The sequence below is a fragment of the Falco peregrinus genome, chromosome 6 (assembly GCF_023634155.1).
Source record: "Falco peregrinus isolate bFalPer1 chromosome 6, bFalPer1.pri, whole genome shotgun sequence".
In the NCBI taxonomy this organism is placed as follows: domain Eukaryota; kingdom Metazoa; phylum Chordata; class Aves; order Falconiformes; family Falconidae; genus Falco; species Falco peregrinus.
In genome coordinates this window covers 89,523,071-89,584,018 of record NC_073726.1, presented here as the reverse complement: position 1 = coordinate 89,584,018, position 60,948 = coordinate 89,523,071, and the positions used below count along the sequence as shown (strand labels likewise).

Genomic DNA, 60,948 nt, shown 5'->3' with positions numbered 1-60,948 from the left:
ACCACCACTCACTTCTGAGTAGTGGTCAGCACCTTTGCAAAGCATTATCAGCGATGGTCACCATGTCACCAAAACGACAGCTAGAGATGCTATGAGCCTACTGAGCTTAGGCTATATTCTCCTGTCTCCTTCTGTCTCTTTCCCTTACCTCCATATATCGCAGCAGTCTCAGGGACTGAAATATTTTTGCTTGAATTTCTTTTGTAGCATCTGGGTCAGATGAAGACTCAAGCGCGTACCCTTGAAACGAGAACAGCTAAAACGGATACATTCTCCATTACAGTCTGCTGTGTTTTCCTAGAAAAGGAGTAAGCACTTACACTGCAAGACAAGACAATGGTGCAATATCGTACTATTCACATCATATTTAATAACGCGCTAGTACCATTCAATATAAATAAATAACCATTAAAAAGTACTTTCTTGACATTCTCTTTCCTTTGTCAATAGTATTTTCTGCAACAGGAAATGTTAGTAATATTCACTGGTTGGTGAATTGGATGAATCTCAGGGAACATGAATATCAGGTACTAATATGCTAGTAAAAATCAGGCGCTGGGATGCCTTCTCTTCTTTGAATACTTCAGGCTTGATCTGCAGCTTCCCTCCTTATTGCATTCACTTTCCCTGAAGCCTGTAACTCTGACCGCTGCTCCACGCCTGGGTTCTCCCACCCAGCTCTGCTAACAGCCATCGTGTGGCGTCTGTTACTCACCCACCCTTAGCTGATACACCTCAGCCAGCAGCAGCAGCCCTTGCTGTCCTTAGGCTGCTCTACAGGGAAAAGAGTGTTTGTGCTGAACAGGTCCAAATGTCTGCTAGCCTGGAATATCAGCTGTTGTACATCCATGCTGTCCATACAAGGTCTTGGTCCTGCACAATTCAGTGACTGACAGAATTTCTTGATTCACAGAAACTCTCCTCCACAGGGCCACACTGGGGCAACAACAGAGATGGTGCGATAGGCCTGGCCTTGAGAGCAGACTCTGACCATCACTGAACTGACAGTGTAACACATACCACTGGGATCCAGGTCCCCAGTGGGAAAAATGGGAATAATAATTTTGCTTTCTTACAGGGATGCAGAGAGAACAACTCTCTAAAAACGTGTGTGGGTATCCTTTGCAATTGGAGTAGAACCTTGCTACAAACACCCACTGTCAGTGCCAAAACCCTATGTAGGACCCGTGTGAGACCAAAAACCAGGGAATTAATCACCATATTCCCTCCTGTTCATACGGGCAGAAACTCTGCCCATCTCAGAGGAGAAAACGGAGGTTCATAAATCAGCTCCTTTATTCCCTTGCTCTTGCTCGTTCACCGAAACCTCAAAGAGGACTTAATCTTGGTTTCACGCTGGGTGGAAGCATTGAGCCCACCTGCCTGGAGCAGGATGGGTTGGCAAAGCCCACTGGACTGCAAGGCCTGTTACCTCCTGCAGAGGACAGGACACAAAGCTCTGACAAATGGAGAACGAAAAGTGTTTTGTGGATGCTGGGCTTCCTTCATGCTACCCAGTGTCAGCACATCAGACCCTTGCTCTGTGAGGACCTTTCTAGGGCACAGAGAAGACAATGCTTTCATGGCCCATTTGGTATTTCTTCGTGCTGAGATGGCTGGCAGGGTGGCCTTGTCGTGCTGGGCGTGTTCATCCAGAAAGACCCTGGCCTAAGCCTCACTAAACACTGTCTCCATTACTCTATTTGTTGCCTATTCTTTGATTTCTCCTGCCCCGCTCTCTGTTAGGAGGCATCTCATCCTCTTGCCCCTTCCTGCACTTCAGCGTCCCTCCTATAGCAGGGTATGTGGCTGCTCGTTTCCCTTTTGAGGGAACATTGACCAACTCCCTCTCCCAGATACCTTTCAAAAAGCCCCCATCACGGAGGCTTCCTGAGATCCCATGGGGACTATCTGCTGAGCCAGGCACTCCTTTGCACATGGTTTTACCTCACTATGATTGCTCAGGAGTCAGAAACTTAGTGCCACCCACGTCTCTTGCATAAAGGAACTGTAATTCCCTTCGCTGTGCTCCCCTCCTTGCTGTGTTTCTGATTATTTTGTCACTTTAAGACACCATTGTAAAGAAACCCCAGGGAGCGCAGAACATATGACATTCATCAGTGAACGCTAAGCTCTACTGTTCCAGGGCGAGGGGGAAACATTCTTTCTTCATGAACGCATCAGGTGATCTAAGCTAAAAAACAAAACTAAACGAGGAATAGGCAGAGAAGAACTCTAGTATAAATAAATCAACAAATAAATAAGTTTCCTGCCAGCCCAGAACTTCTTGGGCAGGAGATGATTCAATTGCTCATAACTTTCCCCCAGCTGTGAAAACCTCAATGTGTTTTGAATGCCTAAAGCCTTGGTTCTCATGGCCTGAGTGAAGATGGTTTTCAAGATATGTTCAGAGGGGTTTCTGGGTCATTTGAGGAATCTTCCTGGAAAAGTCACAGCGACATCACTCCCCACGCACACACATGGTACCAACACTTGTGCTTTTAATCCAGTGCATGCTTCCTTCAGCCCTCATTTGCCACCTCCTCCTTTGTGGGCTGCCTTCCACCTGGCTGTCTTCCTGTTTTATCAAGGGAAAGGGAAACCCTTCCACGTGACACCGTCTCCTCTCTCTTCACAGCGCCACACATGCTTTTCAAAATTCACTTGGAAGAGCTTGTCACATTTGCTATTTCAGTTGTCATCTATGTGCCCAAGAGCTGTTTCCCAATGATGTCTCTCTGCATTTCTTGATGTTCTCACAGGAGATGAGTGCAGGCTGAGGGTTCCTCTCCTACAAGCACTTCTCACCCACCTTCACCTCAGAGAGGTGTTTCCCTCTCTGGAGCTCTAGGAAGCAAGTCTGTATACACGATTTACGGCTACCGAAGCACCTGATGGTGCAGCAGCAGGCTTCCAGGCTAGGAACAACACTTTCAAGTCCACCCATCTTTGCCCCTGCTTTCTGGTCTCTGCAGCAAGACATGGAGGGATGGCCTTTGAGGTGCAGTATCTGCCGGGTCTCCCTGAGTGGGAGAGAAACTTTATCCAGAGGCCTTTGGGCCTGGGGATTGGGGCAGCATTTTCCAAAACCACTTCAAGCGAGGGCAGTTCAGGGTGTCAGCCAAGGCGTAAGCACCAGATCCCTTCCGAACTCCCAAACCCCAAATGAGGCGCTTCAGCACAGCTCCCTCTCCAACACTGAAGGCTGATCCATGTAGGTATCTGAGTGCATCCTTCAGTGGGAAAGCCTCTCTCAGGCTAGCTTTGTTTGAAAGCTGTTTTGAGAGCATAACAGCCTCAGGCTGACATGTCTGTGTTTGTGCTCTTGCGACAACTCCTGTCCTTGAACCACCGCAGCTCGCAGCTGCTGTACTGAAGCTCAGGTTTTACAGTATGCCAGGAGAGACCTTCAGAGGCACCCGCACCCATCCTGGATTTCAGCCTGTATGCTGACACAGCCGAGAATGGAGGTCACGTCTAATAAATTTTAACGAATGGTTAAAAACACAGAGCCTGCAGGGGAATGGAAGCACTCCTCTCCCAGGTGGGGAACGGGAGCCAGCGCACAAAGTCAAAGGTGAAGAGCTGTAGGATTGCAGGGCACCACATCAGCTCTGTCCCTGCTGGTTACCACCATTGGGGCAGTGGGAGCTGATCGGCGTGGTGACGTTTGGGGGTGTTTATCATCCTCCAGCAGTGGAGCAGAGCGCTGGGCAGAACAGGCAGGGTGCACAGCTGCTCTGGTTGCTGACAGACTTTGGGAACAATCACTGCCCACTGCCTCTGTCAAAAGAAACACAAGACGGGGTAAGAAGGAGATAGAGGTGTTGATACCACATCCAGTGCAACAGGGCAGGAGACGTTTTTCCAACAAGGCTGTCCCCTGGCTCAGGTAGATGCCAGGCAGGCATCAGTAAACAGGTTCCTCAACCACACTATGCACAGCTTTGGGCTGGGACGTGGCTGAAGAGCTGCTTGTTCTATCCGCACTACAAAGTCCTAGCTGGGAGATTTTATTTATAAATTAGAAAAAGGTTTTGAAGGATTATTTTTCCCCTCCCCATAAAAATCATTATTTTAACCTTTCTGATAATTTTGTAAAGAAACAACAGGAGGATGAGGTCTGAGGATTCTTGTTCAGTCTGTTTGGAAGCTCTGAAATGCAGATGAACTTCTTTCCCCCTTTCCAAATATCAGAAGGAAGGAGGAATTCTATGCTAACCTAAGCAAACTCTTCTCTCAGTTGCCTGTAAATAGATGTTAGTAATAAGAATGGGAGGGTTTTATAACATCAGTCTTAAAGTGATAGTTTTCAGGGCTTTAAAAAAGGAAAATATGAAGAGAAATTAATGTCTGTCTCCTACTCTCAGAAGACAAACCTGTGTTTCGAGGGGGTTTCAATACAGGCAGCAGGGACGTGTCTGTCACAGGTTTCGGTTGCTCTGTGGCCCCTGTTGCAATCCAGACAATCCCAAGGATTTTCCTCATCCGCCACATCCCCCTTCATACTCTACGTGACCCCAGTGTTTCTCAGAGGCCAGGCTTACGACCAGCTTCCACATCTCCACAGTGAAAGCCTTTGTCCAGCCGAAGATGGGCTCAGAGACCCCCTTTTTGTCCCTCCTGCTTCTCCACTTTGCATAAAGAGGCTGGGGAAGTAGCTGAGGCTCTCAGCCCTGATCCGCAATCCCAGCATATCTCAGATCCTGCCTGATGGTTCTCAGGGCAGCAAAAAAAGCAGAATTTCTAGTGCAGAAAAGAAAAATGCTTTCCTTTTTCTAAATGTTGAGTTATTTTTTTTTTTTCTTGTGAAAAACAAAACCCTGATGTGTTTTATTGCTCCCCCTGTGCAGATCTGCTCTGATCTGGCGCAAAGAGTTTTTTCCCCCCAGACTCAGCTGGGTGGTGGGAATGTGGAGAAGGGTGGACTCCAGTTGGGACAAAATATCTGCTATTTATTCAGCACCTGTTGGAGCCTGATCTTCACATAATCAGCAGGTCCCTTGACACTGTGTCTGTGGCAACCCACCAACTAGGCACACGTGCCAAGCAGCCATGCAAGCGGTCAAAGCAGAGGTTAACAGAGCACCAGACAGTGTCTGCCTGGCTCATATCTGCAGGTGTGAAAGGGGAAGGAGGCCTCTGGGAGGTCTGGGACTCATCTGATCCTCCACGAGGACTAACTGCCATGAGGGAAAGACAGAAATAGTCTCCCTATTCTGTCTAAGAACAAAATATCCTCAGGGGAGCAATTTTACCTCTTTTTTTTTTTTTTTTTTTATTCCTCAGGGATGGCTTATCTAGATCATGTCTGTCAGGGTTCTGAAGCTCAGTGGCCTTGATAGTAAGGACCCAGTCAAGCAATTTACCTTGCAGGTGTCTCCTGAAGTGGTGTCACCTGCCCACTTAGGTCAGAGCAGCTGCCCCACATAGCAGACCATGGTGTGGAAGGGACTGTGGTCGAATTTGCTGTTAATGCATGTGAAAGCTCCTTCAAAAGCTACAGAGCTGGCCCAGCTGGCACTCTGGCCTGAATGCACCGGGGGGGCCGGCGCTAGGTAAGGGTGCTGGTGCATGAGTGCAAGTGGCTTGATCTCTCAGACTGATTGCTTCCCTTTCCCACAACAAATGACATATGAGGAACCATTCCCATGAAAATCCATAGTGGGTGTGTGGCATTGCTCATAGAGGATGGCAGAGTGGTTGGCCAGGGAGAGAGGGTGAGGATGAAAGCACCGATACATACACGGCACATTTATGAAAACGTCCCATCCACGCTCTGCGTCTGTAGGGGTGCAGTCAACCCCTCCTCTGACAAGTAGGCAAGGCAGGTCTAATCTGTCTGAGGTTTTATAAGCCTGCTCATCCTTTACAAATTAAGTGGTACCTCCAGATCAGTTAACTGGATTCTAAGTCATTATGAGCTGAGTTTAGGCAGTCATAGCTTTAGCTACTGCAAACCCAGCATGGATGGGTATGTGAAATGAGCCTGGTACTGCTAGTGGATTTCACAGAAGCACAGGTTAAAAGAAGGGCTGCTGCCTAAGCCTAGGTGTCTAGCATCATCTATGGGTTGCTAGGATATCTGATGTATTAATGAAAAGCTGGCAGAGGCAGTAAAGAGTCTGTGCCCCACAGGAGGGCCAGGTAGGCCACCCCAGGGTCCCTGCGGCAGCACCACGTGCCTGGTTTCGGCAGCTGACTCCTGTCCCGCCTGTCTGCTGCTGGGTGTGCAGGCGCTGGGATTGCTTTGCACTCTTTGTACAGCTGTCATTCAGAGATGATGAGATGACGTGGAAATGCTGTATGCAGCTACTAGTAATGCACACAGCAGGTCAGTGCAGAAGTTAAAATACTCATGACTGCCTATACAAAAGCTATCGGTTTTATTTCCACTGGTAGAGCTGAGATGAGATGTACATTGGGGTCAGGACTGAAAGCAGCCCTGGAATATCTTCCAAAGTAGGAGCAAATCATTCAGCATCCTGTAGTCTGCCACAGATTCCGGGAAGAGCTGGGCACTCCTAAACTGGATACCTTTATTCTTTTGGGACATTTGGGCTAGGAATCTGCCAAGGGCAAATATTGGGATCAGATGGCATGGCAGCTGGCAGAGGAGGTCACAGCTCCTCTGAAGCCTGTTCTTCATCAGTCTCTAAGAACATATCATCATTATGTTCTAAGAACATATCACTGATCACCTCTAATATGTTCTTGCCCTCAGCTATGGTGGTTGCCATAGTTCCCCATCCTGCCACTAAACCTGGCTCTGTGGACTACAGAGGCACTCCGAGTGCCTTCATTATTTCTCCTCAACAACAGATGTATTCCTGGCTGTGGTAATGTTGGTAGCAAGCCCCTCAAACTCTGAAAGTCTGTATAGGTTGTGCTTTGCTGGTTCCTGTTTTGAGGTGGTGTAAGTGTCCCATCAGCCTTTCCCTGCTGCGCTCCCACCACGGCTGTTAATGCAGGATGAAAACTGAAGGTGGATGCCACCTACAGAGGTGGTAGGGCTGCTGGGGGAAAAGCTCGTCTGCAGGAGTGTGATGTCTTGCCACACGCTGTAGGACAACTCCCACACTAAAGGGAGTTTGGACCTGGCAGAAATAGGAGAGCAAGGAATTTGGCTTGTCATTATTAGTCAGTGAAACCATGGGATTCTTCTGCCACTTTTCTCTCTGTCTGTATGCAGGCAAAGCTTCCATGTGGACTGCAGGGAGGCTTGAATGAGTATGAAATGCAGACCACAAGTGGGTAAAGATGAGGTTCTACTTCTTATGCAAAGGGTGGCATGGTAAGGGAGTTACTGGGACAATTATATATGGAGCCTTTAAGGAAATAATAGCATAAATAAGGAAACCGCTACAGATCATTTGCCTTGCCAAAACCAATAAGGACAAGAGTACTCACACCCTGGAGCTGGCTCTCTGCTTACACCTCTACTCTGGGGTCTGTAAATCCACGCTTGCCTTCGTTAACCAGAGTGGGCCTCTCAGTTCTTGTGTGCCAGACCAACACCTAGAAGGAATCATGGAGAGTTCAGGGGCTCTGGATGCCATGGAAATGCTGAGAGTAGCACACATCCCTCGGGTGGGATCCTCAGCAACCTGGGGCTCACAGCTGTTTGAAGCATGCGATGATTCAACCGGATTGAGCCTGGGAGAGACTTTACATGCGCATGAAACAGTGTCAAGGAGGAGGGGTTGTTCTGGAGCAAAAAAACAGACTCAACCTTCTGCCAACCCTCCTCTTCAAAGAAAGTAGCCTGGGCACGAATTTTATGCCTGAGGCTCTTTATTAACACAGAGTGCATAGCACTGACTGTTCCTCAGCACTCCCTGAGCTTCACATCTGTGAAGAATTTGGCAGGCTCTGCCCATCTGTCCCAGCACCATTCGGCACTGACACGTGCCAGCAGAGGGCAGGCATAGTGGAGGGTGGAGGAGCATGGCAGGAGGCTGTAAAAGCAGCCAGGACACGGCGAGGAGAACGTATCTTTCAAAGTCCCTTGTCCTACTCACCTTCGTGCAGTTGGCTGCTTTGGGCTCCAGCCCATCCATAGTCACTAGATCCTTCAGCAAACTAGTTTCCTGGTAGCCTCCTTTAACACCCTCCAGCTTGAAACTGGCCTGAGGCTTCTCCAGGATCAGCTTGATGCTGATAGCAAATCCAGCCATGTCAATAGCAAAGGGTCGGTTAGGATCAAAGACGGTTTTCCAGCCCACCACCTTCCCTGCTGGGCTCACTTTTGGGGATTCGTACCGCAGCCCCCCAACAAAAGCCACCGGCCAGACGGACACCCGCCTCGTGTAGCGCATCTGTGTGCCAGAAAGAAACAGTGCTGTGAGAATTCAACCCCGCATTGTCTGTCCCGACCCATTCGTGTACCATCTTCTGCACCTGTCCTCCCCCGCGGAGCTCCCACACAATCACACAGCTCCAGGCAGCACAAGCTCCTGTTCGCCTGTGCTACTGCCTGAAGCTACAGCTTGCAGAGACACGAGGCTGTTACAGCACGGACTTCTCTGACCACCAAACTCACTGCTTTTCTGTGCTCGCGTTCAGTCCCTCAGAAGAAGGAAAACCTTTGGTTTTCTGCTCTCATCTGAACTTCTATCATCTTTTTAAAATGCTATCATTTTGGTAAATGCCAAACACAACTTCTACCAAGCCTCTAGCTCTGTATTATCAACTCCACTCACACCAGCTTCACCCTCATGCAAGTAATCTCCCTCCCTGACTGATGCTTCTTTGTCCTCATTTATTGTGAATTCCCTCCACCCTTGTTCTTCCATCCATGGCTACTAACCTAAAAGAGTGGGGTTTTACTGAAATGATCAGAAAGGATCAGGAAAGAAGTAAGAAAAGATGAGCGTAACAGAGATTTCAAAAATTCTGAAAACTGGAAACGTGTTCTGATGCATAACTCTGTATTGCAAGTGGCATAGTACAGTTTGGCTTAAATTGGCAACGAGGGACTTTACTGGATTTTTGCAAGTTTACAATAGACTTGGCATCTCAAAAAATCCAGGTTTCCAGCAGAAGTCTGGGCAAGGTTCTGTGATCCCAGGGGCACAGCCCTGTTGTGGTGGCTGGAACTCACAGTACAGAAGGGCAGCCAGGGAGAAAAGGTGGATTAAAAAGTCAGTCAACATTTCTAACATCTCCTACCCATCACACCCCTTCAACAGTGCGGATCTGTGCTTTGCCAGGAGTTTGTCTTTGATGCTTATTTAAATCAGGTCAGTGCTCCCTGAGGAGAGGTATAAATTCTGGAGTATATATCCTCTGGTCCCTGGCAAAAGGGGCTCTGGCTAGTGCAGTGCTGTGTGAGCCGCATCTGCAGCCTATACCATGGCAGATGTGCTCTTTGCTCTTTCAGCCCTTTGCAGCACGGCTGCTGGGTTTGCATAGCTATAGGTTTGCATCTGCCCTAGACCCAGCTCCCGCTGAGTGCAGAGCAGGTGAGGAAGGCTCCAGGCAGCGTGCCAGAGCCCTTGCCTCCCGGCTGATGCTGAGTCCGATGGTAGCCCTTTCTTAAAGGTCTTTGCAAGTGCGCCTGGCCTTAAGAGGCTTTGTAGCTGTGTGCTGCTTTTCTGTCCCAAGTAATTTTACAGTTCTTACCTCTTCAAAGAGCTCCAGGCTGTAGGTGTTATCATCATCAGCAAAATACACTACCCCTTCTGGAGGCGCTGTGTTGCTGAAGCTGTCCCTCAGCCAGTGCAGCCCCAGGTTCCTCTGTAGTGTCCCCCTTGGGGTGTGGGATGGGATCCAGGACAGCCCCAGCTTCAGACTCTTGGGTGTTTCCACATTGAGGTGGGTGAAGTTGAGCCCTGCCTTCTCCAGCAGGTTGGATACCAGGTTGGTCCTCCGGGGCGAGTCCTCCACCACCACCCAGTGGAGGTTCTGTACGTGTAGGAAGGTGTTGGCCAGACGGGTCAGCTCAGCTTTTTGCACTGGCCGGGTGTAGGTAGGGGTGATAACGAAGATGGTTGGCAGGGTGTCTGACCATGGTGGAGGCCTGGAGTACACATAATTCTGGATGACTTTAGGCGTTGCCCCTATGCTTTGCTGCTGCCGAATGCATGACGGGAGGCCTTCTTCTCTCAGTGCAGATGTACCATTGAGGAGAGCTTTAGAGGTCACGTTCTCATCTGTTTCTTCTGGGGCAGAAGGAAGGAAGGAAGGAAGAAGAAGAAAGATGTTAGAGAACTAATCGCTGCTGGGCTGCCTCCTCTCCAGGGAGTGCTGGGGACACACCTGCTTGGAGCCAGTGCTCAGCACATCAGCATCCTCTCCCCAAAGCCAGCCTAAGGTGCATGTTTAACGCACTCTTAAAAACAGTTTGTGTGCCTGCTATAGGCAAACCCTGAGGGGGCCTGCAGGCAAGTTTGTCTTTGTTTAACCCATCCCTCAAGAGAGCATCTCCTATAGAGGGTTCGCACCAGCAATCATCACAACCACCAGCACACTGACAGCAGAACTCTTGCACTTACTTCTCAGCAGGCTGAGGTAGTGGGTGGTTGGGTACTGGTGCCACAAGGTTAGGAGAAGAGCCCATGGCAAGGCAATCAGGAGCGTGGTAAGAAGGTTACGTCTCCTCAGCATGCTGCAGAGAGCTTCCAATGCCCAGGCATCTCTCTAACTTTCAGAGCAGAAAAAAAAGTGTAAGGGCCCTGAAATATCAGTCACCGCAAACATTAGGGCAGTAAGTCTAGAGGCCAAATTAATGGATTGTGTTTGACTTGCTTGGAGGGAAGGCACGATAAATGTTGGGCCCCGATCCAGCGAAGCGTTTGTCTAAGTATAAGTTTACAAGGAGCCCCATTAATGTGGCAGGCCTGAACCATTATCCAGCTGCCCTGGCCAATTCCTGTGCTATTGAACAGAAGTTTTTATCTATTTATGTTGCTATAAAGAACCTCCTGCTGCCCCGTGATGAACCCACTGTCCTTGACTTAGGGTTGATCATGTTGCTGATTCTGAAGCCAGAGAGGACTGTTACTTGCCCCCTCTCTGGAGTTGGTATTCAATCCCGAGCTTTGTGATGACCGCTTAATTTGCTTCCTTTGTCGAATTTTTTAAAACTGTGTGCAAGATTTGTGTTCCTGCATATGCAAGTGGACAAACCAGAAAATGTCAGGTATCTTCAAGACAGCAAGCATCTCATTCACTCCTGCAGTTTTAATTCATTCTCCTTATGCATATACATTGAGGCAATCAGGGATGTACACTATCACCTACTGAGTTTTCCACAAAATCCCTGCCTCGGTCATTCCACAGTGCTGGTGATGCCTGCTGAAAATTTAATTATTCTGTGTCCCTTTCTACTCCTGGCTTGCAGTGTTTGGCCACAGCAGCATTAGTTTAAATCACAGACTTCAGAATACTTTAATGCCTTTCTTAGCATTTCTGTGATGTACATAGTCGTGAGATCTGAGGGATCGCAATATTTATTTTCAAAACTCTTTCTGTAAGATGAGAGGAACTAAAAGAAAATAAAGAGAAATAAAGGACAGAAGTATCAGGAACAGTCAGCTACAGGGGGTGGCTTATTTACAGATGGTCCAAGATACAGTGATCCTAATCCTGTGCTTGATTTTTCGCAATTGTTGAGCACCTTCAGCTCCCACTAGTTAATATGATTAGTAAGCGGTCTGTCTGCCTGGAGGTCAGATCCTTGGCTTCTCAAGGTAGCCGTGCCTTCAACAAAATATCCAACATTAATGATCCATTTGGAAAGTACAGACTGAAGTTTTAGGATGTCTACTGCAGACCACTTACTTGTTCAGGGACATAACTCAGCCCTGTGTAAAGCCATAGCGGGATGAGATCCCAGTCCTGGCTCACCTGTCTGAAAGACCCTTGTGTGCAGTAAATCGCAGACGCATGAGAACCCAGAGATGACTTCTGGAAATCCAACATCAGATGGGCTTGCCTAGTGCATGTGCTGCCTTCTGTAGGCTCTGGCCATACGGTCAGGAACATTTTCTTCTAGCTTCTGCTTTAGTCCCTCTCAGGGTATAAAATCTCCCAGTGCTGTTATTACACACCAGCAACAAAAGCAGTGCTCCAGAAAGAGGGATCCACTTCTGCTGCTGCACAACAGCAGCCTGTGGAAACATAGAAGGATGCAGAGCAGAGTGACTTGTTACCACCTGAGGCCTTTCTGCTATCACTCCAAGCAGGCTGCCTGACGTTTGATAGTTGGGTTTTATTCCCCCCTCTCTCCTTCCCCTCTCTTTCCTGGTAACGTCTGTAATCTGTTTCTTCTGGGATTACCTTTCTGATGCCAAATACTTCTCCTGGTGGACTTCCTCACTACCACAGCGATGCTCACTAGGAGGCAAAGGGAGCATAAAACTTTCATTAGCCTCCTGCAGAGAGATTTCTGTCGGGGAAACTACAGTCACATGCCCTGGGAACTGGAGAGCTGCTGAACAGCACAGCCCCACCGAGCCCTCTTGCTCTCCTAGGCTGAAGGCAGTTTGAAGGAAGACAGCGACAGCATCACACTGGTACAAAGGATGGAAAGGAGGTTCAAACCAGTTGGCTCTAAATTCCTGCTCTGCCAGGGGTTTCCTAGGTGTACAGAAGGCCAGTCATCTAAAACCAGGGTCCTCAAAGGGATGTGGGCACATTTTGTGCAAAGGAAACTCCTTGCTGGGATCGGGGGTCAGCAGCTCCTCATCTGTCCGAAGGGGAAGGGTTGCCTTGCTTCAGCCTCAGAGAACCGTGTGAGAGGAAACGTGATGACTGGTCCAACAGGGCTCTGCTTTGCAGTGACAGCAGCCACATGGTGCACCTGGAAGATGTCAGGGGATGCTATTCTAAATTGATCCTCTGGGACCTTCTTAGGGCCTGTCTTTGTTTTTTTCCCTGACATTTTACCTTGGTATCCTAAAAACCCAAGGATTATGCAATTGCAGGGCTCATCAGTGCCCGACTCCCAGTAACCATCAAACCCATTTCAGCCAAATCTGACAGAAGACTAGCATGTCTCAGCAAGTCTTCTGGCAGGCAAGTAGATACTCACTAGCCCTATCAAGGAAATTGCTGTAACATGAGCTTGTTCCTTGTCAGACACCAACGGTACAACGTTGGAACAAACCCTCAAGGAAACCTGTCTTCACTGTTACCCAAACCAACTGTTTGTGGTGATAATCTCTAACGCTTCTTACTCCTCACTCAGGAAACACCTTGGTGCCCATTCCTCTACTATCAAGTGATGGAAAACTGATGAAGAAGTGGGCCAAGGAACCTGTGTGGCCAGGGGCACATAGGAGTGCTTTGGTGATGCCAGCAGCAGCCTTGTGCAGCAAACATGCTGGCTCGCATAACTCCATTGCTTTCTGACAGCTGGGTCCAGGGCAAGTACAAATGTCTCCTTCAAGCTTTAGTGCCAAAGGTGTACGTGTTTGGTAAGGTAGAGATCTAGGCTGGATGCGAGGGGGTGCGGTGTTACCCACACCAGGGGTTGCCTTCCTTCCAGGAAATCCCTTCCCTTACCAGTGTACCAGTACAGAGCAAAGCTTCCCATCACTCAGGGCCATGAGAACAGACAAAGCCACCAAAGAAATACAAGGAGGGTTCTGCACTGCCTCGTAACGGCAGCAGACACCTAGGTCCACCCTGGGCCCTGGCTTGGGGTCATTGTAGCTCTTTGCTTCCTCTAGTATGCTTACAATTACAAATGTCCCTGCACTAAAGTGAGGCAGCCAGGGTTTTTTCCCTTTGATAAAATGCCTTGATAATACAGGCACAGTTTCTATGCAGCAGGCCTGCCACTGCTGCAAACTCAGGTCGCTTCTGGAGTGAGGAGAGGAGGAGGTGGTGGTGGCAGCTGTGTTACCAAGAGAGCACAGAGGAGAGTGGATCAGAGTTAGAAGAGCTTTAACAAATTCCCTTTCTAGTTCTTTCTCCTCCTCCTCACAGCCAGCCCTGTTCATGCTTCCCAGACACTGCAAACAAGTGGAGATGCTGTCTGTGTGTGCAAGTCCCCTGGTGCTCCTGGCTCATTTATTTCTACACGCATCTTCTCTCTATTGCTTTTCCAAAGCATGCAATGCTGAACAAGTTAAACCCCACACAAAGCACCAGGTTGCTTGCGAACCTCACAGAGGAGCTGACTTTAACCCCATTTTCAGACAATCTGTCTTGGAATATTTTATTTTCTCGTTAAAACATTACATTCTCTCTCCCACTGCCATCCCCTGCATCCATCATGCTTGTGCTCTTTTTGGTTCGTTTACATCTTTCACCTGCTTTTTCTCAGTCGCTGAGAGTGTCTCTTTCCCCCTGTTTCCAGGACTAGAGGAATCCCCTGGCCTACTAACAATTTTAGCCTTTGTCTTTTCGCCTTCCTTCCCCACACAAAGACCCTTTGCATTTTCTTCATGTCCATCCCACATGGAATATTTCCCACTAAGTGGTCCATTAAAGCATCAGCCCATCCTTTTGTAAACACAGCATCAAAACCCAGTCACACATCAATGCCTCTGGGTAGCCTGCTGATGGCCCCAGTGGGGCTTGCAGAGGTTTACAGCACGTATTTTTACCTACTTTTTATAATTAAAACCCAAGTCTCCTAAGTGGCTCAGATGAATTGCGTGCCTGGCTGGCAGGCATTGCTGTGTGTATTCTTGGCACAACCACCTACCTTCCCTCTGCCTTTAAACCCATTCAGAGCAGGTCCTATTAAATGAGAGTCAAGATCCGAAGAAAATTTTGTGATGATCTAGGCCCACCTCCAGCGATCATCCCGTAATTCCTGGGTTTAAACTGTAGAGGGCAGGGGCTGTCTCTTAATGTGCTTGTACGGTCCCGAACTGATCCCAACAGGAGCCTTTGGATGCGTTTGCAATACAAATATTATTGATTGCACTCTCTTGCTGGCTCTTTTCCTCCCTTGCTGTTTCCCCTGTCCTGCCTATTCCCCTTTCTCTTCCCTTCCGTTTTCTTTTCTTTTTTCCCCCTAGTGTCTCCTGCAGCCCTTGTTTGTGTTAAACACACCCTTAACAACATTAGCTGGATGTTTGATGGATGCCTTCAATATGCTGCCTGTAGCCTTCTTGAGCTGTTTTCCAATTACACATCCCTCTTCTTAATTTCATCCATCAATCTTCCGTTCTCCATTAAAAAATAAACAAACACACATTCACAGAGTACAAAGCTGAGTATGATAGGGACAAAATGTTTCTCGTACTACTCTCGCTTCACGCTGCTTTGACAGTCTTCTCAATTCCCAGGACACAACACCAGCCAGTCTCTTTTTAAGCTCATGTGCTGATGCAGGGGGCATTAACCTGAAAGGATTCAGGAGAAGAGAATGAAAGAAGCACATGCAGGGGAGAAAAGCCCAGCCCCAGCCTGGATGCCCCAGATTGGTGCTGAAGAGAAGCAAGATCTGGCTGAGGTTCAGAGCATCGCATGTGACTGATCTCTTCAACTGCTGTTGACTAATTACCAACAGGGTACAATTTGTTACAGGCAGGGCAGCTCAGATGTTGGGAGAGGGATAAGGATTCCCAGGCTGGAGAACAACTCAGGCAGCTTCACTGTTCAGATACAACTTTAAGAGTTCACATATGTGACTTTTTCCCTGAGTTGCAGAGTAGTTTGGAAGGACGCGTAGGGTGAATGGTAGAGAAAGGTGGAAGTCAGGGAGAGGCCCAGCTAACTGGGAATTGTAAAGCTGACATGGGAGTTCAGGTTCCTGCGATTCTCCCAGAACCCTGCCAAAAAGCCGCTCAATTTACATCCTCTTTGATAACTCAGAAATGGTGAGGATCATACGGCCTTTGGTAGTTCTGCTCTGAGGTTTCAGTTCTGCCCTCCACCTGCCTGATTCGCATGAGAACCATACCTTTCAAAAAGTTTGCTCTGCAAGAAAGGTGCTTTTGCAGCCTCTGGTTCAGGGCAGCCAGCCTGTCTGAGCTGGGCTTAGAAGACCCTGAACACTGGACCGACCCCAGCCCCAGGGCTGTCTGTCTGTAGCCTGAGATGCAGATTCTAAAGATCATTATCTTCCCAGAGGGACAAATTTCACAGTTCAAACTGTCCCCCGGGAACACCCTGCCATCCAGTGTAGAGATTTTCTAGGCAATCACCCAAAGCAAACTAGTCTCAGCTAACGGAGCCAAAAGCTTCCAGAAACACCCCGTAATCTTGGTTTGTACCATGTCTGCGAAGCTACTGTTCTGTGTGTACCCTGGGAGGAGAGATGTGCGGGGAGGGGAGAGGGGCAGGAGGGGCAGAACTGGAGCAGAGCTGCTGGCAGGTGCAGATGACTCTCAATTTCACCCACTGAAACTGTCAGCAGGGTTTTGGGTTTGTTTTGCCTGCGTTGTGCTGCCTCTCCCCACAGCCACCTTGAGGAAGTCCATGCAGATTTCATGAGTTCCCTAACTCCCGGTGTGGGAGATGCGATGTTGAAGGCAGAGCAGGGAGCTTTCAATTATTGATGAGAGCGACCTCTCTTTAAACAAGGAATGCATAATTCATGGCGGTGCCGGTATTTGTGGTGATCAGCAACGGCTCTGTCTCTGCTTTGCTGAGATCCACAGGAAGCTGCTGTCCCTTCTCCCCCCATTCCCTCGGGCCCGTCAGAGCCTTCAGCCGAAACTCCAATACTGTTTAAAATTGAGACACGCCAAGATGCCGCAGCGCTTCCCCTCGCCGGGCAGCCTCCTGCCTGTTCGAGATGTGCACAATCAAGTGGGAGGACGGATTCAAGGAACCACAGAAGTGGGTGGAACGGGTTATTGCTCTGGGATAAGCAGGGGTAATTACTGTGCAAACACAGCCGCAACAGGATATTTCTCAGCAGCAGGACTCCTCTGACCCTCAGACAGGTCCGCAGGAACGACAGCGATGTAGGACAGAAAGGGCAGGCTAGACCTAAAGGACAGAGCCTGAGGGTTCAAGTCCAGCTGTACTTCTCGTGGGGGTAGGAAGCAGAAAGGGGAACGGAAGATTAGGTTTTCTGCTCAAGAAGCAGGAATTTCTCCCTTAAACTCTGCTGGAACCGGGGGGTGGAAAAGCGGAGGGGAAAAAAAGAAGGAAAAGTATTTTTTTCTAGGAAAGGAAATGTTAATAATGGAACAGGGAAGGGAAAGGCTCCTTGCTAAACCCGCCACTGGGATCTTATCCTCCCAGTAGCACAGACAATGAGGACCACTGTGGTCCTGGCGGAAGGTAGAAGGGTGCTCTTCTGCTGGGGGTTGTAATCACCCCTCTGCTGCCGACCTTGGGAATGGCTCGGGGCGAGCAATGCTGCCATCTGAACGGGGTGAGCACCTCCTTACCGCTTGTGGGGACAGAGGGCAAGGCAAAATTAACTGAGCCCCCTGGAAAGACAAACCCCAGAGAACTTCAAATAATAAAACAATACGGGGAAGGATGGCCAGGTCCTTCCCCAGGGCAGGAAGAGCAGAACTACCAGCAGCTGTGGGGTTTCAAGGCTCAGCCCCATCTACGCTCTGTCACTCAGTGCACAGGCTCCTGCAGGGACAACTTCCCCGGGATGTGAGTCACTCCCAGCCGAACAGCCGCCCTTCCCAAGCCCCCGCGCTTCTTCCTCAGATGCAAAGAAAAGCTTCATCCTCTCCCTGCCAGCTCCAATCTCTTCGCCATATGGGAGTGCGGTTACTTCAGCCCAGAAACCAGGCTTGTCCTTGGGGAATGCGCCATGCACCCCCCCATCCCGCCACCACCTGTGCAAGCCCAAGTCAAGCATCTTCCTCCAAGCTTGGTCCATAAACAGCTCAGCACGGCACCTTTCCCAAGAGCATCCTTATCCCAGACGTGTGGCTAGTGCCTGAGCAGCACGGAGTGGGGGAGGGTGATGCTTTTTACAGGGCTTTGTTCTGAAGTTGTTTTTTTTTTTTAAAAAAAAAAAAAAAGGCAAAAAACCACCCAACAGAAAACAAAAAAGAAATGTTGACGAAGCTAATTAAATCTGCTGGCTAGGTCCCGCGGGAGCCAATACTTTCGAGATAGCACGTGGCTCAGCCTGCTATCCCCAGGTAGATCAAGGGTATCCAGGTCCTATCTGGGCTATCAGCAGGGACAGAGATAACCCATTTCAGATACAGGCTAGACCTTGAACTTGGCTGCAAAGCCCAGCTATGCAGGGAGCCTTCCAGAGCCTGCAAAGGAGGTCTAAACCAGGCTATTTTTAATTAGCCCAGACCCAAATGTCCTTCATGATTGACCCATGCGACCTGCCATTGCCTTCCTGTCCCCCTGAGCTTTTGTGAGGGTGGGCTGTGACTCAGAGGGACGCAGCCCTCTGCCCTGTCCCAATTTCCCTGTGCTGCAAAGTCATAATCCAGCGATGCCAGAAATACCTGGGAAATGATTGGCAGCTCCGGCCCAAACAGAAGCAGGAGGTACCAGATGTCTCCTGAGAAAGCCAGCTCTCTCCTGACAGAGCTCTCTGCCTGCAGTTATCCTCTCCTGACAGGGAAGTTTGGGGCTTATTCAAACATCGGCTTCTCTCTCCTGCTGCCGAGCTCTGGCAGAACAGAGATCCTTTTTAGACACTGATGACTATTACAGAATAATCATTCCAAATGTATCAGCATGAATCAGCCCAATAGCTGCATTATCAGAAAAAAAAAAAGGGGGGGGAAAAAAAAAAGGGGGCTTGCTTTTTTCTGAGAAAGCAAAATAATTCTAAGGAAGCAAAAACAATACCGGATTGTTCCAAAGTATCTGTACATTTTATCCAGAGCTTTCCCTAGTGAGTTAACAGCTGATGCCTGTTCAGCAGGAGTGGGAGCTGTCATTTTACAGGTTTCTTACAAAAGCAGAAAGGAAAAACCCATAGTATTTGCTTCCAGAACATTTTCAAAGACGGAGAGGAATTACTTTTTCAGAGAAAAAAGGTATTAGTTGATGGATAATTACATTTCACAGGTGCTTGTTTGAGGGGAAAAAAATAAAATATCACGTTGATCACAAGCTCTTTGTAAAGATATGGGGCCCAAAGGCCAGTGCTGTTCCTCTGGTAGCAGCCAGGATGCAGAGATGGGCTTTGATCTTAGCTATGTGTCAATATGACATCAAATGCAGACCTCCAGAGGAAAACACTATCACTAATGCACACTCTTGATTGATTTAGACAGCTTGTTTTCCTCCTGCTTTCAAAGGCAATGTTAAAATGCTCTTCCCTGCTGGACTTCCTGGTTACTCCTAGGGAGGGCAAAAGAAACCGAAGGAGAAGCTGCTGTGGCTGAAATCACACTGCAAATGAGCGGAACAGTAATTATGTCATTTAAAACACAGATGTACCTAAAGATGTCTACTGTCTTCCCGAAACCTGTGGAAATACTGACATTTTAAAGCCTACACATGTGTGCTCGCACCCTGAAGAATCAGGGTCCAGACCCCTTATTTCACGGAAACAGCTGTGGGCAGAGGATGCGTGCAGGGTGTGGGCAACAATCCCCCGGAGTTTTTATTTAGGAATGCTGACTGAATTAAGTGATCAATAAAAGCATCACGCAAAGAGCAAATCTGGGAGAATGTTTTTGTGGGTGGATGCTCCATAGATTAGCAGAGAGCAGACGCTGGCCATCACCAATGTGTTGCCACCGCATCACGCAGGTGCTGGTTAAGTGAGAAGTGGAAAGAGGAGAAACACCACTTTGGTCTCCTTGATGGACATTTTTGCTGTTGCAGCTCTCTGAGCTGTGTGAAATACGCTCGCTTTGTAACTAGCTGAGATGGTCCAAAATGCTAATTTTGATTTCTTCCTCTGAATAAATCATCAGCACTCATTAGATTTGCCATTTGCTGTGTGGCATCCAAGTGTCGTGCAGACACTTTTAAAAACGAACATAGAACGGAGAAATAAAGTGTCACCTAGAGAATTGTCTTTTGCAATAGATATATGTTATGGTCCGCTGCTTGATTTGTACCTTAAATGCCACAGCTGATTGGTATAGCTGGAGCTCGATTAAAAGAAACACCAGAATGAAAATGAGAGAGTCAGAAGATGACAATGTTTATTCTCCTGCCCTCTGTGTGTGAAATGAAGAGGGAGGAAGGGAGCACAGGAAAAAAGGGGCAGGAAGGCGACAGCCAGTGTCCTGCCGGGGCTGTCCTGCTGTCCTCCCCTGTCCTAACAGGGAAGCTGTTCCCTCCGGACCACAGGCAGGCCACAGCCAAACTAGATGCCAGGGCATCTGAGATCAAGAGACTCGTACTCAATTCCCACCTTCTGGGAATGCCAGGAGAGCAGTCAGTGCAACAGTAGAAATATCTAACTTAGGCACCAGCAGCAGCTGCCAGAAGATAAGCCTACCTCATGAACGTTGAGTTTTTCTTTGTAGAAAAAGTACACAGTGGATGCATTTGGGCAAAGAAAGGTAGAGCTGAGGAGCAGCAAGAGCTAAATGCCCCTTTCTGACAGCAATCCAGTCCTACCAGAAAGAAAAGGTGTAGGTTTTGGTTTCTGGTTTTCCATGTCTTGCACTGTTAAAATGGAAGAGTCTGTTGGGAAGGCAAGGAAAGCTGCGAGGGAACTGAGGGCAGACACGCTCACAGCATGAGAACCAGCCTCTGCTTTCCCTCTTAGAGTGCATAGGGCTTGCTTGTGTAGGGCTTGCTCTCTGCTGTGCTCCATAACTGCACATGGGCTGAAAGTGGTCTTTGCAGGTGGTGTGTACAAACCTGCCCTTGGGAGGGAGGCCGGCCCACGCTGTACTGTACTTGTGGGCTTACCTGTGAATTTGTGTGCTTCGGGGCAGCTTGAGATCTGGACACAAGGAGGGGTTGGATGCTACCCTCCAAGCTGGTAAGTTGTCTGGTCCATCTGTCCCTTGAGCTTGGAGTGTTGTCTTTGCACAAATAAGAGCAAGAAAATAGCTCCTCTGCCCAACTCTTACATTTCTGCACTCGGGTCTGCTGGGGAGTGCTGTCCTCCTTGCCTCCCTTCCACATGCCCGGGCTGCCAGTTAGCCTTGGACAGAGCAACTGAGAAGCAGATACAACTGCTTGGAGGGTAAAGATGGACTGGGCTTTGCTTTTTGAACCCTTCTCGGCACTTTAAGAGCCCTTTGAGCTCACTTCAAAGGCAGATCAGGTTGGCCTGAAACATCAAGGCAGACAAAAAGCAGGCTCTCGTTGAAACAAGAAATGGGCTGCTGCTGTAAATCTTAGAGGTGGATATGATTCTCTCCTGATTCTGGGGGTGAATCTGGCTCTTTCCTTGTGCTGGGGGGAGGAAAGCACCTTTCAATTATTTAAAAGTTTTCTGAGCACTGGGGTAAGTCTCCCCACTGATAGTGAAGCTGGTAAAAGTGGCAGCTGCAGAACTAGAAACTGGATCTCTGGAAACTCAGGAACACCTTAAAACAGAGGTCCGATTTGTCCTTGCTGGACAACGAACCCCTGCCCCGGAGCACACTTCTGGTTGCTTCTCACAGCCTTTGTCTTTAACCAGATTCTGTACATTATGTGACTGGTGAACAGTCTTTTCTCTCTGCAGCAAAGTCTCCCTCAACTTATTAACTGTCTCCCAGCAGAGGGATGCTGGCTATGACCCAAACGGGACTGGCCTCAGGGTGATGTTACTAAGGTTGCTCCCATCCACTTCCCCCTCCCAACCCCTGCAAGCGTGCACACACCCTCCATCTCTGGCTGGTGCCTGGCGTGCCAGTCTTCTGTCAACAGTTGTCTTGTAAGTGTGTTCTCAGCATGACAGACACCTCGGTGTTTCTGAGCTACAGCAGGACGAGGCCAAAAGCAGTTCTCTAAGAGGACATTTGTGGAAGTCAACAAGCCAGATGAGGCATTCCCAGCTTCCCACATGCATGCGTGAACTACTATTCCTCGCCAGCTCTGCAAAAAATACCCCTGAAGGGCCAGCAACAGTTCCTAGGCAGAGGAAACATCCCAAAACCTCTTGAAGAAGAAGAAGGAAGAAACTAGCTTCGTGGTCCTGCTGTCGTAACTAATTTCTAGGCTATTTGTTTGTTCTGAAGCTCAGGGCAGGACCCATGTTGGGGTTAGGAGAGAAACACCTAGTATCAGATTTTATCTGTCTGGTAAGTGCAATGCAGAAGGGAGCACAGAATTCATACCTAGTGACTGTTTTGCACCAGTGTTAACAGCTACAGGACTTGGTTTGACTTCCAGGGAGCTACAGTCCAAGCATGGCTTGTCTTGAGGTACTATGAACAGAGCTTGCTGATGGCAGCTTATCTGCCGATGAATGGGAGCAAGCATTGACAGAAGAGCCACGAGGATCCCTTGCAGCACCTCTGGAAAAGCCTGCTAGGTGGGATGAAGTGTGCAGAGTTTGTCTAGTGGGCTAATGTTACTGGGAGTGCAAGCAAGGAGTCTGCTCATGATACATGAACAGTACTGGGTTTGTTCTCAAGAGGGTGACAAGAGAAGGGAGCACCATGCACGAAGGCTCTTGGAGGTGGCAAGAGGAATTTTTATTTATCCTTTCCCAAAGATTCTTTTGGGGTAAACTACATTCACCCTCAAAAGTCTTTAGTGCATAGTGGTCAGCAATGATGACTGGATCTTAGCAAAGTGCTTAGCAGTGTCCTGTGCCTTCCCTTGTAATGGAGCTGCTGATGCATATCAAGTCATAAGAGATTTGTTGTGTTTTCCTTAATGCTCCAGGAGTCCTGTTCTAACACAGAAGTTAGAAACATCACTTCTGCTGTAAAGAAAGCTCCTTTTATAATTTGATAATGTGCTGCCAGGCGCTGTAGGTTTGAGGGAAACAGAAAACAACACAAAAGAGCTGCTAACCAGAATGGGAAACACACTGGGGTTTACTGGAGGAGCTATGGAGAAGCCTACGGGCTGCTACAGTGCAAAAGGAGCCGATACACCAAGGTGGAGGGGGGATGTGTGAGTGAAGGCCGAGCAGGGGGCTGGATTGGAAAGAACACCTGAAATATCTAGTTGTTGACAAAACAGAGACTGCAAGGAGTTGATGGGAATAGGATGGAGGAGGTGGTTCCAAGGGGGAGGAAAAAACCAACGGGGTGGGGGAGAAACGCTGGCCAGGCTGAGATCTACCACTTGATAGCGCTTGCCAAAATGCAAATAATTTGTCCTTTCTAAAGATATGCCAAAGGATATTTCAGCTGCCTGGAGCCCTTACTGCCTTTCCTATTGCCCCACAGGCACAAGGAGCTGGCACGCATGTCTGAGGGAGGAAAGAAACTTGGTTCGGACCTTGGAGCAGTAGGATTTGCCAGCTTGCCTCCGAGTACCCAGCCCAGCCCTGAGAGAGAGCTCCGCCAGGCTCGTGTTGGACTTTAGCAGATGCTGCCTGTGGGCTTTGTAGAGGTGCACAGGGATAATCAGGATTTGGTTTCTGTTTGCTTGCTAATTTGAGCCCCTGCTGTGAGATTTGGATGTTTCTGAGGATTCTATATTAGCTTTAATGATTAAAAAATTATTTCAGTGCTTAGTGAAGAAGATGCGTGATCTATCATTGAAGCCGCTTAGCAACAGGACTCATTAAGACACATATTAGTACAGAAAGATACCCTTGCCCCAGCATCCTCTCGGAATGACTATCCACTCATCTAAACAAGATAAAGGTCTTTGCTGGCCTCCTCTGAGGCCAGAGGATAAAGCACTCAACTGTGAAACAAGATTTCTTGGTTCTTTTTCTGGCTTCAACTATGTGTAAGTATGTGGAACTGGGCAAATCATTTCACCTGCTTCAGTGCCTCAGTTCCCCCACAGGTAAGATAAGCACAACAATGTATAAGCACTCTGGGGAAATTACTTTCAAGTGCCTAAGCTCATTAGAGAAAAAACAACCCTTGCAGTGAATAAAAATGCCTCAGCCCCTTGAGAGTAGCTTATACGAACCACACGGTCCGCATTGCCCTCTTGAAGCCTGATGTACAGTTTGCTAATTATAGGGAGGGGAAAAAAGGTCTTCCCCTAACCCCTTACCACCTGGTGGTAGCCAAGTAGAGATGGTAAAAACCTGTTATCTGGCTCAAAAGAATTAATTTTAGGCAAAGCATGGCGAAGTATTTCTGGTTACCCTTCGAGGAGAAAGAGGGCCTGCCAGTTCTGGGGCAGGACCTAATTTTGCTCACAGGCACGTGCCCGAGAGAAGAGTAACGCTTCATGTGCTTTATTCCCAGAGTCATTCACTGACTCTCTCAGGCAGCACCATTCTCCTTGTGAGGAGAAACTGAGGCAGGGTGGAGGAAGGAGGTATAAAAGGAGGGATGTCGGTCCACAGTGTCAAAGCTGCCGTGCTCCTGGCTCCTGGGCTCGCGTGCAGGACATTGAACATCCTACCTGAATGCACAAGCCTCGGGTAGGTTGTGTGGGGTGGGGGTGAGGGAAGCATAGGTGAAAGGAAGGTGGCGGAAGAAGAATAGGTGTAGGTGAGATACTAAGGTGTGACTTGGAAGTGGTTCCTGAGGGAAGGAGAGGGAACAGGAAAAGAGATGAGGTTAATGGGAATGAGAGAGTGGGGGAAAGTAGGAGGAGGAATGAACAAGGGTGAGGGAGCAGGAGACCAAGTGGGACAGCAAGCAGGAGGCACAGTCAAAGCATCTGAGCTCTCCCTGAAAAGATTGCCTATTTTACTTCTGCCTTTTTTTGTGTGTGATCTTGCCTTAAAATTGCAGGAATGTGGCAGCACAGCACTGGCGCTCTGATTTATTAATTCCATCCCGTCCCACCAGCCCATAAAACAAAAGCATCTGTGTTTGCTCAAGAGGAGCACATGAAGGGCCTCATTCACATCAGAGGTGGAGAGAGAAGCTGGCAGATACAGGGAAGTCATCTGCGCCTCCTTCCTTTTCACCTTTGTGTGGATCTGGGCTGGGGGAAGGGCTGCGGGAGGGAAGGATCCAGGGGATGGGGGGACAGGAGGGAGAAAGCTAAGATGGCCCTGGCATCTGTGCAGGAGAAAGTGGAGGGAGGACCCAAGGAGCACACCAGGCTGGACCAGCTCCAGTGAGGAAGGCCCCCCAGCACTGCAGGGACGACGAGACCCCTTGCTGCCACCCAGGCTGTCCCAGCGTGGCCTCCGAGGTGGCGCTTTGTGCCGTTTTGCCTCGGTGAACGGCAGTCCTATTGCTGTGGTCACAGCCAGGGCTTTCACGGAGCCCAGCACTGTTGCCTGACCTGTGGCTATGGACATAGCCATAATGATAAATTAAACCTGCCACTCGTAGGAGAAGTATCCCCTTACAGCTGTTTTTTAGCATGCTCTCAGAATGAGGAAGGCTGAGGGAGAGATGATTATTAATTATCCTGCCTTAATGACTGGGGCATGAAAGGGGAGAGGAGCCAGCAACCCCTGCTCCTGCCAGGCAAGGATCAACCATGCTGCTTCTAGCAAGAGGTACCGGGAGATTTTTGTCGGACACAGAGGACCTTGCTAAAACCACATCTCTACCCCTGCCCTTACGGAAGTGTCTTTAGGAGCCAGGCTGCCTTGTAATGCCACACGGAGCGTCACCTCAGGGTCTGCAAGCTACTGCTGCCTGCCTGGTCCTTGGCTTTTCCTCCAAGTTCTCCCACACAGGGACTGCTGAGGAGCAATCCTGCTTTCCTAGCAAAACGCAGTTCCCATGTGCCCTGTACTCCCACACACAAACCCACCGCGAACTTAGAGAATGAGACAATATTGCCGCTCTAAAATGTTTTATCCAGAGCTGAGATTGTCTGACTGCTAACCCTGTTCAGCTTCGGGTAATCCCAGCACTTTGCTTGGCCAGAGGCTGGCTGTACTGGGAATAAATGCCCTTGCTCTCATTGCCAGGGGTAACATCCAAAGAATAGGACCATACCATTCTCTTTTATAATGCAGCATATTCATAAACCGGCACCACACAAAGTTGCCAGGATGCTGGCAGTCTGTTAAAATCAACAGCACAGGCAGGGGAAGCAGCAGCATAAGCAACACTGGATCAGCGCAAATCTCATCAGAACTTAACCTGAACCCGCTCCAGCTGACAAGAACCAAACTGATGAGAGCTAAGTGTCAGCACACAGGCTGGAGAACACATATTTTTTGCTTCTGTGTGGAAATGAAAATATGCCCCAGTGATCTCCACTCAAACATGTCTGCCTCCTTTTGTCCTTTGTCTCTTACATTGATCAATGTTGTGCGTTTTGGAAAGTACAAGAAATCCTATGCTAGACAATTGTGGGAGGTTGAAGCCTGAAGATTTAGATCTGTTTCAAATGGACTGTCCTGTCCAGTGATGAATATCTGCTATCCATCAAAATGTCTCCTCTTTTCCCGAATCCTACACTCAGCACCAGCAGCATCTTGTAGCAGCGAGTTCCGTATGTCACTATGCACAGCATGGGAAAATACTTACTTTTATCATCAAATTGCTACCTTTCACATTTTCCTGAATGCAATCCAGATCCTCTACTCAGAAAAGCCGTGTAGAGACAAACTCATTCTCCCTCTTCTATGCTGTTGATGGCTTTGTTTCTCACCCGAATGTCCCTCCTCATTTGTCTCCCTGAGCTAACTAGCCCCATCTTAACGAGTCTCTCTATGTGCATCAGGCATTAGTGCGATTACCTGCTCAGAGGAGGGATGAACGGCAAACAAAATCTAAAGGTCCCTGTGCCAGAGCTGTGTATCCCAGCTCTGTGTCACAGCCCTGGGAAGTCGTGTTTCCTGAGGAAACTCAGCTCACATTTTATAAATCTAAGGCATTTGCAAAGGGCAATGTTTTTGTCTCAGGGAGAAGGATCTCAGACATCTCCCTGCACCGCGCGGCGGAGGAAGCCAACAAGGCAGTTGATTGAACACTTGGGAACATTGGCAAAGTAGATAAATTTGAGCTCTTAAGGAAAGTCCTTCGAGAGCACTAATGTCACATGAGAGTGAGCTAGAAGAGACTTCAAGCTCTTAATTATGAGCCTGCACAGCTTAAAAGAGCACGGAAGGATAATGGACCAAGATATTATAAGTGTGCTGACCACAGCTCAGGGTGCAGTTTGGAGATACTCCCCAACCTGGAGGAATCAGTGGGGTCTGACCAGTGTCCCCTCCGAAGAGCAGGCTTCAGGCAGTCACGCCTGCACCCAAGAGGAGGGTGCCGACAGCCACGGCTCTCATCTGCACGCCGTATTTACTAGTCTCCGATGGTACTGGTAGGTTTTAAATTGCAGTCTGGTTTGGCTGAGCTGCTTCCCAGCAAGTGCTTCTCAGAGATACAGGGGCCTTGCCTGGGAGACAGACGATCTGGGGCTGTCTCAGCTCTGACGCTGTCAGCTGCAGTGTCTCCCTTGTAAAGTGGGGGTAGTCATCCTGACAAACAGCTCTGTATGTGGGCAGGGAATACTCTTAATCACATATGCGGAGTACTTTGAGATCTCGGGATGGGAAGCAGTGCAGACAAGCATAATGCTTATTATTAGACAGAAAGGCCAGGAGGAAAAAGAGCACAGCGATTCTGGACTTCTCCGGACCCCTGCAGGTGTGTGGGACCTGGCTTCCAGTCTGGTTTATTATCACCTTCTTAAGCTTCTTCTTTTATTAGGAACAATTAAATACAAGGAGGAAGGGGACAGATATCATCTTTCCTGTGTACATCCTGCAGAATAATTGCAGAGCTTTCCAGAGCAATTTTGCATGCTTAGTAAAGGGCATCTTCGGAGCCTATCAAATATCTCATCCCTCGTAGGCATAACATGAAGGCTTGCAGCATAATTCAGGAGATCTCTTTATTGCTCCCAAATATTGGGAATAAGAAAGACAACTGAGAGTGCTGAAAAGGAGGAAGAAGAGGCCTTGGAAGAAGCTCTGGGAGGTGATGGGATCGTGGGGTGGCTCCTCATGGCTGGGACAGCAACATTGCCTACTGGGGCATCGGTGAGAAGCTGGAGGTGACTGTGCCTGCAGCACCAGCACCCCGAGGCAGGGGGGCAGGGGGGGCTAAAGCCATGGAGACACTGACAAACAGGGGGGGTGCAGGGCAGTGCCGCTGGCAGGTGAAGAGGGGAGGAAGGCCATTCAGGGGTATGGCTGGAGCGAAGCCACTCCAGGCTCCTGCCGGCAAGCTGCCTGCTAGGTACCACTTTGCTCTCAAACACGGACATCTCCTGGTCTGTCGCTGAGGCAGAGGGAAGTTCCCTGCCAGAAAGCACCTCTACAGATGCCTCACAGGCAAGAGGAAAGGATGCTGGGTACGCGGGAGACAGCCTTGAGCTGTCCAGTACCACCTCAGACACTCTGCAGGGAAGATGCCATTAGAGGACACAAGCACTTGTCACAAAGATGTTCCCAAACCATGGAAAGAATGTGAATTTAAGGGCTGTACTCTGGAAGTTTATTCTCTCTTGCATACATTTAGCTGCTCTATAGCTCTGTACAGCTCCCTAGGCAACAGTCTTCCTTCCCAAATGACACCAGAACAAAGCTCAGAGGTGCAGGAGCCTCGCTCATTAGAAATCCTTGCCGTGGGAGCAAGTGTCCTCAGCCCAACTGCTTACCTTCTATCTGGTGGCTGCTAAACATCTTGCGAGTCAGGCTGAGGCCCTTGCACTGTAAAGGTGGCTGCATCTCAGCTGTGCTCCGTATCAGCTTGTTGAATTGCTTTGGGATTGCAAGTTTGCCTAAATGGTTTATCAATTATTGTAATTATTATTACTACACTGAAAATGTCAAAGAAGCCAAGAGCTTTAATTTGATCTCATCCGATTCCCGAAATACCCGATGATACTACGTGTTATCTGCTCAGTGCATCTACCTCCGTGTATTAACTGCCCTCTGGAGCCTTAATTCAGCGCAGACTGAAGTGCCCTGAAAGCGATACTGAAGTAGCTCCCGGGAGGGAGGGAGGGGAGGAATCACAGCCCCCGGGCTCCTGGCCTCGTGCAGGGCCAGCACACCGTGTGCTCGGCCGCCGGCACTCACGTATGGTCTGTGTCCCAGGCGTGCCCGCTAATGGATAGCTTCTAGGAAATCATGGAGCAGGCACCGACCGAAAGCGATCCCGGCCCCTACATCCTGCTCCAAGGCACAGAGAGAAGGGTATTAATGGCATGCGCAGCTGCAAACAGATGTGACACAGGCTGTCACACGCAGCTCTGCTGGTGGCCCCCTCCGGCCCTGTAACCCTCTCTCTGACATGGGTCTGATCTCCCCATGATCTCCTACCAAGGTATCTCATTTTGGAGCAACAACAGGCTCCTTTCCGCGAGGGTTCCATCCTGCCGTCTCCGTGCACCCATCTCCCAACTAGCTATCGGGCCCCTGTTCCCAGCCCTGCCTGAGGCCGTTTGGTGGTCCAGGGATGCAAGGCACGAACCTCGCCATCCATTTTTGACTTTTTGCACCAGACAAGGTTTAAGTCTGAGCAAAGGTGCGTGATCACACTTGTGTGTAAAGCCACTGTACCCTGCTATACATTCCACATACGCGTGCTTTGCACAAAGAGGCCTCCTCTGGGTCCAGGGAAAGAGCTGAAAGCACCTGCAGAGGCTGCATCGTTCATGTTCTCCCACTCCCTCGCGGAGCTGTGCAGACTACAACTTACCAGATGGATATTTATCACTTATCGTTACTGCTCTGCTACGGTGCTGCCCTGCTGATCCCAACACCCCTTCTCCCAAGTGCACACAGGAATTGCCCCTTGGCAGGTTTCCCTAAGGAGTTCCTGAGGAACCAGCTGCTTCTCTCCAGATTTGCAGCACCTGGGGGGTTTCTCCCTCTCATTCACTAGCTGCTGAGCCTACCACTCCTCTCCCCTGACCGCAGGCTGGCTGGGTGAGTGGCAGGAGGGTGGAAAAAAAAAAAGCCACCACCAGAAGTACTTTTCAACTCATCTAGGAATAGCCACCCCCAAACTCTGCTCCAGAAAACCAGCAAGCACATCCCTGGGCAGACACCCATATGCCAGGCAAGGATGAGAAGGGCCGGGACCTTCCTCAGCCCTCCGGCTTTTCCCCTCTCCCAGTCCCCCCCTCTAGGGCTCCTGGTGGGGATGGACGCCCACTCGGGGTCGGCTCCCACGGGGGCTGCACATAACCCCCGTCGCCCCCCTGTACTTCCACGGTGTTTGTCACAAAGAAGCATAATAAAACCTGGGGGGAAGGCGGGGGGCGGGAAGTGGGGTGGCCGGGACCCGCGCTGAGGTGACCCGGTGGGGGACCCCGGCGGCATCGGCTCACCGGCTGCTGCAGCCACGCGTGGACAGACACCAGGACCGGGGGCATCACCCCACAGCTGGAAAATTCCAGTCTGGGAGTGGGATGTTGCTCCTCTGGAAGGTGCCCGGGCCGGGGCGGGGGGAGTGATGGTGCAAGGACAGGGGGTCCTCGTAAAAAGCGGCGCCGGTTTGGGCACCGAGCACGGATGAAGTTTGGGGACCCGGCTGCTGGTGACGGGGCAGGGTACCCCTCCCGGTGCCAAGCACTGAGCGCCCGGGGGGACCGCAAGGTCACCCCTGCATCCCGAGCGCTCCCCACCCCCAAACACCCAGCGTCCGAACGCGGGGGGCTCCCGCTTACCTGGCGAGATGCTCCGGGTCACGGCGGAGATGCCGGGGCGCCGAGCGCGGGGCGGCACCGAGCCGGGGGCTGCCGGGGGCGCATCGCCCGCCGCCGGGCGAAGGTGCGTCCTCCGGGACCGGGACCGGGACCGGCCCGTCGGCGCTGCCGGTGGATGGCGGCGAACGCCTTCAGACGGCGCCGGCGATGCGGCTACGCGCGGCGCGGAGCCGATTTAAGGCCACCCTGTGCCGGGGGTGGGGGAGCGCCGAGGGCCGCCCGCAGCCGGCTCCTGCGCGCCGCGCATCCCGCGGGGCCACCTTAAGCGGGGAAGGGGCGAGAGCGGCGACCCGAGGGGGGGTGGGGGGGGGCGAGCGGGGCCGGGCACCACCGCAGCGCTGCCCCCGCAGCCGGGCCCTGCCCTTTCCCTCCCCGCGGCGGGGGCGGGCTCCCCCCCGGGCCGGGCCGTGCTCTCCGCGGGAAGGACGAGCGGGTGCGATGGTTTTTATCCGTCCCGGGGGGCTTGTTCTGCTGCTGACCGGGCGCTGGGTTGAATTCTCGCTCCCCACCGAGGCTCAGGCTGCTCCAAGGAGGAGCCACCGGCCACGGCTAACTGAGCGGGAGGGATGGCTAACGATAAGGCAACCAACTGGGCACAGCCCGAAGCCGGGGGCCACAATGCTTCAGCACTGTGGTCACCCCCACTCGCTGCCTGGTGGCTGACATCGCTGCTGCGTGCCTCAGTTTCCCTTCTAGCTCTGAGGTGGGCAAGGAAGGTTAGTGCAACGTGTCAGTGCAACCACTTCCCGCTGCGGCGGCCGTGGAGTGGTGTCTTGTTTTGGCCACACGAGCAGCTGCAGCCCAGGTTTGTCCGGCAGGTTCTGTGGGAGCAGAAGATGGGCCCGCTTCGGTTGTGCCCTGCCAGCCTTGCTTAGAGCTGCGTCTCCCAGCCGTGAAGTCACCGTGCTGCTTGAAGGGGTGCGTGAAGCGACTCTTCAGCTTCTCAGCTGGGGCCGAATGCAGAAGGCAGAAGTGAGGGTTGTCACAGCCCAGCCCAGGTCAGAGACTTCTCTCCATCCAGCCTTCTCGCCTAGGGCTGGGCAGCACACATCTGCCCCCTGCTTACTCTCCTGAGGGCTGTGACTGCCACATCCCAGGAGTTTCTCCTGAAGAGGTTGCCGCAGCTTTCACCAGAGCAGGAGGCACAGAAGGTAGCCCAGTCCCAGGCTCAGGCGGGGACTTGTTGGTCAAGTTTGGCTTCAGGTAACAAAGCTCCTGCTGGGGGATGCACTAAGCAGCTAAGCAGGGCAAAATGTTTTGAGATCCTTGGCTGGAAAGTGCTCTTGGAGAAGAACAAGAGAAGTCTGTCTGCCTAGGTTAGCTGGCAGGTCTCCGCCACGTTTCTGGAGCAGACGTTGCTGCAAACACCTCAGAAGGAAAGATATCAAGTGACATTTTACAGCCCAAATGACATTTACAAAGTGCAACACAGAGGCGAACCCAACACGGGCAGAGCAGCAGGCGCGTGTGTGCCGGTGCCTTCGCTCACCCACTTCTCCCCTTGCCAGAGAGATGCTCTGAGGACCTCCTGCCCCGCTCCCTGCTGCCGTGCCCCTGCCCCTGACTGTGCCCACCCGCTGCCTGTATCCTCACGCACCGCTCCCTCGGAGCGGGCAGGAATCGCCGCTCTCCTTCACCGAGGGCGCTGAGGGCTGGCACTATCCTGCCCTGGCATCCCAGGCTGCTGCCCCCGGGAGCAAGCTCGCCACCCCGCCAGCCACCCAGCTGCCCTCAGCGCGGGAGGCAGAGCCCCCAGGTTTGTACGTTGGGCCCAGAAGAGTCCTGTGCGCCCAGGGCTGAGAGCCAGCATGTGGGTGTCAGGAAATGGCGAGACGCTTCCCCGCAGATGGCTCAGCAGAAGCCTGAATTACTCCTGCACTACTGGCAGAAGCATTACCCTGCTCCAGGAATTAGCTAGCTGGGGTGCTCCAGCTCCGCAGCGCCTTGCTTTTAGGCAAACCTGCACCGATTGATTGCCCACCCCCCCTGCAAGGCGCTGAGTCTCTCAGCATCCCCCGGTACAGGACAGAGACTTCATCCTCCTGTGGCTGGGGAAGGGACTGGTGGAGGAGATAAATGACTGATTATTAGCCACAGATATCTTGCGTGGTCATCGAGTTGGAGACAATCCTTGGGTGAACATGCTAACCCTGGGGCCTCGCCAGGAGAGGCTGGTTAAGAAGGACTTTGACTCCCGATGTAACTTTGGAATGCAACGGCAGGAGGAAGAGATCAGATCCAAGGCTTCTGGCAACTCTGGAAGCTCAAACCACTCAGGCTTTGTTTACTCATGATCCAGGCTCTCCATTTTTATGTCCATAAACTTTGACATGACTGTTTCACCGCTACACACAGAGACATAGTTTAGGCAGTGCCCCCCATGGTTGCACTGGAGAGGCTGAGGGTCAGCTCTGCAGGAATATGCTTTCCCCACCTGGTCAGAGCTGGCTCCTGGCAAAAGCTGCACATGTCTGAACTGAGACTCAGCTCTGGGGAAGGTGGGTCTGTACAGAGCCATTTCTCTTGGCTAGAGCAGCCAGAGTGGATTTATTGGAGAGGACAGTGGGGTATCCAGTGTGCCATATCCTTCCTTATCCATCCTGAAAGCACCGCCTGGGGCAGCCTGTGCTCCCAACCACATGGCAGTGGAGTTGCTGCACTGGTAAGGCCTTCCTCCTTCCACCACGACTGTGTCCAGCCCAGACAAATGCAGCAATCCCCATTCCAGTGCTCTGGGTGGCAGCTTTCACCTGGCATTCGGTGCCTTCCTAGGCCACCTGCCACTCTATCTGCCCAGACATCCCCCACTGAAAGTACAACGTGAGGTGAAAAGCTCCATGAAATGTCCATCCTGAGGTCACCACAAAGCTGAACTCCTTCCCAAATGGTAAGTGCTTCAAGATCCTGGAAGAGATGCTGCTGAAGAAGGTAGCTTACTGTTGCCATCTGTGTACAATTTATTCCTGCAACCTGCTTTTCTTGCTTTTTCACTGCCATACCCTAAGGGGCCTGATGCTGTGCCAGCCTCGAGGCAGACCCAGAGACCACATCCCTAAGCCTTGCAGCAGCATAGGAGAGGAAACACTGTGGAAAACGTTCCCTGACTCGTGCTGCAAAGGAGTAAGCTGTACCTCGGTGCTGCGAGCCTCCTGAGGTCTTACGCCATCTGGGCTGAGTGGCTGCAGCTGCTCCCTGCTCAGGCAGCTCACCCCTCCTGCCGCTGCTCCTACGAGCAGTGCATGGCATCGTGAGTGTCTGAGGCACCTTATAGGACTGAGGGAGTGGATCTTCATGCTTCCCACTGTCTCTTTTGGGAATGAATTTGGCTACAGGGCATGAGGGACCTTGGTGGCGTCCTCTGCTGCAGGCAGGTGTGTGATGCTGGGCTGTGGGTACCCACGGGTTAACAGCTGTACTGAGAACTTGCCTCTTTATTGCACTCAAAGTAGGGGAAAAGCAAGCAGAGCTGTTGCTGGTTCCCAGCTGGCGTAGTGTATTGCACAAACAAAAGGTGAGCGACAGCCACCAGCAGCCCTGGAGGGGGGCAGAGAGGGGATGGGGGGGCAGGAGGGAAACCTAGTGTCAAAGTCAGCTGAGCGTCATGCCCACAGCTGACATGGCCTGTAAAGCATTGCTAGGGACTGGCATCACACTGTCTCTATAAATACAAATCTCAGAACACCACATGTACTAAAGTGAGTGAAACCTTCCCTGTGAGCTGAGGGGGTGACACCTCCCTTTCTGCTGAGGATGAGCCCTGGAGAAGGCAAGTGGTTCCCTCAAAGTTACCCCTGAAACCTGTATCTGAGGGATATGATAAGATGCCCACGGTCTTGCCTGCCAAGCCCCTGGTCAGGCTATAGCCTTATCATATTTTCAGAGAGCTTGCTGAGCTATCTTCTGCCTAGCCACTCCTCTGTCCCCAAGGCAGACCCCCTTCCCGACTCCTTTTCTTCCCAGCCTTGGTGAAGGGGTGATGGCAGGAGGTGGGGGGGGGTCAGGTGCATCTCTCCCAAGGTCCAAAGCTGTGGCAGTGCCCCTCTCCTGGTTGTAAATCTGCCTTAGAAGATATGTGACAGAACGAGCAGTCCTTGATCTAAAACCTGCCATCCTTTGAAGAGCCTGTGCTTCAACGAACCAGCCGGCAGTTGCTGCCTGAAGAAAGCTGAAAAGCCGCTCTGCAAGCTCTGCAGTTTCATTTCTCTCCCCCTTGAAGCACCAGAACTGTACACTAATCAAGCTATTTCTGCTACGAACTGGGGAGGAAAGAAAGGGAGATTGTTAGTGTTAATGCTATTTTTAAATACTTTGCAGGCTCTTGAATAGGATGATGATGGGGGCCCTGTAAGGACCCAGACAGACAGATTGATGTGTGGTAAACGCATCTGTTATTCTTCAGTTGGGGGGGCAGCTCTTTCGGCAGCGCAACTCCAAAGGTGCAGCAAGGAGCTGCTGTGAGGAGGGCTCGGCTCGCAGCCTCCTCCAGCCCCCTCTGCCTCTTAGCCATCCGCCAGGCGCCCTGACTGCCAAGGGGCTCCGAGCTTTGCCAAAGAATCCCCTGGGAATCAGCTTAGAGTTACACAGCATGTGTGAGGGTCGCTGCGTGTGTGCCAGAGCCTTTATGCACCTTCTGCGTGGGTTAAGATATTGCCTGCCTCTGCGTGTACCTTGTGCCCCAGGGATGGGGTGTCTCAGTGAACAGCGAGAGAGAGCCTGAGTGACTGCCTTTCCCCAGATCCCGCAAAATGAAATCATTCCTGCCCACCAGCTAAAGAAATGCACAACAAAAGAAAGTCTCAGGCTTTGGTCTCACCCCAGCAGCAGGGAATATTCCCCCATGAGGACGGGAGCACAGGAGGGGAGAGGAGAGGTGAGAAGGAGCGTTGTACTGATGGAGAAGTTTAAAGAAACCCAAGCTCAGGAGACAAATTCAGATTGAATTTTCCCTAAGCCCCAGCAGCAGGTGAAAAACTTGAAAATACATAGCCATCACCTGAAGGCAGCCAGCCCTTCTGGTCTCCCTGAACTATTGAACTGTTTGGGCAGGGGCTCCATGTGCACCCACAGGATGGCACTTCAACATCCTGCCCCTCTGGAAAAGTTTTGCAGAGGGAAAATATGTATTTACCTTCCAATTGATTTATAAGCCATCACTTAATGTTGAGCAGAGTTATATCCTGTGGGTTGATTTCTGTAGGATGGCTTAAAAAACAAACAAACAAACAAAAAGACATTCTCTATTAAAATGTCAGCTTTAAGAAAAACTTCTGTGCCATTCTCTCAGTCTCATCTCTGTTAAATTCAATAAGGCTTTTCCATGAAGGTATGGAACTGCTTTTAGAAGGAACTACTTCTTAAGTGAGCTATCTGTTGAAAGCACAGGCCAGATCCTCTGTGCCATTACATCCAGCTGATGCAGGAGCAGCTTTTGAAAGCACTGCCATAGAGACCCCGGTCTCTCCAAGGAGACGCTGCCACTCAGCACACGCCGACCACGGCAGATCTCCCTGCACCGCCACTCCTAACAGCCAGCATTAATCTCACGCCCAGAAGGATGCGAAGGGCCGTGCTTTCCACAACCGCTCTACTGACAGCGATGTCAAGTCCTCCTTTTTCCAAAAGCAGATCACGACACATCCTTTGTCCGTTCCCTTTGGGAGGCGGAGGGAGGCTGGGGGTGGAGAACAGAGGGCAGTTGTCACCCAGCTCCTCGGCTATATGAGAAAGTGGCTTCTGTTTCCGAGCTTCGCTCCGCTCCACGGCTTTCATCGACATCGAATTAAACAAGACTTTCTTTTGTACGAGGGGAATGAATGGTCCGCATAAGGGTCAAATAGCATTGCCTGCACAGGCTGGAACCTGCCTCACACAGTATGGGCTTGTCCTGGAGACACACAATGGCCGTCAGTTGTGTGCCCCCCAGGCCGGCTCCCCTCCTGGCGCTGGACACATGGGGGCAGAGTCCATACATCCAGGCAGGGAAGGAGGCAAATGCCAGGGCAGTGCTGCCCTCTGCACCATCCAGTGCTGCACCTGCGCAACATCTAGCGGCGGCACAGGGCCCCCGCCACGGGCTGGGTGAGGGCTGGGGTGTGCATCTGGGTTTGGTGGAGCCGCAGCTGTAAAGTCCTGCACGAGAGACCTACGCTTGGAGGTCAGATGGGAAATGTCTCTTGATGTCCTAATCCAGGTAACGGCTCTAGTCGTGATTTTTGGTCTTTCAATGAGAGGTGGCCATGAATCCCTATGGATTCGGAGTCAGCCACGTGCCTCCCTCCTCCAACACAAGCTCGTGAAGAGATCTCACAAATGCGACAGAAGCTTTTGATCATCCTTTGCTAGAACAGGATCTGCCTCCTGCTGTCAGTTATGGACACACTGAAAGGTGCATGCTGGTCTTTGTTGGTATGCACTCAGATGTTTGTTCCTCCAGTCTTCTGGTGTGTATGGGTCCCTCTGACTGTATCACCCACTGACACCAGCCTTCTGACGCTGGGCAGAGCCTTTCTCTATGTGAGGTCTGAATCTGTTGATGCCAGAGCAGAATTTGTCAAGGCAGAGAAGTCCATGGTGTGCAGTTTGCTTTGCAACGTGGTTTCCCCTAAGCTTGCCATCTCTCCCTCAGCATGGACAGCTTCCACCACTCCAGTGCAGTCCTGCTTAGGTTTCTGCTTGGAAAGATAGTTTGGATATTACTGATTCACTGCATTTAACAGTCCTCACTTGCTTACTGGAAATCTCTTGAGCTCTGTTCAGGCCAAGGTGATTACAGCTGTGCTGAGCAGCATGGCAAAATAAAAGAACTGAATGCCAGGACGTGCTGTTTCCGTGTCAATCAGCAGTGAAGAATTATGTGTCCATGGGCTTGAACAGGATGGCTGGCTCCAAATGTAAGGGTCTGTAGAAGAACCAAGGACTCTTGGTGACTGCTGTATTGTGCTATGCTAGCAAATGGAAAGGCCACTGTGCGAGGCTTTTTGATAAAGGCATCTCAACCTTCAAGCCACCACTTTTGCCTGCTTGTAATGCATGGCTAGGTAAGTAGTTTTTGCAACATGAAGCTCTCTTTCCAGCCTGAAATACTGTGTCGCAAAGTGGTGCTGGGACGGTGTGATGTGGTAATGCCATAAGAGGACTCAGAAAGCCTTCAGAGCCCTGGATGATCCTCTGCATGGGTTATACTCATGCTGATGGGCTGCCTTTAAGAACAAGAGGCAGTCCCACCCAACCTGAAACAGGTGGAAATACTCTCTGTGCAAGGAAATGGGATGAGCTCATGAGCACTGATATGGAATTCCCTTTCTCTCCATCCTCCTCCATCTGTTGACCTCATCTCAGCGCTGAAGAGGCCACTCTGTGTGGGAGACTCGAACGGCAATTCAGACTTTGGGCTTGTTTGGCTCTCAGCACCTCGCCCACACAAATCCTGCCAATAGTCATTATTGTGATATCTTCAGAGCTACTTCCAGTGAGAAATATTGGGAGAAAAATGATGGGTGGGTGTAACGTAATATGCCGACACCACACGCACCTCATATCCCCTCCTTATTTCAGCCTCATCTGTGATGAAAGGCCTTCATTTTATTTCTGTGTTTCCCATCCCAGAATCAGCCAGGGATCAAGCCAGGGACATGAAATAAGCATTAATGTACAAAGGCTCCATGTATGTGGGCGCTGATGTGTGTCCATATGGGGACATACGTGCACACCAATACTGCACACCGGGGCTGCTCAATAAATAAAGTCAATATTAACTCCTCAAACAAGTCATGGTTCATCTTTCACCTGCCTTTGCAGGTCTAATTTCATCAAGCAAGACTAATGTTTTCAATAGGGTGTCTATATGCAACTTTGACCCAAGGAGAGCTATATACTCTCAAGAAGAAAAAGAGTACACATGTACTTTTGCATCCTTTAAGACTTGAATATACTGGGAATTTGAGTAGTGTGGCAATAGAATAACAGTTATTTCTCTAGCTATGTTATTTTAACTCCCTCATGTGCATAATCTATTCTGGAATAAGGGTAATTACTCCAAAGTAAGAAAAAGCTTTTATTCTAGAACAGCAGTTCCCTGAGGGTGAATTATACTAAGAGCAGGGAGTGAACTAGTTTTTCCTGCCTTACCAAACTTCAGGATGCAAAAATTATTTTCTGATCTGCACCAGAATGAAATTCAGATTCTTTTGAGATTTTTCAAAGAGCGTAAATCAGAGAGGTCAGGAAGAGCTCCTTAGCAGCCTGCCGATGAGCGTCCGCTATGGGTGGAGGATCCACAGTTTTCGGTCCTTTGACTGTCTGATTCATGGATGGGTATTTACTTGGAAATCCTGCTTAGAGAGAAATGTCCCGAAAACAGTTCACTGTAATAAGTGTGGGTTCTGACTCCTATTATCTTTCTTTTTTTTTCTTTTTTTTTTTTTTTTGAGTTGAACTGTGCTTGTCCTTGAGAAAAGTTACATCTTTGATAAAATCAGTTGGTATTTTCCAATGAAACACTGGTTTGTTAAAAAATTCATGACGAGCCTTAGTAGTATTAGCATAGATTTAATGGTATAATTATCTAACTATAGTTATGCTGGTCAGTTCCCTGAGGTACCAAAGCTCTAAGCTCATTTTTTCGCGTGCGTGTGAGCTCAAATGATAATGCAACTCAAATAATCTTCTCTCCTGAACATCAGCATCTCATATCTTCCCTGAAACTACCCTTGCAAGCAGTGCTCAATAGTACCTATGTGATCCTGCCCGTGCCCCATCCCGCCCTGCAGCCCCCTGCCCTGCCCTTGCCGGGCTTCCCACACATATGCTAACATCTGCTGTAACGTGGGATGCTCCTGAGGTTTCAGAAGCACCTCGCTTTTCTAATGTACAAAATCCCCACCTGCTGCAGGGCCTTAACCCCCTTGCTCTCCCCTATTGCAGCACTGCTTGCACCCAGGACTGCTCTCAGGCTGGTGACCTTGAAGCAGCAAGCTCTGTTATCACATCACCAGCCTGCCTGCCCGCCAGCTTGCCTTCTCCTTCCCGCTGCATCCTCCCCCTCTGCAGGCACACTTTGAGCTGCTTGTAGCATCTGCTGCCCTCTCATTTGGAGTCTCACGGTGAACGCTGCTGCCCTCAGCTAACTGTCAGTATCTATCATGACATCCCATTAGCACAATCCACACTAATGACTGTGAAAGATGCATCCATTTCCATTTTCTAAAGGGCTTCCGCTGGCTGAAATCCAGCCGCAGGGTGAGGCTGGGGAGGGTAGCAGGGGGACAAATCTTCGTGCTGACAGAGCAAAGCGTACACATCATTACCGAGCGCTCTTCTGTCTAACGGCTCGGCTCAGCAGCTGTCAGGGGCGAGTGAGGGATTCCTCTCTTGGCAGCTCAGTGCTCAGTCAGGGCACCGCAAGGTGTGAGCCGGCCGGGGGAGATGGGGAAATCGCCTGCCTTCTGCCGTCTGCACGGACAGGGCAGCCTTCCAGTGGACCAGGCTGCAATCACCCCAAGCTGCCGCTTCCCTCCAAAGCACGTGTTAAGAGTTAAATCTGCAGTTGCAGGTCCAGTGTGGAAGAGCCAGGAGATAGGATGCCAAAAGTTAATAGGCAGCCCCTTGGGAAGGGGGTGTATGTGGTGGGGAGAGGGGGCAGGATTGGGGAACCACGATACAGCCTCTCCCAGCCCTACAGAGCACTCAGGTCACCCCAGATGTGCAAGTCTTATCTCCTGGGGTCTATGTCTGTATGGCCCCACTTTGATTTTTCCTCCTCAGATAACTTCTGGTGAGGAAGGATTCACTTCTCCCAGATGTCCAGTACCCTTCCCCCGCTCCTTTCCAACACTTCCTTAATCCGAACCCTGTTTGTGCCCCTGAATGGGACTTTACTACAAAGGAACTGAGTGACTTGACTAACACTCTTGTCTGGAGAGAGGCAATGGGTCCACAGGAGATGCTTGTAGCTCCTGCTGTGCTGTGTCTTTCTGGGTAAAGATGAGTCTGTTCTGTTACAATGAGATGGAAAAATAAGGGTTATGAGAAATCAAGTTTGTATTCTGAGCCAAACCCCGATCCCTTGCAGCAATCCCTGGTACATGTTTTCGTTCAGGTGGAAGTGGAAGAGCATATGGCAGGCAGAAACCCAGGTCAATCAGTTGAAGTGGCACTGGTCCCCTCTTAGGCTCTGACACCATTTTCTCCTTGCCCCTCTCATGTCCTGACTCCAAAAACTCCCACCGGCTGCTGGCACGGGTCACTCCGTGTTACCCAGCACAGAGGCCACGGCACAAGTGAAATGAAGCAGAATGTGCTTCGATTTCTGCCCACAGGAAAGTTTTCCATGAGCAGCTTCGGCCACCTAACTTTCTTGACACCAAATTGGAAATACCCTCTTTTGCTCCTGCTTATGCCAGCTTGTCACCCTGCCTCCTTAGCAGCCTTGCTCTTTGGCTCTTGAGGAATATCTGTGTTCACTTTTGGTCATCTATTATCCCACAGATATAGATTTAACTTCTGTAATACTTGCTGTAAATTTGACCTTCTAACCCTCTGACTGGTCTCATCATTTTTCTCTGATCTCCAGTTTCAGAAATTGCCAGAAGTGCTACAAGTAAACAGCTGATGTAAACTCTTGCCAGAGTCAGATTTTTCCCCATCTTTGTCAGGCGCCCAAAGCAACAAGGACCATTTTCAGCACATTTTTATATTAAAACCTTCTGTTCAGTTGGTGCTTCCCCTCCCTAGGACCTATGCTGTTACCAGAAACATTTCACATATCTTCTATTTGCTGAGTATGTGCTAGTAATATTTTAGCCTTGAATTTTTAAAATGAATCCCATCTGGACGTTTATTGCTGAGGTTTCCAATCTCTCTCGCTCTGTTCCTTGTTTGCTTTGGTCTTCATTATTTCACCCCCAAGGATCCAAGAAATGGTTCTGTAGTCCTCCTTTGATGTCTATCCTTGTCTCCACTGCCTGTGCGCTCTCCTTTTGCATTTTAATTCATTGAGAAGCTCCTTGCTTATCCAAACGGGCCTTATGCTGAAATACCCAGTCTTCCTGCCCAGTAAGGTTGTTTGCTCCTAAGCTCTCAATAATTTTGCTTTAAGAATCAGTCAGCCCTCCTGGGTATCTTAACTCCTCACGACAGCTTCTCAAGTGATTCTACCTAGAAAGGCTCTAAAAAAAGGCAAAGTTTGCTCTGTGAAATCCAGAGCATTAACTGCTGTTTACCTTCCCAGACATCCTCTAGATCTTGAACTCAATTGTTGTACCATTACTGTGGTCTCAACTACTCTCTGTGGCCACATTCACCACCATTTCCCCCCATTTGTGAGCAGGAGGAAGAGCATCGCTTTGTCCCTGCAGCATTTTGAGCTTCCCGTGAAATTCCTGGGTTTCCTGTTGCCCTCCCAGCAGATGTCTGGATGGTTGATATCCCCCGTGAAGATCAGGGCCTGCAGTAAGGAGACTTCTGTTAGCTGTTTTTAGAAAGCCTGATTCGCTTCCTCCTCTCGGGCAGGTGGTTTGTGGTAGAACCCCAATACAACATCCTCACGTTTCTTTCTCTGCTGGCCTCGATTCACAGACTGACCAGGTCATTGTGGTTCTGTGCAGCCGACGAGCTCCTTTACGTAGGGTTGAACTCCCCATCCTCTTCTCCCTGGCCTGTTCTCCCTAAACAACCTGCAACTCACCCATGACCATAGTTTCAATTGCGACATCCCACCACGTCTCTGTGATTCCACATGATCCTCCCGTGCTCACTGCAGTCTGCAAGATGGAAAGGAAGCTGGATGCAGGTTCACCCTGTTCCTCCATGTGGCTTCCCTTGGGGCAAGAAACCTCTTGCAGTCTGCATTGGCTCCTGGCCATGTTCCCTTACCTTGTGATCCTCCGTACTGTGGCACACTGGTTCCTCCCCTGCTACTGTCTGAAAAACTCTTGTTTGGTGTTACTGAGCAGAAGGAAGTGTTTTCTGAGGCATGATGGTGAAAAAAGCCTAAAACAAACACAGAGACATAGATATTGAGATGTCCAGATTCAGAATAAGGAAAAAAAGAATAAATAGGCCTTAGCAATGAATCATTTTACAGCTATAGCTTGATTTTCACTGCTGCCCTGTGAGATGGGTACTATACATTATATGCTGTGACAGGGTGGTCTTGCTGAAAGCAAAATGCTGTGTAATGTGAGTGAGAGATTCATGGTGCATTGGAGACTGTCTTGTCTTGCTTGTCTGGCTGAGCCTTGTGTGAAACTGATAAGCTCTGATTATCTGTGATAATATGACCTGATGGCCAGAGGGAGCTCCATTACACAGCACTACAGCAGAAAGAGCTCTGCAAGACTTGGTTAAACATTTCTGAGTAGGCTAAGAAACTCTGATGGAGTAGAGGACTAGTTCCAGGCTTTCTTCCCCCAGGAAAAGCCGTTGGATGTCTTTTGATCATCACTGGGTGAACAAATTAGTAGAGAGGATGAATCAGGCCCTAAGAAGAAACATAAGCAGGTGAATGCAGCTCAGGTGATTTTTGTCCTACATTTCGTTTGTCCAGCGGGAGGTTGCACAGGATTCAGCAGGACCTTCTCTGCTTGATGAATTGAATGGCTGACAGCCTAAAGCCTCCTGGACCTCAGTCCAAAGCTAAACCCCAAACACTTCCACCACAGTTTAGAGATAACAGAGAGAAGCTTGTAGGGGAAAATCTCAGACAAAAGCAGCAAGGCAGGCTGGCTGATAAAACTAATCAGGCTGGCAATGAGGAAGAGATTTGTTGTTACTACCTGCAGCTGAAGATAAACTACTGGCAAAAATGGCCAGAGCTGTTTGGGCTGAGCAGGGAAGGGGGATGTGATGTTTATGGGATGGAGCGGTCCGAGGAGAATCTTTGAAGTTGATTTACTATGACTCTGGCCTGAATGAAATCCCAGGAAGCTCTGAACTGTACTTCAAAGGTGGAAAAAAAATATTCCCTCCCTTCTTGCATTTTAATAGGGAGGAGCACCCAGTCGTCGTGGGAATGGGGGTGGGGGGGGGGGCTATGCAGCCAAGGGGTCAGCTAGTGGAAGAGCTCACAGCCTTAACAAGTTTGGCAAAGTGTTCGTTTGTAGGCAAAGGCAGATCAATGCCGAGCAAGGCATGATATCAAAAAGACATGCTTTCCCCCCAAAACAGTCCTCCAGACCCTGGCTGAAGAAAGGAAGCAGCACAGGCAGTGGTGTCTGCAGCTGACAAGCACCGCCTGTGCTGTCTCTTCATAGCACTCTGCTTCCTGAGAGCTGGCTTCTGCTTTGAAACACCAGTTAGTTACCCTCTGCTTCGCCCAGGTGATCTGCTTCACCTAGGTGATCCGCTAGATCTGCAGAACAAAGCCGGGTACATCACCACACTAGACCCTTGCCGGTGGGTACGGCTGATTGCCCCGGGGTAGGGGTGCACGGGTAAATCTGCTTTGCCATCTCTAAAAGTCTACACTGGGGCCACAGACAGCCCTCCTGCAGCTCGTGGATTTGTTGCTGCAGCTCCAAGTGGAGGATATGGCAGCCTAGTTAGAGGACATGTTCTCTTACAGGTCTGATTGAAGCAGTGTTCAACCCCAGAGAAATTAGTTCAAAACCTAAATAGTCAAAGTGGGGATGCCTATCAGCTGCCCCCTTCGTTACCTTCCTTGCTAAACATACACTGGCTGGTTCAGAGTGCTGATACTTGAAGTATCTGATGGGCACTGGAAAAATCAAACCCAAGTAGTTTCTAAAGTGGGAGTTGTAGGGGAAGTGCTGAATTCCTAGCTTCAAAATGCAAGACAATTTTAGGGGTAGAAGGTTATTACCAGAGATCTATTTTTGGATTTTTGCTTATTACCATGTCCCTCTGACCAGCTTGCTGAAAAAAAGCCAAAAAGAAGAGAAGTAAATTAGATGGAAGAATGTCAATGCACCTTTGATGCAATAAAAGAAGAAGCCCCAAGCCCAGAGCCAATGTTGATAAGCTGTGATTTTAGGAGACCATTTATAGCACAAATGTATATGACCAAAATAGGACTGGGAGCAGTAGCCAAGAGAAGGACATGAAGAACAGTGTATTTTATATCAGGAAGAAAATGTGCCCTTGGGAGCCACGGTGCAGGACTGTAGAGAGGCTGTCTGGCAGTAACACAGTTCTGCAGAGCCTCCAGGTCTGTGCTTGTTGTAGGGAGAGGCCAGCACCCTCCAGCTTGCTTAAATACACAGAGAGGCAAGGACGTGCCTATAACAGGGTGCCGCTTGGTTTTGCAGTCCCGAGGTGAAAAAAACAACAAGAACCCAGGGAAAATAATGGTTAATCATGGGGAGGATGTAATTCATGCCTATGGGGAGCAACCGTGTGTGTGCACTGCGCGGAGCGAGGGAGGCAGTGCTGTCTGGCCGTGGTGGCAGTGGTTTTTTTGCTCCTCCAAAAGTGTAATGGTTCCGCTGGGGAACTGGTAGGTTAACAGCGCTGGCAGGCAGCCTGATAAAAGCAAGCTAATTGCCCACCAGCTCCTGTGTAGCCGGCCGGCAGTGAGTGAATGAGAGAGAGCAGGAAGCGCTAGCTCTGGGGTGGGAAAATATTTGTGTTGCTTCCATGAGGATATTAGAACTGGAAAGTTATTTGGATTTATTCTTCTGATAAAGCTGATGGCTATTCCTCAGGAAAAAAAACCCAACCACCACCAACAAACCGATTGTATGAAGCCAGATCTAGCACTGAACTCTGCTAAATGCTACACGCAAGCACACGCCTAATTGCTCAGCATCAACAGTGATTTTTTGCTTCCCGTAGTATGTTTAGACCCCCCCGTGTTGTGCTGAGCTCTGTCACTGCCATCAGCCCTAACTCACAGGCAGGAAAACAAGCTCAGCAAAGGGAGGTGGTTTGCCTGCAAGGGTCGTGCAGTGAGTCAGCCTCAGAGTTGAACAAGAGAACGTGTGACTTCTCCGATTCGTGCCCAGACCTCCGGCTATTCCTCCCCCCGAAACCTGCTCCAGGCCCCGGCTGGGATTTCTCTGCTCAGCCCAGGCAATGTGCTGTGTATTAGCAGAGAGGGGCCACAGCCAGTCAGTCATTTTATTGACAGGACACCGCTTCACCTGAAAGACACCAGGATTTCCCCTTCCCTGCATTGATCTTCCCCTAAATGACTCGGGGAAGAAATGGCCATGCAGGAAATGTCGACTACCAGGCTGGCAGCCTTGATGCAAATGTCCAAAGCAGCCAGGTCTGGATGACATTAATCCTTTCAATGAAAGACTGCGGCAATAAATCGGCATAAGGGGCGGCAAGGTCTGATGTATGAAGACAGTTTAAAACAACTAAATATGTGTACTGTAGCTTGCCTGAACGATTCACACCTGCCAAGTGACACCCACACATTTCATTGTGCCTGTCAGTCTGCCCAAGCCCAGAAGGAGGAAAAAAAAAAAAAAAAAAAGTGGTGGTTTTTTTTCCTTGCTACTCCTGATACTGCCCTTCTGGGTTTTTGTGAGGCAGGTAACGTCCTTTCTCCTGCTGCCCCATTTGCTGAGGTGGCTTTCATGCTGAGCTACTGCATCCCGAAGAAAGGAACCCAGTCAGGTATGGAATCCTTGGGAAGTGCCTAGATGAAGGGTAGCAGCCACGTCGTGAGGAGCCGTTGTGCTAGGGCTTCTCTGGGATAGAGCAGATGGGAACGGTAGCTTCAAGAAGTGGTACTCCATGACCATAGATTCTTATAGCTCTGACCTCTTGAGATCAAAACTCCAGGGAGAAATAATTTCCTCCCAAGTCTCATGGTTCCTGTCTGACTACAAGCCCTGCAGCACCGATGGCTGGCTGAACACAAGCCACGCTCGTGGCACAAAGGACTGATCTTCCCCAATCTTGCCTGTCTCCTGGGCTGAAAAGCGATGAGGGCTCCAGCGAGAGACAGCTTCTGCCTCTGCCCCCTGTTCCTTACTCTCTCCCATCCCATTGCCTTCTCTCAGGAAGGAAGGAGATACTTTTCAGGGTTGGGCTTGGGAAGGTGAAGCGGTTATGGCTAGTGCTGCCTCGAGATGGAGGGTTTCAGGTGGGGAAGAAAGAGCTCAGCCAGGAGCTGCAGGAGCACATCTGGAAGAACAAGGTTGCTGTGGAGCTGAAGGTCTCCATCTGCAGGAAAGGCCAGGGTGCACATACAAGTTTTGGGGGGTGACATGAGGGAAGGTACAAGCATTACTTTCATGAACCTTTGAGGGAAAAGCTGGGAACTCTTCAACAGGGGCCAAATCATTTGGTTTTATGTATTTTGAGACAGCGAGCGGTAGTGTTTTTTTCATTCCCCCTGCCACATATATGTGGTTGCAGAGAGGGGGCAGAGTCCCTCTGCATATTTATGTGTGTGTGAGAGAGAAAGAGAGAGTAAAAAATGCACAATCATCTTCTTTGCTTGATCTAAGGTATGTGGGAAGGGATCTGACTCAGCATTTGGGGTTAGACACTGCACCAGAGAAAGAAATAACTCCAGACAAAAGTTGGAGGACAACATAGTTGCAGGGAATTTTAACCTAAGCAATATAGGGTCTTCATAAATACTCTTCCCCTGGTTCTCAGATTGACAGGAGGCTGTGCTCCGTCTAAAACCAAGGCGTCTCAGAGAGGTCTTTCTGGAAGACAAGAGGGGGTGGTCCAGCAGCCTGGCTTAGCACTATATCATTTAAATAGAATTCTGCCTTCAACTCTTCCCATGAGATTTCATGCACCTGATTTAGCATCCTAAATAAGATATCAAATATTAATACAAAATATTGCCTCCACCTCAGGGACTCACAAGCTGTTCTTGCCATATACTCAGGGCTTTCATTAAACAGGCTGGGGCTGCAGCTGTATTATCCTTCCAGGAACAGATCACTTTTTCTGTGTCGGAGCACTGCTGTTGTACAGCTATGAGAGAGGCAATATGAGAGAAAACAGTATGGAGCAAAAGAGATGATGGAAGAGAGGGAGATATAGGGAGCAGAAACTGGAAAACAGTAGCCTGGGAAAGAAGGATCAGAGAAAGGAATGAAGGTGTATGATGATGGGAAGGGGAAAAGAGGCAAAAGAAAGGAAAAAGATGTGGCAAAAGGGAGAGAAGGAGAAAAGCTTGTTTCTGATTCATAAGACTAAGGCATAGTCCTCAGGGGATGAAGGAACTACTCTGGAAAAGCTGGGAAACTGCAGATGACTAATAATTAGCTACAAGATAAAGCTGAGGTTTTTTTCCCTTTGGCGTTTCCTTTTTTTCCCTTTGCTCAGATTGCAGGGAGAGGTTACCCAGTGGCACCCACTGGCAGGCAAACAGCACACACACGTTCGTGCCTCACACGGGAAGTGAGGTGCAGTGTCCTCTGGCTGGTGGACACCAGTACATGGTCTGTCAGTGGTGGAGATCCCCCACAAATCGAGGCAATTCTTCCCCTCCTATGGTCTGTGCTGTGCAGCCAGTCTGACTCAATGACTAAACCAGCCCCGAACTGTTTTGGAGGTATTATCTTGGACTGCAATGATGTTTTGTCCTGGGAATTAAAGCTCTTCTGTGGCTCTGCGGCTGCCTGCAGCTGGTCCTGCGTTGTACAAATTCTTTCCCTGCTGCACTAGAGCACAACACGTTACTGAGTAATACCGAAGGGGTTTGGTTAAAGACAGTCCTCCAGGTGGGAGACATGAGATCAACACTCTCCACCACGCTGTGACACAGAGGCTTTTGTGCTCACGTTTTGCTGATGTTTAGGGATTGCTACTCAAACCTCTAAAGGCAACGAAAAGGAAGACAGATGAAGGAGCGTGTTAGTTTTGATTCTCCAAGCTCCCCGTCCGCTTTCACGGTGGATGGTCGGTAGAGGGGAATAACAGGTTCACAGGCGGCAGTAGCAGACCCTCTCTTTATTTCTCAGATTTTTACAACATGGCTCATTTGGCCAAGTGAACGCAAATGCAATTCCTGGGTCTGCCGAGTTTCAGGCTAAAAGGAATCACAGTTTGATCAAGCAGTCTGACCTTTTGTGCACTGCTGGTCTTGCGTATTCTTATTCCATTGCCATCTTAATGACAGGAAGAACTTGCATTTGATGAAAGCATCTTTTTTTCAGGTGAGTATTTAGTCTTGATTTAAGAACAGCAGGGGATGGGATGTCAGTATCTTATGCCAGTGGCTGTTTCCTGGTTAACCACCCCCTCGTTGAACTTCACGCTTCATCTTCAGCACAAATTTCTTCAGCTTCCAGTCAGTGACTCCTGCTCTGTTTTTTTTCTGCTAGATTAGAGATCCCTTTAGCGGCTGGCATTTTCTCCCCATGGAGGTACTTGTATGTTGTAATCAAGTCACTTCTTAGCCTTCTTTTTGATAAGCTAAACAAACTAGATGCTGAGATTCCCATTGTAAGGTACTTTCACCAGCCCTCTGAACGTTTTAGTGGCTATTTTTTTTTTCTCTTTGATTTTTCAGCATCCTTTAAGGGATGAACGCCAGGACCAAATGTATTATTCTAGACTTGGTCTCACGAATAGTTATACAAACATAAAATAATCTCTCTACATCAGAGAAGAAACATTTTTTCCCTCTGCACTGAAGACTCTTATTAGCCCCCTTTATCTCCTGATGGTACAAGATGATCATTGCTTGTCTGGCACAGCCACTGCACTCTTCAGAGTCAATGTGCACGGAGGCACTCGTGGTAGGAGTAGGAATGGCTGGTACTTCTTAGCTTTGCACTGAACCACATCAAAATGCATTTTGTCTGTAAGCACCCACTTGCTATTGAACACAATTCAGGGTCCCTGACTGCCTTTTTTCTTATATTTACTACTCTGCCAAACTTTATGTCTCTATAAACTCTACTGGCCGTGATTTTTTATTTACTTCCAGATCATTAGGCATCAGGCCCAGTTCTGATTGTGGAGCTGTGTGAGACATCGTCCCCGTTCGAAGAGTTGTTCTTCCTGACAGCTCTTTTTAGGGGTCTAACAGCTGTTTATTCCTAATCCACTTTTGATGTGCTTTACGGATGCTGTAAAACCAACACAGGTCTATTTTTTTATCAGAATTTCATGCACTACTAAGTGAAGAAATCTATGTGGCTATTTTCATCAGCTAATCTTTGCAAATCCAAGAAAATCACAGCAGGTTTCACATGTTCTCTTTTAGTAAGAACATGTTGATTGGCATTAATTGTATTTCTGCTCATTACTTTGTCAGCAGCCGATGTCTGGCTATCTGACCTACCATTACTTGGAACGAGCTGCTTGCATCTTTTGCTGCATTAACACAGCATTAGTGTTCTCCCAGTCTTCAGAGATTTTCCCTCCGTACCCAGGTCTGTTTACTGTAGATTACTGTCTCTAATCAATAGGTGACACAGCGAACTCTTTAGGACTCTTGGGTACAAGTTATTCAGGTCTGGAAACATTAAAATATCTAACCTTAGCAGGTGATGGTTAATATCTTCAGACACTAATGGAATACAAAGTACTTCTTCATCCTCTTACGGTGGGGATTTTTTTAATACAGACCAGAAGAAGTACTTAAGTCAGTCTCCCTTTTCCCAACATATAATAAAATATGATCTCCATTAGTCACGAACCCATGCAATTGATAGAATTTATTTAGCTCTTAACACACTTAAACTTCTCCTTATTTTCCTTAGCTCTACCAGTCACTTGTTTTCAACTTGCTTTAGTTTCCTTTATCAATTTTCTGTATTCACAACTTCTAATTTATATTGACTGCCGTCTATTTCTTGATACAGTAAGTATAACCCATTTATCATACATTTTTTCCAGTTTCTGATTGCTGCTTTGACTTTGCAGCTGAATAAGGATGATGAGCTCTCAGCCAAAGCATGCCTTTTGTTGATTGCAAAGCCATACTTTTTTCTAACAAACTCTTCTGTAAGACCTGCCAATTTTCATTCATCTTTCATGCCTAATTTTTTCCCCATCAATTTTGCTTGTATTTTTCTTCTACTGCTGAGAAATTAGTCCTTTGCAACTGCCCTCTGTTTGCCCACATTTAATGTAATCATCTCGCAGTCATTATCATCTGTAATTTTAGAAACCTTTAAACTCTTTCAGCTCCAGCATATATCCTTACAATCAAAGCTCCTTAAAAGAGTGCTTTCATTTTTTCCTTCTGCAGTAGGTATGAAGAAGAGACAGGTGCTTAAAGAATAACTCACCTTATTTTCCTGTTTGATTTAGCAGTCTGGAACATGCCTGCACCAGCATGCCTCCAGGGTTTTATTAGGTAACACATTAATCCGTATGCATTCAACATTCTTTGGTTGTGGATTATCAATAACTCTAAATCAAGTAATGATGTCTTTAATGCAGACTGCCACCTCCACTTCTTTTATCTGCTCACTTATTCCTAAACTGATTAAACCCGTGGATTTTAACATTCTAGTCATGCGAATTGTCCCACCAGGTTTCAGCAATGCCAATTATATCAATGAGAATCTCTAATTTCTTTTGCTTGTTACGGAGTCTCTTTGCACTGCAACATGAGCAGCTGAAACATTTCTTGCCATATATACTGCCACATCAGTGCAGTTTATCTGTGATGAGCCGAGTTCAATGCCAGTTTTTAACTCCTGCACTTTACAGCTTGGCTCTCAGGGTGTGGAGTGTGTGATCTGGTATCAGGATTGCATCAGCACCCTTGTTTTCTAACAGTGCTAGAGGCTGGTGTTGGGGATGGCTTGCTCTTTTGCCTACAAGAACGGTGAAAGCTACTGCATTAGAACTTGGCACCTGACAAGTCCGTCTGTCCTCAGTAAGCTCATGATAGGATATTTAATGCCAAATCATATTAAATAAAGAAAGGGAAAATGGTCTTTGCGTCTCCTATTTACAGCTGCAGGGAGTTCTGTGGGGAGTTTGTAGAAAAGGTACCTCTTGTACTTTGGTCCAAAGCTGATGAGATAAAGAGTCCAGGACACAGATGAATCTGGGTAACTGCTTGGGAGGGCAGGGAGTCCCTTAACTAGTGGCCGTAAGGCAAGTCAGAATATATCCCTCTATGCTTCAGCTAAATGTCTTTCTTGCCCGAGTTGCTCTCCCTCCAGTTAAATATCACAGGGTTCATTGAAACTGGGCCAGTGGTGCTGGCTGTGTCACATGCTGAGTTGTTTAGCAGCAGCCCAGGAGTCAGTGACATCTCTCCATCTTCCCAAGGGATTTCAGGGGTAGCGTTTTAAGTCAGGCAGGCAGGAGCTTCCGAGACAGATGAGCAACTATCCATCATAACAGGATGCCTCCTCGGTAGCCTCCCCGGGGCCTGGGTTACAAGGACAGTTGGCTGAGCAGGGGATAGACAGTTAGATGGGAGAAAAATATTTGCAGCAGAAATACATCAAATACCAAATAATAAATCCGAGACAGGAGATTTTGCAACACTGATAGTTGTATACTATAGATAGAGTGATAATACAGATTAAAATTTCAGTATTGTCGCTTAAAAAATTTCTTGTTCTTTTAAGGAGCAAATCCCACAGATGTTGTGATCTCACACATTGGTTTTGAATCCTTGGGATCGCCAGGAAAGAGAAGTTCACTCAATTAACCAGTGGTTTCCCAACCCATAACAGTCTTGTTGGGCTCCACTGGAGCAGGCTGCAGGGAGAGAGCCAGCACTGGTTCTTCTGGGAGCAAGACAAGCATCTACCCAGGCAGTGTCCTCACCTCCTGGGTGAGGGAAAGACTCATTGGTTACACTGCTTGGTGTTCCTCCAGCAGTGGCTAATTAAGGAACAAACCAAAGCAAGAAAAAACAGATCTCCCTAGGACAAGACATACCTTTATCAGAAACTTGCTCTTGGTCCATGCTTACTGTTAGTTTAGACTCTCAGGCACAATCTCTGACGCTTTTATCACTAAGTGCAACACCAGACAGAGATCTTATTTGCTCATATGCTTCAGCTTGCTTTTGTACAGCATAAACAAACAGTAAACACCCAAGAGGCCAATGAGCGGTTTATCTGGGAAATGCAGTGTGTAAAATGGCAATTAGTCCAAAATCTCATTCCAATGTATGTTCACGACACAGTCTTTATGCAAAAACATGCGGGATATTGTTTTCCAGCTTGCTGCAAGCCATAGTTTCCATTGCTATTGAATGTGGGTCAGGATAGACACCCTATTCCTTTGCCTCAGGTTGCAACCACTTTCCCTGCCTGCCTGTGATTCAGCTCTTCCCCTGTCACATTCCACACATCGTGAGCATCAAGTCACCAAGTACCAGCACTTGTGTCACTCTGGGCTGAGGAAAAGCTCAGGTGCCTGCTCCAGTGCAAATCATTCAGGAGATGCTTGGTCACCTCTCAGCTGAGTCAAGCATTTAAGAGAGAATACACCAGAGAAAGGGGCACATCAGCTGTTTCCTCAGCCTTTCATACCGCTGCCTGCATGATAAAATAGAAGAGGAGCTCAGCTCCGTCTGAACAGTATTAATCATGGCTGGATAATCAGCAGTGCTACAGGCAAAAGGGTTTAACAGTAGTGTCACGGAAGAGAAACAGATTTGTCACAAAAGCTGAGGGCTCCCTGATGGTGGCAGAGGGTACTGGAGTGAAACCCTGGGCTGATGGGGGTTTGGTTTCAGGTGGCTCTTACCTTTCCTGGCTCTCAGAGTTGTGGTGTTCCGATCTCCCAGTAAAGGCTACAGACAAAACAAAAATAATCACAGTATTGCATTGCAGCATGCCTTGGTGGGGCTTAAAGAGCGCTCTTGCAGGGAGCCACCTCGGGACACGCGCACCACAGTTCGTACTGCCTACGCTCTGAGCAAGGCATGATTTACACCCCAAGCTTCCCTGTGCAAGTGTGCTCGGTGCCTTCAGGACTGAAATGTCAGGATTTATTCTACCAGACTGAGATAATATGACAAATTTGCATTTTCAACTAGCTCTCACAAATTCCACCACTTCCCCCAGCACATAGCTGTACCCCGCTCCATCACTAGCAGCTCTCTTTATTTCAGCAGGACAGCTGGGGGAATAAGATATTATTCATTGTGAATAAAAGAAATAGCAGATAACACTTAAGGAAACTACAATGAGTAAACCGTCCTACGGGTCAGATGTTCAGCCTGGAGCAGTGAGAACCAGGAGTATGACCAGCAGTTTAGCTTGCAGTGGGGCAAAATGCTGCAGGCTTTCACATTGGACGCTCTTTACTAATTAGCTGGAAAATTCTTCAGCTAGATGCGCAATTATCGAGGAACATATGAATGCAAGAGTTCTCCAAGGTGATTTAATCTAGCTCCTGCTAACAAAAGCGGCTGTACCACAATACTTCTTATAAACTGACCAAGTCCCAAGTAGCTATGGAGCTTGATTCCTCTCTCCCTTGGACCCCACAACATAGAAGACCAAAGACTACGAAAGGCTTTGAAGCGTCTGGACAGAGAGAGGCAAAAACTGCCATAGTGGCAGAGAAAGTTCAGCTGCTGAATGCTGACACATTCAAAGAAAACATCTCACTAAGCCCTAAATGTTACAGGACCTAAATTAGCTGTCTCTAATGATCACGGTATTGAAAACTTATGCTTTATTGCAGTGTTAGTCAAATCCGAACAGAGGGAGGAAGGAAGAAGGTTACAGCACATCTGTACATGTTGGTAGAAATATTTATTGAACCTTCTGTTTGTGATCGCAGAATTTTCATTCTGTGGTGGCTTGTGCTGACCAGAGTGGTTACAACTGTCTGCAGCACGGCGGGTCTGAACGCTGAGTGGGTGCTTCTTGTCTTCAAGTCTGTCTGTAAAGCACACAATTTTAAATGATGCTGTGTTAAACCGTAGTTATTATAATAATATAGAATAAATCACTTGCAAAAATCATCTAGGCTAGGAATTTTTACAGCGTTTGTCTTAATGGAAAGAGCTCCAAGAAATGCTAACTCTGCTCTTTATGTTCCATTTACTGTTACATATTCCCTTAACCTAACTATTCTTATTTGTCTCTTCTTAAAACTAAAGGATTGCATCCTTCTCAATCTTTCTTTAACAGCAGCCTCCCAAGCAGATAATCATTCATGCCACCCGTCTCTGAACTTCTTTCATTTCTACTGCAGCCACTTGATGGCTGGTGACTAGGACTGAACACAATATTCCAAGTGAAAGCACACTATTGATTTATTGAATGGCTTTATATTTTCTGTAATCTCCTTAACGCACACTTTCTTGCTACTGATGCTAGAAGAGTAAATGGATAAAAAATGTCCCTTAAATGCACTAAAATGGAAAATCTTGAGTAGAATCTTTTCCTTCCCCCTGGAAAAGTAACACATCTGACACCCTGTGTGTTGCAGAATGTGCACATCCATCTTGGCTTTTCAGAGAGGCGAACTTTTGACTTTCAGTGTGACTTTCAAGAAAGTTGATATTTATTGTGTTACTGACATTTTCAAAGTACCTGTCTCTTATTTACAGAGGTGGGATTCAGTTAGCTGAAAATGTGAATATCTTTTATTAGGCTGAGTTACGTTAAAGAAGGGGATGCTAAAGGACTTTCCTTTGCCAGTAACCATTTCTGTAGGTGAATTTTAGCATTAGGCATCTGTAACTGTTTTAACAAAGGATTCTTTTTTCATATAAAATATCTGGGTCATCCATAACACAATGTCTTATAATATGGTGGCATGAGAATATATAACAGAGTTGAATTCCTGAAATCAGGCCCCGAATATGTACAGAGACACTCAGGTTAGGCATTAGAAACCTCTTTTTCTTTAAAGCCTTTGTTTTGAAATTTCTGTCTGTGTAGGAATCACCCCTATGAATATATCAGCCCTTGGAACCACACAAGCACAGAACGATTTGGGTTGAAGGGGACCTTTCAAGATTATCTAGTCCCCCTTCCCCGCCCCCCCCCCTCCCCCCCATGGGCAGGAACATCTTTCACTAGATCAGGCTCCTTAAAGCACTCACCAATCTGACCTTGAACACTTCCAGCCATGGGGCATCCACAGCTTCTCAGGGCAACCTGGTCCCGTGTCTCACCACCCTTATTGTAGAGAATTTCTTCCTTATGTCAAATCTAAGTCTACCCTCTTGCAGTTTAAGACCATTGTGCCTTGTCCTGTCACCGCAGGCCTTGGTAAAAAGCCTCTCTCCATCTTTCTTATAAGCCTCCTTTAAGTATTGAAAGGTTGCAATACGAAACACATTAGCAGTCTGAAAGTTTGTTATACCCTAAAAAAAAAAAAAAATGAACCATTTTAAGGGAGGGAGAACCCCCCCTCTCTATATCCTGTGGAAAATAAAAATCAAGAACTTTTAGGAAGTTGAGAGTCACTGATTCCTTCTGGCCACCTCTTGGCACGCTCTTCACCATCTCCTGGACCCCTGGAAGGTGCAGTTGGACTTTAAGAGGAGGGGGAGCAGGCTCCTCGTGTCCCTAAAGCAGCAGTGCAGGCACACTGGCAGGCAGCTTCGGACTGAGCGCTGGCAGCCTTCCTGCTGACTCTGAGATTTTTCTGCTCCTGTAAGGACTTAAGGATGAAGCTTCTAGACATACAGGCACTTAGACTCTATCTATCTTGGCATATGCCAGCGTAGATAAAAGAGTATATGTCTATGTGCTGAAGCTGTCTGCTAGAGCCAATTGACGAGAAATAAATGAAAAACTTAACGGTTGTCATTATCACCGGGTGTCTTCTAGACAACATGGATCACCCTCACGGGCCAGGAGGCCAGGCTCACGAGTGCCTAATGAAACAGGCAGTAAGGTGACTGCGCATCCACCTTTCCATCTCTTGTCCTCTCCAACCTCCAGCACTAGTGTTGCTCAGCGTACAGCCATACTGCATGGTCCACTAATCTTTTCAGGAGTTAATCCTAATAAAAATAGGCAACTGTGTGAATAATGACACACCTAATTTTACTTTTTTTTTGGCTATTGAAAGCCACCTGGAGTTATTGGTATTGCTGTAGAACCAATCCGGGCCTGGAGAGTAACCCCAGCCTCCGTTGTAGCCATGACTACAGAAATGAACATTAGGCATCTGCAGAACTTTATTATTCACTTGTGACTCCACGCGTGTTAGACAGGTCTCCTATACTCAGTGATGTTCCCCGGGTGCTTATAAGAAGCATTAAGCTGTTATAATGGAATTGCAAGTATGAAATATGAGTCTTTGAGTGTATCTTTGGGATTAAGAACAGTTGTGCCTCTGAATTCTACAAAGCACGTATTTGTTGTCAGTGTACCTATCAGCAAGCAGCGCAGGTGATTAACAGACGTGGATCTAAAAAAATAATGTCTAAGGAGGCTAGGACTCCGTGCAAATACCTGTGGATTAAACAGCATCTTAGAGAGTCTGCTAGATGTGATGCATTTAAAAGTGATATGGAGAGCTGCTCAGTCTGTTATTTGATCTTGCTCATGCTTATCACCAAAGAATCTGAATATTTAATAGCCAATGCATACAAATCCTGCAGTGAAACAGCAGGGACGTGGTGGTCAGTCAGCAGGGCAGTTATCTGCTAGAGAGTTCCTCTCTGAACAGCTCTTTTCGCATCACATTCTCCTGCTATGATCAGATACATTGCTGTGGTGGGAAGAGGAGGAGATAAACAGATGCATAAAATGGATTATATGGTTCAGGATTATATGGTTCAGATCACTAACCGTTAGTCTGATGGGTCAAGTACAGTCTCCATTCTTGGACATTTTCAAGATCAGACTGGAGAAAGCCCTGAGCAACTCAGTCTGACCTCACAGCTGACCCTGCTTTGAGCAGGGGATTAGACTAGATGACCTCCTGAGGTCCCTTTCAACCTGAATTAAATTACCCTATGATCCTTTTGTGTGTGTGTGGACACACACACACGACACAATGACACAGTAATCTGCATTATCTAAGAACCTACAAGTCAGTAAGAGCTATCTGACAGGTCCTGTTGTGACAGTCCCAAATCCGTGCTCTGATGCCAGGACACCTCCCCAGTCTGGCATGCTTTCTTAGCTGACTGCAATCTTGCTCTTAGCTTCACTCGTTGCAGTGTACACTTTGAAAGCATTCTGCATTACGTGAAGCCAAAGGTCTAGAAAAAGAATATCAACAGGGAGCTGTGGCTGTGAAATGCACAGCCACAGTCTGACTAAAATTGATGAACAGTAACTATGAACTCCCATCACTTTACCCAAACACATTTATCTTTCATTAAGGGTAGAAAAATATGGTGGCTGGTTCCCACACAGGATGCCCGCGCCCCAGATATACAGCTTTCCTTTTTTTCCCAAGGTTTCACCCACTCCCAAGTTGGTTTCATTTAGGAATGAACACTAAATCATAACTTCTGTTTCATTTAATGTGGACCATCTTTCTTTGGTCATATCCAGCAATTTCATCCTATTTGAGTTCTAATAGAAAAACATTTGTTTGTTTGAATACCCCTTCCCCAGCCTAAACAAACAAAAATTTGGAAAACAACCAAGTGCTTTTTTTATTCTGAAGAATTAAAATCTCCAAAAGAACAAATGTTTCTCATGAGCATCTGTTCTTTTGAGAACTCAGGTTTTTTCCAGAAAAAAAAAAAAAAAAAAAAGAAGAAGAAAAGCAAGCCTTTGATGAACATATTAGCAGCTCACTCTAACCACAATAATTAATGAAACCCTCTAGAACCAAGAAGAGCCAAATAGCCTCTTAAAACAGATAGCTGCCTGTGATGGCTTTTTATGGACTGATGATCTTGGCACAGCAAGCTCCTACACAGCTTCTACAAGACGCTCTCCCGCCTCCAGCTCAGGGCTACTGTGCCATAGAAATCCTTATACCATAGGAGGAATCTCTCTGCGAACGGCTGCAATGCATATAGGGGCTATATATAGTCTGAAATCAGGTTAATTGTCTATAATAGTGCCCTTCACTCTCTTTGCCAAGTTTATTGTTGCTGAAAGATGTCAGCCTGACAGCTGCTGAGACTGAAATCCCCCACCTTCCGCAGGAGAGTGGCATACTCTGAATGTAGGACAGGTTCCAGCAACTTGTCATCCCTTCTGATGAGACTGGGGATAAGGGGGACAACTGCAGTGACAGTTTTGTGACCTGGACAGTTCCTCAAGACCAGCAGGACAGGATCATCGACAAGAGATAGCCATTATGAGGTGGTAGTCACTCATGGTTACTTTTGAATGGAAGAGATCTGAGGTGGTCATATTATTTTAAAGCCATAGGCTTCACATGTGTTGGTGTATATGCAGGTTTCTGTATCTTTTCAGCTCCGTGAACTCCTGGGGCAACACCGAGAGTAAATGACAACCCCTTGGAGTATGCTGTTCATGCCATAAATCAACCAGGAGGATAATGGAAGGGAGGACAAGAGGGTTGGCAAGGGTGATTGCAGCATAGGTGGTACCCTCACCGGCCAGGCACAGTCCCAAAGCACCAGGCAGGGTGCTGATAGACACACAGTCCACTGACAGCCCCAGGCAAGGCAAAGTGATGAGTCAAGTCCAAGGTCCTTCCAGGGAAGAAGACAAGGCTTTCTACAAGGTGGATCCAGCATCTCTCTGGGAAAACCATTCAGTAAGCCAAGATAGAGCTGAGCATAGGTACAAAGGCAACGTAGCCCAGGAGCTTTACTTAAGCTCAGGTCTGCGGTAACGGGCAGAGGGTGGATGGATGGAGGGCCCAGGTAAGTCAGCCAGGGTAGTTATGGTCTGGTAGTGCCTTCAAGGCATGGCAGATAAAAGGTTGTAAATAAGGGGGAGCACCATTGAACAGAGAATGTGAACACAGAATCACAGGGAGCTGGCTCATAGCATCTTGTGAACAATTGCCTTAGGGCTAAGTGTCAATTGATTATGCCAAGGTTTTTTTGGGGTTTTTTTTGTGGTTTTGTTTGTTTGTTTGTTTGTTTGTTTGTAAAGGGCAGAAAGCATTTTCTTTTTGCATTGGCCTACAGGCAGTAATACCCAGGCACAAAGGAGACCTCGCTCAGGAGAACAGCTGTGGATTCAACACAGAACAGCAAGGTGTATTAGAGAGAGATCAAGGGCAGGGGGAGAAGAAGAGGTTAGCCCATGGAAAAGAGTAGAATTTGCAGAGCTACCCAGCAGGTGAAAACAACCATGGCAGCCAATTGTCATGTGTCAAGGCTGAAGTGGGTCACCATCAGGAAGGCATTTCTTTACAAAATATACACAAAACCATGAGATGTGTCGTCAGCTATTTTCCTACGTCTTAGAACACATCTGTCTGGTCGTTTTTCAGGAGAGGATACTATGATAGATGATGAACAGAGCTGCTCTAGCATGAAAACTTCTGCTATTCCTCTGGCTCCTTTGGATATGCTGAGCGGCATGCCCCAGGGAGATGGGGCTGGTGGAGCCTAAAACATCAGGTGTGAAGATGAGGCAGCAATGGGCATTGCAATAATCAGAAAAAATCTTTGTTCCTGTCTGGAAACATTATTAGGACTTGTTAACTTTTGTGGGCCAGCCCCTAGAAAAATGTGGCATACCACTGCCTCCTAGTACCCCTGCACACGCTTCGTGTGTTATTTGCACATGAGAAGGAGACTTAGACAGCAGATGCTGCAGAAAAGGGTGTCAGTGAATATTTACTCAGATTCTGCACAGCTGCTCATCTCCACTCCTCCCCCACTCTCTTTTGTTTCTTATTCATGAGGACTGCTGTGAATGGGGTTCTGCCTGGCATGTAACGTTTGGGACACAGCTGCGGCAGGGGTATTTTCTGCATGAGAAAGGAGAAATCTTGTAATTGAAAGTATTCTGACATGCAGTTCAAGAGCATCAGTGAGGGAGCCACTTACACTGCCTGAGCAGGGGAGGGGAGCAAGCTGCAGACACCTCCCACAGACTGAAATTTATTTGCATGAACCATTCATGAAATAATTACCAAGAGCAACAAAAAGCAAAGTCTGTTTGCTAATGATTCATGAGCTGGATAAAGGGTTGAATTAGTCGGATAATTTATTTGTAAAAATAATCTAGCCAGCTGTAATTAGAAGGATAGAGTGATCTAGAAAGAGAAGAGAAACATTCCCAACAGCACCCGACCTTCCAGAGGGTATTGTTGTTTTCCCAAGTGCCTGTGAATTTCCCTGGGTGCAGGGTGGATGTGGTGGAGGCCTAGGAACCAGGATGCTTTTTTTTTTTTTTTTTTAATGTAGGGATCCTTTCCTTTCTTGGCTTTGGCCTATTTGAGCAGTTGGTGCAATTCCCGGTGGCTTTTGGGTGTAGATCAAAGTGTTGCTGAAATCACTTTCAAGTCAAGCAGGGAGCGTTTGGAATTAGATCAGCAAGTAGCTTGATTTTAAAAGAGTTAGAGATTTTCTGTTGAGAAGAAAAGTTTGTTTTGAAACACAGTAGGGCATTAACTTTCCTGAAAGTCTTTCGATACAGTTCAAGTTTTCTCCCCAACTCCAGCTCTTTAACTACGGAGTTGAGA

General features: G+C 48.5%; 1 protein-coding gene across 3 annotated transcripts; it reads right to left on the bottom strand.

Annotated features, from left to right (window-relative positions):
* Positions 1-350: 350 nt before the first annotated feature.
* On the bottom strand, positions 351-31,592 carry LOC101915992 (galactosylgalactosylxylosylprotein 3-beta-glucuronosyltransferase 1-like). Of its 3 annotated transcripts, none has more exons than XM_027777846.2 (6): positions 30,493-31,592; positions 10,497-10,645; positions 9,625-10,160; positions 8,022-8,318; positions 7,411-7,518; positions 351-3,783 (listed from the first exon to the last, which is right to left on the bottom strand). In XM_027777846.2, exons 2-5 carry the CDS (start codon positions 10,606-10,608, stop codon positions 7,432-7,434), a joined length of 1,032 nt encoding a protein of 343 aa, XP_027633647.1. In that variant the 5' UTR covers positions 10,609-10,645; positions 30,493-31,592; the 3' UTR covers positions 351-3,783; positions 7,411-7,431. The 3 variants fall into 3 exon arrangements, with proteins under 3 accessions (XP_027633647.1, XP_005231159.1, XP_027633645.1); XM_005231102.4 differs by having other exon boundaries at positions 9,625-10,163; positions 10,497-10,641; positions 30,493-31,591; XM_027777844.2 differs by having other exon boundaries at positions 9,625-10,163; positions 30,493-31,590.
* Between the last annotated feature and the right edge of the window lie 29,356 nt (positions 31,593-60,948).

Coding starts and splice junctions, on each gene's coding strand:
- LOC101915992 (XM_005231102.4), bottom strand. CDS start 10,608: ATGCTGAGGAGACGTAACCTTCTTACCACGCTCCTGATTGCCTTGCCA. Junction 10,164..10,496: donor CTACCTCAGCCTGCTGAGAA/GTAAGTGCAAGA, acceptor CTTCTGCCCCAG/AAGAAACAGATGAGAACGTG. Junction 8,319..9,624: donor GCCTGGAGCTCTTTGAAGAG/GTAAGAACTGTA, acceptor TCTGGCACACAG/ATGCGCTACACGAGGCGGGT.